Here is a 72,089-nt window from a genome sequence, read left to right on the forward strand (position 1 = left end):
TTAATTTGTTTTAATTAGTTACACATGACAGTACAATGATCTTGACATATCATACATTTGAATCAGATGGGATATAATTTCTCATTTTTCTGAGTGTACAGGTTGCAGAATTACATTGGTCATGCACATATACATTCTTTGATCAAAGTATTGATAATAACTTGGAGGTACAAAAGAAAAAATATGTCATTTCTCATTCATTGGTAGGTTCATGGTTGAAGCACCTATAACAAAGCACAGCTTAACAAGATAAAAGCATACAGAATTACTTAATACAAGTTTTACATGACATGGGAACCTTCATAAGGAAAGGAAAAAAGCAGGGAAAGCTATGTATTTTTATGCTAACTTTGATGAAGAATGGACAGTTGTGGAGAAGCAGGACTGAACCAAGAGGCTATGTATGATTGTTTTAATTAGTTCACTAAAAGATCCAACCAGAACAATTGTAGAGGAGGAAAAGTTTATTTGAGGGCTCATGGTTTCAGAGAACTTAGTCCATAGAAGGCCAGCTCCATTTCTCAGGGCTTGAGATTTTAGTCCTTAGAAGGTTGTCTCACATATGAGCTTTTGGGGGGCATCTCACATCCAAACCATAACAATGATCTAATAGTGAAAAACTGGGAGGAATTGAACAAGTTGTTTGTTCATGTTCTACCCTGTGTCCCTGTGTCTTCAGAAAAAGGACATTCCTTTAATCTAGAGAGAGAAAAGTTACCTCTTGAATGAAAGTCTTATTGTCACTGGAGTGGGGGTATGTCAAGGAATCCTGGACAGGGGGCCCTCAACTCAGGACAACAGGATCCTTGAAAAGCACTGGAGAAACGAATTTCAAGACACATCAAGTAGGGGCACCAACAGAGAGTTATTCAGAAAAGCAAGAAGTACACATTCAAAGAAGAATGCAGGCTAGTTCAAAAGTGATACAGGCTTTTCAGCCTCAGACTCTTAAAGGAAATCTTGTGAGTGGTGGACATGGGAAGGTACGTGGGGATGACATCATTCTGGTGATCACAAGATATTTTGTGGTGGTATGGCAGTTCTCGGGATCCTTAGGTTGATGTCTTCCCCACTGTTGGATCATTAGATAACACTGGGGAAATACGCTATATTATAGGTTTCATATCTTAATTTGTTCAATCTATTTTTTAAAATGTATGCAGTAATGGACATGTATATAGTGAATTTCCAGAAAGTTGAAGATAATGAGTAAAGCTCCGTAGAATTCTCAGAAATTTGAGAGTAAAGGGCCTGAGGAAAAACTGACCTTGGAAGTGAAGGTATGAGGAATTTAAGCACAAGACTTTTAGATTAAAATTGTAGTCTCCTTTTTATTCCTTTCAACATGCCTTTATCTCTTCTATTCTACCTCATGACTTGCTTCAAAAGAAGATCATTCTTTCATGGTCTACTTCAGAGGAGAAGGGGAAGAGGTCAGGGAGTCCTTTCTGCTTCTGCTGTCTCCTCAAATCTAAAGTGCCATATTTGGGAGTGGCATGTTCCTAAATCTCATCAGAGGCAAATGCCTATAATCAGAACCAAGAAGGCCACACAAGTCAAGCAGCTCATGAGACAATTAAGATGGTAGGCCTGTGGTTCAGCCAACATAGGCAAAGTATTCTATTTCTGCATGATTTTTACTGAGATTTGGGATCTGAGTTGAAAGGCCAAGCCTGGAATTAATTGAAGAGTGATTAGCTAATGAGAATTCCAGAGAGATTTACCTTCCCCAAAGTAAGTGTGTTTTCATCTCAAGGAGGAGTGAACCCCTAGGGCCATGAAGACATCTCTAGGAGGTAAAGCTAGAGTTCTGGCCTTATCTTTCCTGTGGAGAAATTTATTTATATTCCAAAGGGTAAACACTTAGATCCTTCTTTGTATTCCCAAGGAGAAACTGTTTATACTAGGGAACAAAATATTTCTCTTCATATCTCAGAGGGGGAAGGTCCATGCACACATACACCTCCAGATTTTATTTTATTTTACTGAGCTACATCCCCACCCCTTTTTTATTTTTTCTTTACAGACAGGGTCTAAGTTGCCCAGGCTAGCCTTGAACTTGGGATCCTCCTGCCTCAGCTTCCAGAGAAGATAGGAGTATAGGCATGCATCACTGCCTCCAGTACCAGATTCATATTTGATGGTTTCTTTGACTTCTGTATACACCAAAATGTGTAGGATGACACATTTTGGTTCTAATTGCATGACCTCTGGGGTAACAATTGGGAAAAAAAAGGTGCAGGCATGAGTATTTTCTGTAAATAAATAATCTTCTCTGCTCTAGTCACTAGTGTTGGCATTCAAGATAACAGCAATAAATATAGACACGTGAGATTTTAAAAAAAAATGTGAATGACCTTGTCTAGCATCAATGAAAATGAGATTTTCTCTGTTAACCAAACAAAACATATCTGCTGGTTGACTTCAGTCATCAAGTTGCTAGTTTGTACTCACTAATGTAAGCTAGACCTGCCTTTTGAAAGTGAGCTGTCATGTGATTTGTAAGGCACCCAAAAGGCCTCTTTTCCCAAGGCAAAATATATTATTCTCTACTTTTCTGTCAAGACTTCCAACATCACTATTGGAAATTCATTGTTTTGTTAGTTAAAAACTGTTACAATGCTAAAACATATATTTTAGAGTGCTAACCCCTAAATGGTTATCCAATATTGATGTTAATAAATTAATTTGTTCAACCATCATTATCCAGAGCCACCTAAGAACATCTGCCTACACAATACAGAATTATTTACCTATATGATGATAAAAGATCAAGTTGGAGAGAGGAACTAAGGCCTTATGAATCAGGGCAGTGCTATGTATTCTCAGAGTATGGGGGACTTGGGTGTCACCAACAGAGAGAGGACATTGGACATTGAAGTGGCAACTTCCCTTTCAGCATAGAGAGGAAGACACACTGAAAGAGGAAGTAACAAGGCACCAAGGACAAAATGCATACTTCTTTAGGTTTCTTGGTTCTTTTTAGCAACTATTGTTTTTTTTCTTCAGCCCAGTGTTTTGTGTGATGTTGAGAAATGTGTTCTCAAGAACATGGTAGCTATCCTTTTCCTGAGTCTAAGCACACATGGTTAGAATTATGTTTGTTGGGCTCTTTTCATTGCAAGGAACAGACACTCCAATAGCCTGTTGCCAGAGATGTTGTCACTATGTGTGGGGGAAAGTCAGAAGAGGAGTCACCAATGAGTCCCTAGGGACCACAGAGTTCATTCAGACAGTTCCACCAAACCTCTAGCACAGCTGCAGCTGTAAGCCAGACCTCACTGAGGTCTTGTCCTTGTTCCTTCCACCACATGATTCTTTTTGCTTACTATTCTAGTTCTCTACCTCTGTTTCTTGAGGTTGTGGCCTCTTCTTTTCTCTTTTCATCCTCCCCCCAGTGCCATCCTCCTCTCCATTGTGGTTTCCACTCCAATTCTCTGAAAGAGAATGGATTCATTGTGGCATGACCCTGGGTAAGAAAAAAAGTACAGCACAATCAACATAAAATCAAAATGACAGTGACTTAAACCAACAGGGGTTTATTTTTTCCTCTCATTACAAGAGTCCAGAGGTAGGTGATCACAGATATTGGTTCAGCTGCTCATTAATGACTGGATGACTCAATCTTCCTATTTTTCCATTTTTAGCCATTGACTTTATTTTAAATTTACATTTTCTGTTTTTTTTTAACTTACAAGAAAAAATTGTACACAGTTATGGTGTAAAACACTGTTTTGATATATATTAAATATGAAATGGCTAAATCAAATTATTTAACATATATTATCTCATACACTTATCATTTTGTGTGTGTGATGAGACTCTCTACTTTTAGCAATTTTAAAATATACATTATTATTAACTATAGCCACAATAAATCTCTTGAATGAATCCAGTTAGAATTGTCTAACTGAAATTTTGTGTCTTTGACCAACATATTCCCAATCCCCCATCTCTCCCTTTACTCTGTTTCTATGAGTTCAAAACATCTTTAGACTCCATATATGAGATGATAAATTATTTCTCTTTCTGTGCCTGGCTTATTTTTCTTAATACAAGGCCCTCCAGGTTATTTGTATTGTCATAAATGACAGAATTTCATTCTTTTTTTAAAAGCTGAATAATTTTCCTGTGTGTGTAATATAATTTCTTTTTCCTTTCATCCATTGATTAATAATTGACTTTTTATCTTCAATATTATTGCAGCTGCAAGAGGCCCCCTACAGAGTTAGTCATCGATGTGTCTACATACAAAGCTGGTAGACTTCGAAAGGCTCAATGCCAATGAGCTCCCCTCTTGCCTCTATCCCTCTTTATTTATTTATGCACAAGGCATTGAACTCAGGGCCTCATGCATGCCAGGCAAGCACTATACCACTAAGCTGCATCCTTATCGTTTTTCATTTCATTTTGAGACAGCCTTGCTAAGTTGGCCTCCAGTCTAAAATCATCCTGCCTCAGCCTCATGAGTAAATGGGGTTTACAGATATGTATCTCCACGTCTGGTTCACATCTTACCTTCTATGAACAATGAAATAATGCTCTACACACACACACACACACACACACACACACACACACTTTTGCTTATGTCACACTGACCAAAACTATGTCATACAACAAAACTTAGCTGCCACAAAGGTTGGGAAGGTGAGCTGTTATTGCCTCTATAGTGGGAAGGCAGCAAGGCAGAAAGAGGTTGAGAAATGCTGTTAAAAGTGAGCTAATGAACCATTTCTGCCATTGTGCCATGCAACATGGGGATTAATCCTTGGCTGTGCTACAAGCCATCTACTAGATAACTTTGCCATTTACAGATAACTGTCTTTGAGGCAGGCATTGGTCCAATATGATCAGATGTCAGTATAGCAGCTAAGAAGGGTGAGCAAGACAAGAATGGATAGTGCTCTGTTTAGTACCAGCATAATATTCAAACATCTCTAGATTCTCATTGGTGACCCAAATATAGCATAAATTTATACTTGCTTCAATTGTACATCTATTTATAAGCTTATTTGTTCATTCATATATTTATTCAGTAAATATAAATGAAATGATAGGCACTTATTTAGGTGCAAGGGACATAGTAGTGGAGAAAACAAGAAGTTTGTTTGCTAGAAGAGACATACAACTGAAAAAAATTTTTATACATATGCATATATGTGTATATGCATATATTTATATATATCTAGACATATGAACTTATTTTTTAAATTTTTATTTGTTTTAATTAGTTATACATGACAATAGAATGCTTTTATGTACTTTGATATATCATACATAGATGGGATATAATTTCTCATTTTTATGAGTATACATGTTGCAGAATCATTGGTCATGTAGTCACATATATACATACAGTATTAATGTCTGTTTCATTCTACTATCTTTCCTACCCCCACATCCCCTCTCTTTATCTCCCATCACTTCCCTCTACCTGATCTAAAGTAATGCTATTCTTCCCTAGCACCTCCCACCTTATTGTGAATTAGCATCCACATATTACAGAAAACATTCAGCCTTTGGTTTTGTGGGATTGGTTTATTTCACTTACCATGGTATTCTCCAACTCCAGCCATTTACCGACAAATGCCATAATTTTACTCTTCTTTAAAGCTGAGTAATATCCCATTGAATATATATGCCACATTTTCTTTATCCATTCATCTATTGAGGGACACCTAGGTTGGTTCCATAACCTAGTTATTGTGAATTGAGCTGCTATAAACATTGGTGAGGCTGTATCACTGTAATATGCTGATTTTAAGTCCTTTGGGTATAAACCAAGGAGTGAGATCTGGGTCAAATGGTGGTTCCATTCCCAATTTTCTGAGGAATTCCTTAAATCTCAGATTAAGTCCCTTTTTGTTTCTATAATGCAGCTGTCCTTGTTAATGTTTACCACAATTTCAGTAATTAGTTGTGGAGAATATATTATATGCATAAATGTGTGTGTGTATGTATGTGTGTGTTTAATTTCCAGTGATATCTCCAGATGGTAATAAGTTCTACAACAACAACAACAACAAAACGAAGTTAAGGGCAATGTGGATACAGTGGCATGGCTACATGTAGGACAGCAAAAGCATTGGCTATAATTTATAGAATAATCTAGAAAATTGAACTAGTGCTTCAGTCACAACTTTCAAGCTGTCTCCTTTTAAGGGAAGCAAGCAAACCCTTCAGCCCTGGAGAAAAGGGAAGGAAACACAGTGCCAGAGCTCAAACACACAGTATGTTCTGCACACCCAGCCTCTGTCCTCACCATATTTCTAATTTCTTAAATTATTTTACTTGGCCTACTAACTTCCTGTAGGTATGTCAAGTGTGGCCTTCAAAATGTAACCCTGTTTCAGTGTACTCTTGGTTTTGGAATGATCTACCCTTCACCATCTACCCCTCAAACCCAAATTTGTTTTCTTGGTTTTAAAAACTCACCAGAGGCTCTAATGAAAACCAACATATACTTGGATGTTCTCTAATCATTAGGCCTTGGAAATTTACCAGGGAAGTTGTCATGCTTCTCATTTGTTCCTTATAAGCTATTCAAGATTTGTGTATTGGGAGGCTGGAGTGGTGGCTCATGGTAAAGCATTTGCCTGGAGTGTGTGAGGCCCTGAGTTTGATCCTCAGCACTGCATACAAATAAATAAAATAAAAGATGCATTGACAACAACAAAAAAAAATTTTAAAAAGACTTGTATATTGGATTTTTAATTATGTGTATTTTATCATCAACATCCTACCTCTCTTATTAGCCTGTGACCCTCACAACCCCATCTCCCAACTTTTTCAGGCCACAACATAATTGTAACTCCCTTCAGAAAGAATTTTCTTAAAATAGCCTAAATCCTGGTTTGTGCTCCTTTAATATATTTGTTTTCCCTGAGAATGAACAATTCCCACATTTTCAGAACTTATTTGTGCAATACCTATTTAACGCTTAGTTTCACTCAGTAGACTGTAAACTCCATGAGGGCAGGAGCCACAACTGTCTTGTGCAAGTCTGTATCTCAGTGCCTGTTTGTGTTAGTTATAAATAGCAGCACTCAATAATATTTAGTGAATTAATAAGCATCTTTAGCCTCCAAATAACTAGCACAGACCCTTGGAAAAATATTCCCCAGTGGGTGCTGTGATTGTGAAGCTTTGCCAAAATCTTCCTTGAGAAATAGAAGAATTAGTCCCACCTTATCCCTGCCACAGGAAGTGCTGCTAAGTAGACACCCTCAACTATTAGCCTTCTTCATGGTAAAGCTCCAGTTAAAAACAGAAGCCCCAATTTGTGTTCTGTTCTGGGGGCAATTTGCATTCAATGACTGATTAGTATAGAAACATATGGCCCAGCCTCTTATATCAATTTAGGACACCTCTGCAGGGTCACCCCAGCTTCAGAGCTTCCTGTGGGGTCTGAAACCTGTGTTGGGATGGAATCACAGATCAACTTCTTTTTTGCTGTGCTTCCTCCGCCTCTAATTCACAAAGGTTTATCCCAAAGCACCTCCTAACAAGTGCCTTGCACCTTGATCTCCAAAGTCAATGTCTATTCCTGGGTAACCTAGCCTGTGATGGGTACCATCAAAACATTTACAAACTGAATATTATGATTTATTTTAGTCCATAAACTCCTAAACAGCAAAGATCAGTTATTTATCCTTATGCCCTTGCAATGATTGGAGGGTGCCTTTTATAATAGTCATCATAATAAAGGTAATATTTCCCATAAATTAGTCTAGATTAAACTGAAGTCTTTCTATTCAAAGTGTGGTCCTAGCACCAAGGGTATTGACATTCCAAGTATACACTGTCAGAAACCGCATTACTTCAAGCCTTAACCTGTTCAGACCCACTGAATCTGAACATGCATTTTCACAGCTCGCTCTGGCTCACACATACATTAAAGTTTCAGAAATACTGAGTTAAGGGATTTATTAATATAAATAAAATGATCTAGCTGATTCATTCCTCTCTAGTTTGTACAGTGTCTTTGTAAATTTTTTTTTCTCAAAAGTTTTGCTTAAATCTAGTGTTGTAGCGCATTCTTTCATTCAACCAATACTAATTGAATGTCAAGCAAAGATTTCAACTGAATGGAACTTACATTCTAAAAGGGAGAGAAAATAAATGTGGAAAAGGCAAAAAGTGTCATGAAAAAATAGAGTGGAGTAAAAAGGGTGACAGAGCGGGTTGCAATATGTTTGCAAAAGATCATGGTAATTATAGAACTAAAGCAGTAGTTAGACATATACTTTTGTGAGCTTCTGCTTGGGTGTTGCAACAAGAGCCAAGTGGTGGGAGTGGAATAAGAGATGTTAACTAATAAATGTGATCAGAGAGACAAGGCAGATCTCTCGATGACAGACTGCTTAATAAATCACTACTTGACATTTCAAAGCTAAAAAGGTAATGCTAGTTGTTTTCACTCCAAGAATAAAGTAGTTCTTGGTTAAGCCCATTCAAACTGGTTTAAGGGAGCTTGCACAAACTATTATCATTAGCGAAGCCACAGGAACCTCAAACAAAACTGCTGGGATTGGAAAAGGTCTCTAAGGGATCTTTCTATTCTAACATCTCAGGCTCTAAGACGCCTAGATGGCGACGTCTAAAGGGGTAAAATAATAATCATCGTCAGACTGTGGGCAAAGGCCAAGTTCTGCAACCCCAGGACACTACACAAACAGGAAGATGAATTGCGGAAGATGAGCGTCAAGCTGAAACAAGGTAACCTTTGGTTCCTCACGTATCCCTGGGCTCAGATCTTGAATTCAGGCTGCGTCGCCCAGGACTTCGGGTGTCACGGGAGCACTCCCCTTGGCTATCTAGTCCCGCCCCACACCCAGCCCTCACGTCCACGCCCCGCCTGGCAGTGCCTCCCGCCGGACCAAGTTCTCCAGGTCGCGCAGGGCACCGGGGTCAGGGTCTTGGCCCCGCCCCTCCAGGCCCCGCCCTTTCCCAGGCCCCGCCCTCGCCCAGGCTCCACTTCCTCGCCCACGCCCCGCCTCTCTCCAGCCCGCCCTCGCGGGGTCTTCCCGTCCAAACGGATTCCGGGTAGGGTTTGGGTTCCGCCCCATTTGCGTATCCGCGCCCCACCTCGCCCTCCTGGCCCCGCCTCGCCCCCCTGGCCCCGCCTCGCCCTCCTGGCCCCGCCTCGCCCTCCTGGCCCCGCCTCCTGCCTGCCTGTGAGTACTTGACAGCGGAAGTGACAAAAGCCGGAGGTCCGCGGTGCAGCGCCCGGGGCCGCCCGCTGTTGGTGCTGGCTGGACCCGGAGGCCTTCGTTACCAGCATGACTTTCCTCGTCTTCCTGATCCTTATGGTGCAGGCCGGGAGCAGGGCTGAGATGAACGTCGCGGACCCAGAGCCGTCCTCGGGTACTGTCGCTGCGGCTGAGCCGCTGCCGAGTGAAGCTGGAGGGGACATGGGAGGGCGGGGGCCGCCCTGGCCGGCCGGGAAGCTCCGCCTGGTCAGGCCGCCACCAGTTCTTCCTTGCAGTGCTTGCCCGCTATTCCATACCGGGGTCCAGCGATCCCGGGACCAGCCGGTCGTCAGGCCCTAGGCTGGCAGCCGCGCAGTTTACACGCTTCGTTTTAGCCTCTTTCATCCTTGTCAATGCAACAAACACAGCTCCCCTTTTTCTCCGATTCTTTTAGCCTGTTTTTCAACAAGTGGTTTTCCAGGCCGGCAGTTGACACGGCCACCGCTTATGTAACTTTATTCTCAGTGTGTACCCCAACTCCTGAGATTTGTTATTGGTGGCAACCTGTCAGACTTCTAAGTGTAGAAGTGGTGGAATATGTGCACTCACTAGCGGATTTGTTAGGCAGTGGGCCTCTTCACATAGCTTAGGTCCTGGGAGCATTTTGTTTCTGCCTGCTTTTTGACACTTCCCAGGCCGAGGATAGCTTTCTTGAAGCTTACAGTATGGTAATAAAGAGCTTTAGTGAAATCTGTAAACCTTTTCAGCCTCCAGTCTTGAGTGTCTCTGCATCTTCCAGTTAGTATCTGCCTGGAAGGCATAAGGAGGCCCAGCCTCCCAACCCTGGTGAACTCAGGGCCTAAGCCTTTGTATTATGACTTCTTTCCTGAGTTCCTGTTAGGTGTGTGTGCCGTTTATATCTAACCCTACTTTGGCTTGATCTTCAAAAGTCAAGCAAATAAATACTTACACATTCCTTAGGACAGACATGGTTCAAGTTTTGGGAAGACAAAAATCTTAGTTACAGCAATTTGTCTTTTCAAGAATCATGATTTATCATAGTTAGCAGTTAAAAGGTGGGCTGTTAAAAAGTTAAAGGGTAGGCACCTCACAGATCTCATTTTTTGCAACAACCCTACAAAGTAGGTGCTATTTATATCTCCTTTTATGGGTGAGAAATTGGTGAAGCACAACGATCTGTCCAGCAGGCATAGATTATCTTTACTTGCTTGGCTCCAGAGTCCAAGTTCTTAACCACCCTGCCAACTGTTATTACTAGGGCAATTTAGGTGCCTACGTGGGTGATTACAGTACACTGTGATAAGATCTTGAACTTATGTATTGGTTATGGGAAAGCAAGATAAGGTTACCAGGCTCTGTCCAGAGGAGTCAATGACTTCTACAGAGAAGGTGAGCCCAGCTTTAGAATTGGAAGTGCAGAGAGATCTGTGTGTGCATAGGCAGAGGTGTAAAACAGCATGTTGAATTAGTGGAACAATGTACATTCATGGACTTGAATGTTTGAAGATCCAAGGGGAGATAGATAGGATAGGCGGGGAGGTGATACCTTGTCATGTATAACAGCAAGGGATAGAAACGTAGCTTTGGCTAACTAGCAAAAAGAGGAATTTATTGGCTCAGAGAATCCAATCCAATCCAATCCAATTGAACAGAAAATTAGAGATGCCAACTGGGCCTTAGGAAAATAGAAACTCAAACTGCTTGAACTTGCAATTACTTATTTCTTGGCAGGAATCATAGATGCTGATACTGATGGCTTTGGGGTTTTAAAATCTTGCAGCCTCTTCCATCCTAACAAAATCCCAAGGGAAGGCTCTGATTTGCCCAGCGTGGTGACATGCCAGCTCATATGGGAAAGACATTATAAAAGTGGGTAGTGCTGGAGAGTTCTCAGAATAAGAGACTTGATGTTCTTGAAAGAAGTACAGGTGCTGAGCCAAAAAAAATAATATGCCCATTATTCCTGGCTAAAGTCAGTAGGAAGCCACTGATTATTTTACAAAAAGGAATCATTTTATGCAGGGTTAGATCTGCCAGTTAGACAAGCCAGTCATCTTACAAAATAGTTTGATGGTAGATACAAATAAAGGAGGCGCATTAGGAGGATGCTGCTTAAGTCTGGGGAAGAGTCAATGAGAAATAATGATGAAAATGGAGAAGAGAGGACAGTCTGAAGTAGCATTAAGGCAGAGTCAGTAGAACTCTTGACTGACTGGGCAGAGAGGTAGATGACTCAGATTCCTGAATGGGACTGAGCATTAAACCAAGTGCCAATTCCTTCTGAATATAGGTTCCTCCTGAGCATTGAGCCCCTCATGACTGCAAAATTTGCACGTCTTCAGAGTCTGCTCTGGTAGTGCAATGCTTTCCTGCCTCCCATAGGAAGATATGCAGCCTTCTGTACTCTAGAATTTTAGAAACACAAGGGTTGGTGAGTGCCCCTAGACAACCCTTGCTGTTTTGTATTACATTTTCCATACATGTCTTTAGATTTTCCAGTGCATTTTTCTAAATTTTATTGTGTTCCCTATGCTTTTAAAGTTATTTTAAAATGCAAAATCTCCAGAGCATAGGAAGAAAACCCACAGTGACCTCTGCTTCTGACTCTTGATTAGTTTCTTGGCTTGCCAGTAGCCATTTTTGGTCTGCAGTCTACATGTAACTTACTGTTGCTGGACTTATCTGAACAAAGTTGAAAGTTCATCTTAGATGAGGGAACCTGATGTGAACAGGGAAGGAGGTAAGAGATTATAGTGACATAGTCTTTGAGAAATCCAAGTGTTTGGGAATGTATTTTGTTACAGTCATAGGCATTAATTAATAGTGTTTCTTTCTTCATGCACTTTTACATATAAAAGTAATAGATTTTAAGTGAATCAGAGTCTGCTGGTGGCTACCTTCTCTGCTGTTGCACTCTGGGTACTGCGCTTAAAGAGCCACCCTCTCTATTTTATCAGTTATGTTTCTACTCTTGTCTGACTTTAGGGTAATATTCTGGGTAGTGTTCCAATTTCTTATTATTTTCTTCAGAATCAATTTTTCCTATTTTAGAGATTCAAAGTACTAACATAATACATTTTAGTTATTTATTAAGTAAGTATTACATTTTCTTTTTAATTTATTCATGATTCATAGACTTTGAAGGATAAACACACTTTGGTTCTCCATAAAGGAAAACCTAAAGAATAAAAGAGAAAAATAATTTTAAAGAGCTGTCTTACAGAATTTGACAGCACATGGCAATAGTGTAGTTATTTTACAAATAAGTTGAATAATTAATGGTTTCATTTAAAATGGACAAAGAATCAGAATGAGATTTGAACCAGAATGAAGTGTATTCCTGACAGAAAGGAGTTGGTTTACTTGTAATGGTCTTGTTAAAGAGATATCTTTAAATATCTCAATATTTAGAAATCAGAATCCTACATATCCTTTTCAATCTTGTTCATTCTATAGAAATGATTTATGATAATACATTGTTCAAGTGTTGGAGTGGCCATGATTTAATTATGATAGTAGTATAAAATTTTTTGTCTTTAGGAAGTTGAGATTTTGTTCTAAGAGATGTTCATTCAGAGAAAGGGCCAGATGTTATATGGAGTATTTGTTTTTAAAGTATAGTATCAGATGACTTAGAATAAAAAAAAAAAATCATTGAATGACTGGCCCCTTTATCCTTCTGTCTGCTTCTCAATTTGTTCTTCCCATGGAGAGAGAGTAGTCAGCAGATTTTCAATGATGTCTGCAGTGTCTGTGACTCCATTTCAGGTGGATATATACTCCTTTATACAGACATTATACATTAGTGTGTCAGAGTGGGTAATGGACTCCACATGTGGTCCCTCTTTAAAAAACAGGACTGCTTTTGGCAGTTATAGGGTGAAGCACAGATAGCAGCAGTCTTTACTCCTATCACCTGTCAACACAAAGGAAATTGCTCTTGTCCTCAAACTAATCTGTAGGTATATGTACTCTGCCACCCTCACCACCCTACATTGACCAGCAATTATTGCAGGGCTGTTCTAGCTGCTAGTTTGGGGTCTTTAGTGACATTCTTATTGCCCCATCAATGACACTGCTCCATCACTCCTGATCTTCACCAGCCTTATCTGTCCTCTCACTTGCTAGCCTTTCATATCCTGTCTTTTCTGGCTTATCAACTTCCCAGCAAACAGTTGGCTCTAACCAGAGCTCTTTATTTGACCTACACTGTAATTAAAGTGTATTGAAAACCTGATGCTTCTCTACTGTGATTGGTTTTGGAGTTCTGGAGGAGTTTGTGGAATTAGATCTTAAAATGGCTAAAGTTTATCCTGAATAATTGTAGATAGCATGCCAAATAATTCTGAGCCCATTTCTGAAAGCAATGAATTACACAAAATTATCACAGTTATCTATTTGGGCATTTTCAAGAAATGTAAAACCTATAAGATTATTTTTTTTTTTATTTCATGAAATCATTCTAACAGAATCTTTCCTGAAACTCCATAGATAATAATACTCTTTTCCTTTCTCTCTATTTTTATTTAACCAATGTAAGCATATTATGAATAAAAGTTAATTATTTTAATCTGAACTTTAGCAACTTAAACACTACAAAATTATGAAACTTGAGAAGAAAACTACTCATGTCTCTGGTCATGTGATCTTGGCAAAGACAACAAAGACGATGTCTAATAACCAACATTAAACCACATTAAAACCACAGGTTACATCTTTTGATCTAAATATTTCAGAAGCTTCTCCTTTAATAGTAATTTCTGTTTTAATCCACTGAAACTTCTTCCTCCTACCACATGTTCATCTTGATTGCTTTGAAATCTATGTGAAGTCCTAGTCTAATCATGTTTGGACTTTACTTAAATTATGGGAAACAGTTTGATTCATATTAAAAACTAATCTAATGCTGCACAAGTCTATTGTTGTTTGTATTTTTATAATGTATTATTCAGTCAACCCCTCCTAAATACAAATGTACTTTGATATTTAAAGTATTATGCTTGACTTCTATGTGCCTTTTCCTCAAAACAGGAATTTCAGATTGAATATATACAGTTTTAAAGTCATTTATATTGGGAATAATTAAAAAGAGGGATTTAAAAGGAAGCAAAAGACTTGTTGGAAACTGGAGGTAGGAGATCTTTGCTATGTAGTGACAGAAAGCTCAGCTACTCTTACCTTCAATAACATGGAAAGTAGAAAATGTGCCTGATGGGCTGTGTGATCCAGCTCAGGAGGATTCCAGGCAGAGTATTGACAGTGTTATCTAGATTGTTCTTGCTTCATCCTTAAGGTGGGATCCTGGACAGATTAATTGTTGAAAGGACTAGTAAAAAGAAACCCGGACCCAGTGGTTTGAAAATTGTCAGCGGCTCAAGAGGCAAAAGATGCTGAAATTTCTTAATGGCTTCTGAAAGAAGTTCAGATTCATTAATATCTTTCTTATCTAGTTACAAACATATTTTTTGTATGATATTTGATGTTAATGTTGACTTGATCAGAGGAAGGGAGATTGACTTTTATTTCTACCAAAACCATGGATTGTAAACAGACTAGGAAATTGAGGTGCAAATATAAGAAGAAAAAAAAAAATCCTCTTAAAGAAGCCTGGGAATTACCTGCTATGTACAGCCATGAGCACTCTAACAAAACCAAAAGAGAAGAGCCAAGGCTAGAACAGTGCTTTTGGGCTTGCCTACAAAGAAGTTGTTTATAGATCAAAGTTGATAGGTAACAACAGCCATCAGTAGGGCTTCAGGAAGCATAAGTAGAAAGTTTATAGGTGTCTGGTTACTCACCACAGAAAGGTCAGTTAGGCGTTCAGTGCATTAAAATCTGTGAGATAACTCCCCACCTCAATTATGGCTTTACAATCTCAACCTTTTGGCACAAATTATTAAACTACATTGGTAAATAATTTGAAAGATGCTTTGATGGGACTGGGATTGTGGCTCAGTGGTAGAGTGCTCACCTAGCACAGTCAAGACCCAGGTTCAATCCTCAGCACCACAAAGAAATAAAGGCATTGTTTAAAAAAAAAAAAAAAGCATATCTTAAAAACAAACAAACAAAAAAGATATTTTGATAGTAGCTAAATGTATTATTGGGGGGCAAGATATATACAATATTGGTGTAAAACTACAAAGCATTCTGTTTTAAAATTAGTTTTTCCTCCTAAATTAGAAATAAACACTTAAATTATAAACATAAAGCAGGGTTTCTCAGCTTTTGCACTGTTGGCCTTTTGAGCTGGATTATGTGTTGCTATAGTGAACTGCCATGTGCATTGTAGGGTATTTAGCAGCATCCTTGGCTTCTCTCCTCTACATCCAGTGGTATCCCCTGCTGCTCTGTTCCTTCAGGTTCTGAGAACTAAAAATGTCTGCAGTCATTGCGTGGGGCTTCCTAATGGACAAAATCACCTCCTGCTGAGAATCACTAATGTTAAGGGGAAAATAATCAGAAAAAAAGAAAAAAAAGGGGGGGGGGCATTAGAATATAATTGGCAATAGGTATGGATTGTTGTATAAATGACTGTTGAATCATTGTGCTTTGAAGAAATAATACATGTGTTAACTAATTATAAACTAAACAATTTTAGCTTCAGTATTAGAATTTTTATTTTACTAAAAATATGGTATTTTCTTAAACAGTAAGCAAATACCTTATGAACATAAAACTAATAATTATTTTGATATATGAGGAAATCTGAAAAAACTGTTTAGCACTATAACCAGGAAACAATCTGGGTTTTTAAATATCTGATCCAGTGAGTACTTTTTTGTTTAATTAGAGTAATCCAGGTGAACATCATTACCATCCAGGGTCCCTTGAAAAAATACAAACTCATATTCTCAAAATTTTTGAGGATGATAAGTTATGTTCAAAAAATGCTGCACATGGCTTTATTGCCATTCATTTATTTAATTTTATAAGTGATCATGTTTAATAGTGTTTCCCAGCTAGATAGGATGGAATTATCTTCACTTTGGGTCACATCACTAAATTTGTGTTTCAGTCAACTCTTTCACTGCTATGACTAAAAGATCTGTCAAGAACAAATTTAGAGGAGGAAAAGTTTATTTGGGGGCTCATGGTTTCAGAGGCCTCAGTCCATAGACAGCGGCTCCATTCCTCCAGGCTTGAGGTGAGGCAGAACATCATGGCCAAAGAGTTGGTGGAGGGAAGTGGCTCAAGACATCACTATCAGGAAGTAGAAAGAGAGAGCTCCACTCACCAGATACAAAATATATACCCTAAAGGCATATCCGCAATGACCCACCTTCTCTAGCCACACTTTACTTAGCTACAGTTACCATCCAGTTAATCCTTATCAGGGGATTAATTCACTGATTGGGTTAAGGTTCTCATAGCCCAAACATTTCACTTCTAAACTTTCTTGCATTGTTTCACACAAGAGCTTTTAGATATTAGGGAGACACCTAATATCTAAACCTTTATGTGCATCCACCTTTTCTCCCATGTGATTCAAATCTTGCCTATATATATATATATATATATATATATATATATATATATATATATTTTTTTTTTTTTTCTAAAATTATTTAAAAGAATGAAAGCAAAAAGAAATGTTGGTTGTGTTTTGTTAAAAGCCCTTCACACCCAGAAAGCAAATGTTGATGGAACTGATATGATGGTCAGTGGTTCTTTCAATCTTTTGGCATATGCTCTTGTGCTACAGAAAAGGTATTAAAAAGCATAAGAGTACTGGATGTAGGGTTGAGAACCTGGTGGGATTTTAGGATAAAATTGCCCATCCCTCATGTAGGTAGTTCTTCTCTAGACATTGGCTATAGTCTATGATATCAAATGACAAAAATTCTAATGATTTAATGCAATGATTATCATTACAATAATCAGTGAATTTATTTATAAAATGTCTTAAAAGGTTATGGAAATGTATTTCCTTATACCATGTATGTGTTTCCCTTATATCATAATGGTGTTTCCAGAATTTAAAATGAAGTAGAACTCTTCTGTACATTTTTCAATAAAAATAATTTCCAGAAATTTACTCAAGTGAGATATATATATCCTAGTTATTTCAATTTTTCATCAAATTTGACAATATTTGACAAACATGACATCTTACAATAAGGATTTCTAATGATATTAGTTTCTTACTGTTGTTCATTTAACTTTTTGAATCTCTTACAGTACCTACACCAACTAATATTACAATTACAACCAATAATATGAACCCTATTCTGCATTGGGAGTACCAGATCATACCACAGACCCCTGTTTTCACAGTACAGGTGAAAAACTATAGGTGAGTGTTGTTCTTATCCTTTTTATTCAAGTCATTGCACATTCTGTCACTTTCATTATTCTCCTAATATCATCCTTCCTGCCTGCCTGGGGAAACTTCCTGAACTGCTTGTAGGTGTCTGGAGGTGCTAAGGATGCAAATTATTCCTTTGTTGAATACATTTGTCTTTTGCTTTTCCTTCCTGTCAATATTGAGGTATAGAAATAAAGCTAACTACCTTCTGAGATTTTTTTCTCTCTCTGGTATTCTAATAAAGCAAAGAGTACGGTTAATAAAGCACAGTTAAATTTATTGTGATTATTGGAAGCAAGGGAGAACATCACCTTGACAGTATTTTAGCAGTATTGTCTCAGAATAAATAGTTACTGTTCACATGGTCCCAAATTGGAAGAACCACTTAAGTGTGGATTAGTCTTATTTTGTTCCCTCATGATGTGAGGTTAAACATCTGAGGCCTGTCAAAAGCTAATTTGTATCCACTATACAGGACACTCTTTAATGGTGATGTGTGGCTTCATCATTTGACTTAGAGGTTAGCCCTCAGATTTATCCATTGCATAAGTTCTTTTAAGTGTCTGTGGGGAGAAACTTTTTGAGGACATAAATATCCTATTCCACATGAATCCACAAATTTTTTTATTGATTTTTTTAAAAAATAAATGACAACAGAATGCATTACAATTTTTATTACACTTATACAGCACAATTTTTTATATTTCTGGTTGTATATAAAGTATGTTGACACCAATTCGCGTCTTCATACGTGTACTTTGGATAATGATGTCTATCACATTTCACCATCCTTGCTAATCCCCTGCCCCCTCCCTTTCCCTCCCACCCCTCTGCCCTATCTAGAATTCATCTATTCCTCCCATGCTTCCCCTTCCTACACCACTATGAGTCAGCTTCCTTATATCAGAGGAAACATTCAACATTTGTTTTTTGGGGATTGGCTAACTTCACTTAGCATTATCTTCTCCAACACCATCCATTTACCTGAAAATGCCATAATTTTATTCTCTTTTATTATTGAGTAATATTTCATTGTGTATATATGCCACATTTTTTTTTTATCCATTCATCCATTGAAGGGCATCTAGGTTGGCTCCACAGTTTAGCTATTGTGAATTGTGCTCCTATAAACATTGATGTGGCTGTGTCCCTGTAGTATGCTGTAGTATGTACTTTAGGTATAGACCGAGGAGTGGAATAGCTGGGTCAAATGGTGGTTCCATTCCCAGATTTCCAAGGAATCTCCATACTGCTTTCCAAATTGGCTGCACCAATTTGCAGTCCCACCAGCAATGTGTAAGCGTATCTTTTTCCCCACATCCTCGCCAATACTTATTGTTGTTTGTCTTCATAATAGCTGTCATTCTGACTGGAGTGAGATGATATCTTAGAGTAGTTTTGATTTGAATTCTTTAATTGCTAGAGATGATGAACATTTTTTTTCATAAATTTGTTGATTGATTGTATATCCTCATCTGAGACGTGTCTGTTCAGGTCCTTGGCCGGTTTGTTGATTGGGTTGTTTGTTTTTTTTGGTGCTTAGCTTTTTGAGTTCTTTATATACCCTAGAGATCAGAGCTCTCTCTGATGTGTGAGGGGTAAAAAATTTGCTCCCAAGATGTAGGTTCTCTGTTCACTTTACAGATTGTTTCTTTTGCTGAGAAGAAATTTTTTATTTTGATTCCAAAATGGAAAGATCTACCTTGCTCTTGGATAGGCAGAATTAATATTATCAAAATGACCATACTACCAAAAGCACTATACAGATTTAATGCAATTCCGATCAAAATCCCAGTGGCATTCCTCATAGAAACAGAAAAGGCAATCGTGAAATTCATCTGGAAAAATAAGAGACCCAGAATAGCTAAAGCAGTCTTTAACAGGAAGAGTGAAGCAGGTGACATCACTATACCAGACCTTAAACTATACTACAGAGCAATAGTAACAAAAACAGCATGGTATTGGCACCAAACAGACTAGTAGACCAATGGTACAGAATAGAGGACATAGAGACTAACCCATAAAATTATAAAAAAAACATGCACTGGAGAAAAGGTAGCCTCTTCAACAAATGGTGCCAATAAAACTGGAAATCCATATGTAACAAAATGAAATTAAACCCCTATCTCTCACCATGCACAAAACTCAACTCAAAGTGGATCAAGGACCTAGGAATTAAACCAGCGACTGTGTCTAATAGGTAGGCCCTAATTTTCATCATGTGGGATTAGGCCCCAACTTCCTTAATAAGACTTCTATAGTGCAAGAATTAAAAACAAGAATCAATAAATCCACAAATATTTTAACACTAGGTGATTGTATCTGTTATTTCTGTGATGGATTCAAAGTTTATAATTTTTTCAAGATTTGCTGATTCCATGTACACTAGATTGATAAAAATTCAAAAATTTAAAAGCACTTTGAAGACTGGGGATTACTCTTACACATTACTGGCATGAATGCAATCTGGCTTTCTGGGAAGAATTTGGCAGTATTTTACAAAACTTTTATTTATTTTTTTCTGGCTCTAGGAATCAAACTCGGGACCTTACACATGCTAGACAAGTACTATACTTCCAAGCTTCACCCCCATGCTCCATGTGTCTGCTTTTTGGCCTGATGATCCCATATTAGGACCTTACCTTTAAAATACACTTAAAAGAATATAAAGATGTCACTCATATATAGGAGATTATCATACATCTGACCATTCATCAATACATGGAACGCTGTGTAGCTTTAAATGAAAATATGAAGAAAATTTATATGAACTTACATATGATGATTTCCAGGATACATTGAAATGAAAAAGAAATTAATTTCAAAAAGTATATGTGGTTTACTCCTTTTGGGTTAAAAAATGAGAATAAATATTTTGTAGGTACTAATTTTGATTAAAAAAATAGGAACTGAAAATCTGAAGTCAGTGAAATTGACTATCAGGAGGGGGACAGTAACAATGACATGGAAGAGAGCAGGAAAATACTCCCATCTGTTTCTTCATTGGAGAAATGCTGACTGCAGGGTTAAGCCAGGGAAAGTCTAAGGGTAACTAGAAAGTCTTCTTCTGATGAAAGGATTTCTTTTTAAAATGTTGGGGAATGTGTCCAAAGGATCCAGGAGCCACCTTGAATAGTTCCTCATGACCCAAATAGTTCCTCATGACTGTTTGAGCTTCAATATGAATAAGAATATAACATATTGAAATTGGAAAAGAACCCCATGTTTATATTGTTCTTAATAATAGTGGTAGTGAAGAAAATGAAGAGCTCTTCTATGGACAATAACTTACAAGATTTTAAGGCATAACAAATGAAACTAATAGTTAAGATGTCATCTTGCTTCCTATGGTATGTATATTTGTCACCAGAAAGGCATAATTTTTTTAAAAATGGATTACTGTTAAGAGGCTTTGTAATGTGCTAGATTTTGGAATTGAGTCACTTCTATTCATCTACATCTTTAGCATCTAGAGTTGAGTAAAAATCAGATTTTAAAAACCTATAGTGTCATGTTGTTTGTACAGTTTTATATTTTGAATGGAGCCTCTTTATTGTAAAGGAATTTATGGTACATGTTGACTATCCCTTATGTCAAGTGCTTGGAATCAGAAGTATTTCATATTTCTGATTTTTTTCAGATTTCTAGAGTATTTGTATATAATAATGATATATTTTGTGAAAGGGACCCAAATCTAAACATGAAATTTATCAGTATTTCATATATACCTTGTACACATAGCTGGAAGTTCAAGAGAAATTTAGATAATTTCTTGCCTGAGATCAGTTGATATAATGTTTTAAATAACATTATTCATGAAACAGATTTTCATGGTGTGGAATTTTCCTCTTAGGGTATCAAGTTGGCACTCAAAAGTTTTGGATTTGGGAGCCTTTTTGAGTTTGAATTTTTTGGATTAAGGATGCTGGACATATATTTCTAACCAAAGTGTAAGGGCTTCCTACTTCGGTTTTTATGTCCTGTTCTAATCCTGTCCTGTTCTATAAACTCTTTCTACTAGCTCTGTGTTATAAATGAAAAGCAGAATACAGAGATGGTTTAAGTTAATGTGACAACAATAAAAACTATCTTTATGTTTCTTTATTCCTTTTCATTTTAGGAAGGAACAATGGACTGATGCTTGCACCAATATCTCTCATCATTACTGTGAACTTTCTGAACAAGTTTATGATTTATCTGAATCTTTCTGGGCCAGAGTTAAAGCTAGGATTGGACAAAAAGAATCTGTCTATGCAGAGTCAAAAGAAATTATTTTATGCATGCACGGTGAGTAGAATGTATGCTTGTATAACTTTTAAATTTGAAAATACTCACACATGTCTTCAGTGTATGTTTGCCTTTATTAGTAGTTGCTAAAAATGATCACAGTGCCAGGGAAACACTTGGAGGAATTCAGAGCATCAATAACATTCCTTTCTCCCAAGGTCCACAAAATATGGCTGAGATAGCCATCCCTTTGCTGCTTCAAAACCATTAAGTTTTTGCTCTCTACATTTCTGGATCAGTGCTGTCCAGTTGTAGTCTGTACCAGTTCCCTCCCCTCTCCCCCCATCTTCTCTGTAATTCATTTCAAAGTTACATTCCCTGAGGACTTTGGCTCATTGTTCTCATTGTGCTCATTTGGTTCTCATTGTTCCTAGCCACCTTAAGTCCTTAATGCCTATGAGAATTTAAATCCTAACTTAATACATTAAAATTTTAAGACTTAATCTCTCCAACCCCCCATGATTTTCACTCTTCCCACATTCTACTCCCTACATAAGATGTGTGATCTTTACTGTCAATCCAAACTCCAGAATCTTCAGTGCCATTTCCTGTTTTCTGACTACATCATCCCACCTTGCCAACCATATCCTCACTCCTGGGTAAAAGAAGCCTGAGTCACTTGGCTCTTCCCTAGTGTGCTCAGCCTTGGTTCCTTTTCCTCTACCTTCACGTCTTTCCTGTTCAGCTCCTGTGCTTGGTTACCTCCATGGCTGCCTGCCAGTTCTCTCCACTGCTTTGATTCGGCTTCTGTTTTTCTAATTGTGCTGCCTTGGGCTCTTGCACAGGCACTTCCTCTGCTTGTTCTTTAAATATTAAGGTTTAAATATTAAGTTCTCCTGAGTTCATACCTTTCCCTCTGATACATTACCATCAGTATGTCAGATTTTTCAAGGGCCTACTATGTGTTAGTAAGGATGCCATGCCCTGAGATACACTGGTAAAAAAACCAGACTTGCCTGTCACATAGTAGGTGCACAGTTAGTATGTGAAGTGTATTCACCAACCAAGTTCCACACATCAAAGACACAGGGAATATTTGCTGAGTAGTTAAATGTCTAGTTCTGATTTTCACAAGGAATCATGATTAGCAAACTTTTGCAGAACCTTCCTAGAGCCTTCCTGGTTGTAGTCCCCATACCTCCCTTAGGTTTGGTTTTTCCTTCTGCCTACAGCTTTCCTCAGCAGATATGCCAGTAAAGATCACACATATTATGGGAGTAGAATGTGGGAAGAGTGAAAATCATGGGGGGTTGGAAAGATTAAGTCATAAAATTTTAATGTATTAAGTTAGGATTTAAATTCCCATAAGCATTAAAAACACTTGTGGATGTTAAAGAGAGTTTTGTGGGGAAAGATATCTCAGATTCCTTTTTAGAAACCAGATTTTTTAATTTACAGAAATAATGGAAAATTTTTTGTACTTAATAGAGCTTCTGTTATGGCAAGGTTTTGTTTTATTTGTTTTGTTTGTTTTAAACCAACTTTTATAACCAGTTGTATTTCTCTAGAGCTAGAAGTGAAATTAAACTGATAAAGAAAAGTTTGCCTGAGATTTATTAAATATTTCTTTATGAATGATATTTGGAATATCTTCTAGATCTTTGTGGAGTAGTGTGAATGGGGCCCTACTTTAGAAAAATAAAAAAAGAAGAGTAGGTTGGTTGAGTGATTTTGATAATTTTGAAATGCACCATGAAGTTCCTAGGCTAGTAGTAATTACACTTTCCCTCTCTCCTCCAGGAAATATTGGATCACCTACTCTAGATGTCAGAAGGAAGGAAGACCAAATCATTATTGACATATTTCACCCTTTAATTATTATGGGAAAAGAGGAGGTGACTTTATATGATGAGGAAAATCCTTGTCACCCATTTAAGTACATTGTACATATGAAAATTAACAGAAGTGAGGTATGTGTTTCTATTTCATCTTTTCAAAATGAAAATTATTCTGTAGCTAGCACAAGTCACTTTTTTGTACAATATAATGAAAATGGAATTTCAGCCAAGGCTCATGAACCATAGATTTGGGTAATGGGGGGTGAATTTATACACACACACACACACACACACACACACACACACACACTATTGAAAGGAAGTAGTATGGACTTAATCACTAACACTGACCAGATGTGTACATTAAAGTTTTCACTGTCCCATTTAGCCACATGACCCTAATCTAAAATTTTACTCTTAACCTCAATTTCTCTATTGGAAACAAGGATTTTTTTTTTTTTTTTTGTACTGGAGATTGAACCCAAGAGTGCTTTATCACTGATCTAATCTCCAGATCTGGTTCTTTTTATTTTGAGACAGGGACTTACTAAGTCACCGAGGCCAGTTCAGAACTTGAATCCTCCTGCCTTAGCCTTCTGAGTTGCTGGAATTATAGATGTGTGCCGCTGAGCCTGGCAGGATCATTTAAATTTTTTTGAAAGAAAAGTTAACAGTACAACTGTGAGAATATAATTACATTATCTTGACAGCCCATTCCTATGGCCTTGTTGGTTGTAATCCCCATACCTCCCTTAGGTTTGGTTTTTCCTTCTGCCTACAGCTTTCCTCAGCAGATATGCCACATTCCTGGCATCAGTAACTTCCTGGGGTCTCCAGTGCTGCTTTGACTTTACTTTCAGAGCTTTAAGAATCACACTTTCAGGAGCTTCCTACAGGAATTCCAAACCTGCTGCACATTGCTTGGCTTCCCAGGCCTGTCTTTGAAATCTCAGTGAAAGCCTACATGACTCCGTAACTCTTGCATTTCACATTCCTAAAACCAGCACTATGTGGACAAAGCTAAGGTCTGCCACCAATAGGGGCAGTAACCAGGCACCCCTGGACCATGGCTACCATGGTCTATGAGTCCCTGGGTATCTGAGCATTCTGAAAAAAATTCTAGGGCTACAACTTCCTGGGGCCCTGCAGGATATGATCAGGACATCCCAGAACTCCTTTCTCAAAGTAAAGACTTTCAAAAAGTTTTCACTTTTATACCCTTGAGCCTGAGATACCTTCAAGGCTTGTTTTGTATTATTATCTCAATGCAAAGTAATTGGCTTCTCTTCAGTGATGCTAATTTCTTCAACAACCACATCTTCCTGGTTCCCAGCAAACATGCTTTTTTTTTGACTAAACTGCAAATTTTCCCAATCTTTCTGCTGTTTTTTGCTCCCAATTCTCATTGTAAACCTACCTAAAAGGAACCAGCAAAACCCAGGCCACTGCCTGAATGCTTTGCTTTGTGAAATTTCTCCACCATATTAATTAGTCCATCACCTTTAAATTCAGCCTTACCCAGTCTCAGGACATGGACAAGATTGTAGACAGAATGTGACATGAATGGCCTCTAATCCATTTCCCAGTGGAGCCTTCATTTTGGTTTGAAACCTCACAAGCAGTTTCTCCCAGCATTCTGTCAGCAATCTGGTCTTCTGAGATCATTCTAGAATTGTCCATTAAGCTCTTCTTACAACATTCTAAGACTTCTCTATCCTGCATCTTCAAACTTTCTCAAATTAGGGTATTGAACCATATGGCCAAGTATGTCACAGCAACATCACTACTCTTGGTACCAATTTTTTGTGGTAGTCAGCTCTGCACCACCTTGACAAATACCTGAGAAAAACAACTTAATGGAGGAAAGATTTATTATGGCTCATGGTTTGAAAGATTTCAGTTCATGGTTAACTGGCTGGGTTGCTTTTTTATACCTGTAGCGAGGCAGAAGCATCATGGTATAAGGGCAAAAGGGTGGAGAAAAGCTGTTCACTTATGGCAGCCAGGAAGTGGAAAGAGGGAGAAAGGGGCCAGAGATAAGAAATGCCCTTCCTGGTCATGCCCCCAGCGACTTTTTTCCTCCAACTAGGCCCCACTCCTAAAGTTTCGACCACCTCTCAGAAATAGCATGATATTATTAATACATCAAATGGATTAATCCACTGCTGAAGTCAGGATCCTCATGAACATCCCCACTCAAGTTTTTAAACTTACTATTCCCATAAAGAACATTTTAACAAATGCATATTATCATGCTGTATTTGAAGTGACAAATTGACTTATTATTTGATATGAATACTATTTTCAGACATATTTAGTATTTGTCATATATGTGTTTTCTTTAGGTGTTTGACCAAGATAACTATGGGGATTTTTGTATAGATTGAAGAAGTCAGACATCTTCATTGTATTTTTTTCCCATATAGATGGCAGATATAAAACTTGAACCAAAGGAAGATGATTGTAATGAGTCGCTGTGCCAGTTGAGAATTCCTGTGTCTTCACTGAATTCTGAGTACTGCTTTTCAGTAGGAAGCTCAAACACGTGGGGATTTACAATGGAAACGTCCAAAGAAGTTTGTATAACTATTTCCAATGACAACATAAAGGGTAAGTTCTTGTCATTATTTTCTAAATAGAGAGGGTGAGAACTAAAATATAGTAATGTGAAAAAAGATAAATTTATTTGTAACTTCAACAAATCTCTTTTCTTTTAAAAATATTTAATAATTTCTCAGAGAAACCCAAAATTAAAAATAAGACAGTTTCTCAGGCATTAAAATATGCAAAATAACTAATTAGGAAAGCCATGTGAGAGCCTTTTGACCCAAGAAAGAAAAAATATAAAATATGTGTAAAATTATATACATAAATATCTACATTTCAAATGTTCATTATGGATAACTTATAAAGAGCTAGAAGAAAACACAATTATCTATAGTTCTGTTGTCCAAAAAGATACCCTGTTGTTCACATCCTATCTTTCTCTGTAGCCATGATTATATTGCATAGTATATATAATTTTTTGTACGGCCTTAAACATATATTTTAACTATCTCTTTAATTTCACTTCACATATTTTCTTAATATTTTATAATGTCTGTAGAGTATTTCATTTTATAGTATATTATTTTTATTTACTGTTGCCTAATTGTGGGTCCTTTAAGATTATTTTCAGGTTTTTATTATGATAAATCACACTTTGATGAATGTCTTTAAGTGTATATGTATATATTTTCCTGTTGTTAGGTTATTTTTTTAGAATGTATTTTATAGGCTTAACAGTGTACTTAAATTTTATAATAAAAATGTCTTTTTCTTTTTTAACAAAAAATAAATATAATTTTTCATGGGGAAAATGAAAAGCAGTTGAGAAGGTGGAAAATGTTTCTGAATAGCAAAGTTTTAATAATACTCTCAATACTAAAACAAAACATATTTTAACATCAAATCAACACAAATAAAATGACATCAACAGAAATGTTAAAAAGGGGTACATATCCAGTTTTCTAGAGTAATATTTTAAAAGGAAAAAAAATGTCAAATTGAAACCCAAACAAAACTGTCTCTGTAATGTGTTCACTAAGAAGCCAATGATAAATGCAAACTAATACTATCTAAAACCTGAAAATTTTATTTACATGACTCTATAAAGCCATACCTACCTTTACACTAACTTTTTACATGTGTATACTTACTCATTTATGCATTTGAAATGAGATCTCATTGTGTTGCCGAAACAGGTCTCCAACCGTGGGCTCAGAAATCTTCCCAAGTAGCTAGGATGACAGACACATTGCCACTGCACTGGCCTAAATGTTTTTAAATGATGAGATTAATTCTTCTACCTATGGCTATATCAGTGATTTCATGAAGTAGAATATAATCAGTATGTATTCCACTTTTACTTGTTAATCAGGAAAAAATAGATATTTTGCTCATGATAAATAAATCCCTATGCTCCATTATGCCCTAAAAACACCATCCTTAAGCTTGACTTATCTTGTGAGTTTTTAAAATTAATTTTAACAATAATCTAATGTTAAAAATATAGCCTATTGATTAATAGGTTTCATAAACTGACTTTATGACTATGTCAGAGGCATTGAAAATAGTCATCGTGTACAGAAAAATCAAGGAATAAGTTTTGGTTTTTTATTAATATGTATTAATCATGTTAATGTAGTTCTTCATATAATTCTCACACATGCATACACTTGCACTAATCAAATCCATCTTTCCTTTATCCACCTTCCCCATCCACCCACACACCCCCAACCTCTATTAATCACTATTTTAAATTCAGTTTGAGTTGTTTTTAAGCTTCCAAATATGAGAGCAATTGTGCTATACTTGTCATTCTGTGTCTAGCTTGCTCCATTTAACATGATGTCCTCCAATTCCATCCATTTTGCTTCCAAGACATTATTTTATTCTTCTTCATGGTTGAATAATATTTCATTGTGTGAATACACTACATATTCTTTAGCACCTAGACTAATTCCCTATCTTAATTATTGTGAATAGTTCTGTAATGAACAAAAATAATAGTGCAGGTATCTCTTTGGTATATTGATTTCATTTCCTTTGGATGCATACCTAGAAATAGGATAGCTGGGTCATATGGAATATTTATTTTTAGTTTTTTGAGGAACCACCATACTGTTCTCTGTAAGGATTATGCTAATTTACATTCCTACCAATAGCGTATATAAAAGTTCTTTTTTTCCCACATACTTGCTCGCATTTGTTTTTGTTGTTGTTGTTTTGATCATTGCCATTCTTACTGTGATGAGACGGTATCTCATTATAGCTTTAATTTGCATTTTCATGATAACTAATGATGTTTAGCATTTCATATTATTTGTAGGCCATTTGTATTTCTTTTTAAAAAATGTCATTCAGATTATTTGCCCATTTTTATATTAGATTATATATTTTTGTTATGTTTTTCGAGTTCCTTGTCTATTCTAGATATTAACCCTTTACCAGGTGAATAGTTGGCCATTTTTTTCTCCCACTCTGTACATTGTCTCTTGCCATGCAGAAGTTTTTTACTTTGACGTAATCCCATTTGTTTATGTTTGTTTTTGTTTTCTGTGCTTTGAGGGTTCTATTCAGAAAATAAGTCCCTGTATGAATGTATTAAAGTATTTCTGTTATGTTCTGTTTTAGTAGTGTAAGTTTCAGGTCTTACATTAGGTCTTTGATCCATTTTGAGTTGATTTTTATATAGAGGGAGAGATAGAGGTCAAGTTTTAATCTTCTGCATATGGATATCTAATTTTTCTAGCACCATTTATTGAAGAGACGGTCCTTCCTACAATGTATGGTTTGGGCACCTTTGTCAAGAATCAGTTGGCTGCAGATGTATGGGCTTATTTCTGGGATCTCTATTATGTTCCTTTGGTCTGTGTTTCTGTTTTTATGTCAATACTATGCTGTTTGGGTTTCTCTGATTCCATGGTTTGTCATAAAATCAGGTATTTTGATACCTCAAGCTTTGTTTTTTTTGCTCAAGATTGCTTTCACTATTTCATCTTTTATGCTTCCATACGAATTTTAAGATTGTTTCTTCTGTGAAGATGGAATTTGTATTTTGATGAAAATTGCATTGATCCTGCAGACTGTTTTGGGTAATGTGGCCTAACAATATTCTCCCAACCTGTGATCCAGGTCTTTCTGTTTTTCTGTGTGTCTTTAATTTCTTTCAATAGTGTTTCTTTTTTCAATGTAGAGGTCTTGCATTTTCTTGGTTAATTATTACCAGGTATTTGTGTATATAGCTGGTGCAGATAGGATTGGTTTCATAATTTCTTTCTCAGAAAATTATTTATTGGTGAATAGACAAGCTATTTATTTTTGTACTTTGATTTTGTATCCTACAATTTTACCGTATTCATTTATCAATTTTAATAGTCTTTTGGAGGAGTCTATTTTTTCTATATATAGAATCATATCACCTGCAAAAAGGAATAATTTGACTTCTTACCTGTTTGTGTGACTTTTCTTTCTTTCTCTAGCCTAGTTTCTCAGGCTGGGTATTCTAGTCCTAAATTGAGTAAGAGTAGTGAGACACCCTTATCTTATTACTGATCCTGGAGGAAATGCTTTTAACTTTTTCCTATTTGCTGGTGTTGGTTCCATGCTTGTCTTTATTATGTTGAGGTACAGTCTTCTATACTTGTCATTTAAGGATTTTATCATGAGGAAATGTTGAATTTGATCAGATGCTTTTTCTACATCTGTTGAGATGATCGGGACTTTTCTCTTTATTCTATGGATAGGATGTATTATGTTAATGTACTACATATAATGAACCATCCTGACATCCCTGGGATGAAACCAGCTTAATCAGGCTAAATGATCTTTTTTTGTTGTGCCGTTGAATTTGATCTGCTAGAATTTTGAGAATTTTTACATATATGCTCTTCAGGGATTCAGTCTATAATTTTTTTGTACTTGTTCCTTGTCGGGTTTTGGTAATAGGATACTGTTGACCTTATAGACTGTGTTTGGAATGGCTCCTTCTCTTTCAGTTCTTTGGTATACTTTGAAAAAGTATTGGCATTAGTTCTTCTTTAAAAATTTGGTAAAAATTCAACAGTGAAGCATCTGGTCCTGGTTCTATAATTCCATTTTGGTAGGTCATGTGTATCCAGAAGTATATCTGTTGCTTCTAGATTTTCCAGTTTGCTAATACATAATTTTTCATAGTAATCTCTAATGATTCTTTATATTTCTGTGGTATTGATTGTACTATCTCCTTTTTCATCTCTAATTTTACTTTAAAAATATCCTTTTAAATAATGAAAATCTAGGCTGAAGTATTAGAACAAACAACTAAAATTTAGTACTAGTCACTTTGAGGCCACTGTATGGTGGCTCAAAGTCATGTAGTTCATTTTATGCTAATTTGTATTGTATTATTTGAAAAGTAAAATCCTACTTAGTGCCCAGAATTTGAAATAATGCACATTATTTTTAAAAGGCTGAATTCTGAAATGGACCCCCATGGGACTTCTCATAGTACTGGTATTTATTATGTTATAATTTTGTATTTTACTATTGTAATGATTTAATTTTTCATAACCTATAAATAGGGAGGATGCAAGCATTTATTAAGTAGTAATTTTTACTGTCACTATTCCAAAGAAGTAGGATGGAAATTAGAGCTACTAAAATGCCATGCATATCATGTATAACTAATTAAAACAAATAAAAATATTTTTAAATGCCATGAAGGAAACCAAACACCACCATAATATGTAGAGCACTGTTAATTTTTAAGAGGAGAAGATTGTGGGGGATAAAAATGTGCTGTGAAAATAAAAAGCAGCATTACAGGGACACGGTGGTGCTAATAGAGATGTGTGCTCTGAACCAGATCTTTCCCATATTTGATTACTCTTTGTATCTGGTTTGCAATCAAGGGGATTTTATTCCTGCACAATATTCCTCTGTGTGTGCCTTGAAATAAGCACTTGTAACAGAAAAGTCTAAGGTATAGGGCTAAATTATTTTAAGAGTTATAAACATTACCAGAGTTTATTTTTCAAAAGAAATACTTTTTAAATCCTTCTTTTGCATTTTTAACAGAAAAGCATAACCCTAAGAACACCCTATATTTGAGGTTGTAAGGAAGTCAGTATGAAAGCTATTTTAACTATGTTGTATCATGGCAGTATAGTTCCAGAAAGTTTCAGAATTGCAGAACTGGGAAGAATCAATTGCTGTCTAGGATACATATCTAATTTTTCACTCACTGACTATAACTTCTGTTCAATGTCCTTTAAAACTCGGATCATGTTAATTACCTAATGTGTAAGGCTATTAAAGAAAAGGGCTGAGATTTTTGATATGCAATAGCAGTATTCCATCTTAATTCTAATGTTTTATTTTTCCCTTTCTTTAGATTTTGTTTGGATTCCAGTTATTGCTGTGTTCACAGTCTTTCTAGTATTTATCGTACTATGTGTATGTGCATGTTGTCATATTAAGAAGAATCCATTTAAGAAAAAAAGCAGAATGTTACCCAAGTCCTTGGTAAAGTATTTAATTTTTTTAAATTTATAGATGCTAAAATGTAACTTGAATCTTTTTTGAAAGGTTTCTTCAATTTTGTTTGTAAAGTAAAATGATGTTCATCATCATTCAGCAGAATGTGACATGCTGCACATTGTTATATTGAATCTTACTATAGTACTTTATATTGAAAAGTACTCAATCTCCACATATCCAGAATCATATGTTTTTTACTGTTCACCAGCTGCTGCTTTTGATCTTGATACAAAACCACAAACGAGTCTGGTAAGGAGCTTAAAGTCTAGTGAGAAAAAAAGATGAGAACATGATTGGTGTGCTGTGTGACAAGTTCAAAGGCAGAGGCTTACACAGGAGCCAGTGAGGACACTGGCCATCTTTGGGGGTGGGGTTAGTTGTGGCTTTTTCAGAGGCTGAAATAGCTAAGCAGTCTTGAAGGACAGTAAGAGTTTATCCAGCTTCTAAGGGACAGTATGTGCTAAGGTCCAAAGTCCAGAAAACCTGACTTTTGATTATAGTTGAAATGTAGAAGAGAGGAGGCCAAAAATTGGAATCTCAAAAGAGTTTGATACTTAAATGTCTAACATTTCAAAGTCATAATTATTTGAATCAAGTATGACAGGAATAACACCTGTAATGTTCAAAGGGCATATTGAAATTTGCAATAAAAATACTACCTTAAAGGAAAGTGACTAAAAATTATCAACAGTTAGTTGACAATTCATATATGAATTATAATAGTTATCCTTACTAGGAATTAAGCAAAAAGACACCTTGCAATGTGCCATTTTAAACTCACTAGAGAAATAAAAATAAACCTAATGATCCAGTAATCCCAGTAGTAGTACAAGTTATGTGTACAGGGGAAAAATAATGTAGCCTTAGTGGGAAGTTAAGCCTGCAGGGTGTACAATACGGTAGTGCCGTAAGTCTGCCATCCCTGTAACAGAGTCTTTTATTCTAAGGAAATAATTTCATAAATGAAAATACATGTGAAATATTCAACATGTTCTGTAACTGGCAAAAATTGGAAATAATTTAACATCTATTAAAGAAATTAACTATCAGTATAAATTATATAAGCCACTGAAAATTATAATGATAAAGAAAATTAATGAAACTTTTATATAAAATAAGTAGTTGGGTCTGGGGATGTGGCTCAAGTAGTAGTGCGCTTGCCTGGCATGCGTCTGACACTGGGTTTGATCCTCAGTGCCACATAAAAATAAAATAAAGATATTGTGTCCACCTAAAGCTAAAAAATAAATATTTTTTAAAAAATAAGTAGCTGTACTCCCATTACATATTTAACAAGCATACATATAGGAGGTGATGTACAAAAAGCAATAATACTTCGGTAAGATATTAGGTGACTTCTTAAAAATCCCCCAAATTTGCTTATCATCTCAATATATTATTTTTCATTTAAAAAAGAAAGAAAAAAGCAACTATCTGATTCCATTATACTATTCTAAATATGCCATGTAGTAGCCCATGACCTTTAGGCTTTTTTTTTGAGAATTGGCATTTAAGTTTAATAATTTATTAATTTGCTATTTTTAATCACTTTCTCTCCCTTAGCTTTCTGTGGTAAGAAATGCCACTTCAGAGACAAAACCTGAATCAAAATATGTCTCGCTCATCACATCATACCAGCCATTTGTCGTAGAAAATGAGACGGTGGTCTGTGAAGAGCCATTGTCTCCAGTAACAATTCCAGGCATGCAGACAGAAGATAAACCAGGAGAAGTAGAACACAGAAAAGAACCTTCTAGTGAAACACAAGTGGTGACTACTGAAGAAAATATTTCTGACCTGGCCCTGAGCAGCCCTATGTCTCCAATAGAGAGAGAGAATTCTCTCCATTCAAGTAGTAACCAGTCAGCACCCTGCAGCAGCACCTTGAATTCCTATCACTCCAGGAATGGTTCTGATAGTGGCCTCGTGGGATCAAATGGCTTCGTATCTGAATCAGAATTACCCCCAAGTGATACAGCTGAAATAAAAACAGAAGGACAAATATCCACAATGCTGAGAAATGCCCCTACCTCTTTTGGTTATGATAAACCACATGTGATTGTGGATCTGATTGTGGATGATGGCTGTAAAGAGTCTTTGATTGGTTATAGACTCACAACAGATTCCAAAGACTGTTCATAAGATCATCTAAGATGCACCAAATTTTGAAGAATCTCATTTTTCTGGATGGTTTTCTGCTTTGGATTTGGGAAAAGACCATAACCTCAGAAATTATATCTTTGTTGATATTAACCAAAGGCAGTATCTTGGTTGAGATAAAGATCTTTGGAACCCTTGCATTTGCTTTGAAAACCAAAGACTCTTCTTTAAAAAAAAAAAAAAAAGGACAAAAAACTTATCATGGCACTTATGAACCTTTATTTAGATCCTAGCAATATCAGTGAATATTCTCCATTTACTCCTGCTTCCTACTATAGCAGGGGTGCTACATTCCCATCACTTTAAGGGATATAATGACACAATTATGGACACAATGGTGCAGGCCTATAACTGCAACAACTCAGGAGCCTGAGGCAAGAGGATCGCAAGTTCAAGGCCAGCCTCAGCAAGTAGTGAGGTCCTAAGCAACTTAGCAAGACCCTGTCTCAAACTAAAAATTAAAAAGGGCTGGGAATATGGCTCAGTGCTAGAGACCTTGCCTAGCATGTGCGAGGCCCTGGGTTCAATCCCCATATAGCACAAACCAGAGCCTTATAATGGTGTTTTGTCTTTTCTGTGCCTCATTTGTTATTTGTTTTATAGTATTAAGTGCTTAAGTTTCATGAGAAACTTTCTAACCTTTCCAGGATAGTATATAAAATCTAATTCAAACTAATAGAATTACTACCATATATAAATAGAAGCATGTAGGGTTTTTTATGGAACATTACATTTAATGTTTTTTTTTAATAAAATACTTTTTGAAACTTATTTTTGGTATTTATTTATTCAAGCACTTAGTCTTTTATAGTTGACCAGGTTTTTTTTTTTTTTTACCCATTGTTTATTTCTGTGCATTAATGCTATAGAATTATTTTCAAATTGTTTATAGCTGATCTTTAAAACAATCCTAAAAATAATTACTCTTTTTTAAAAAATTGGCCTTTTATATCTATCTTTTAGTATATAGCACCCAGAATGCAAAACCCAGCTCTAAGTGCTTTGGGAAGAAAAGCAGATGTCACTGTAGAGCTAGAGGACTGAGAAGCCTTTGGCAGAAGGCTAGTGTTCACAGACAGCCACAGGAGGGAGGAAGGAGCCATGAGAAGTGTGTGGTATGGAGAACAAGATTTTTTAAATAATTTACAAAAACAAATTAACAAATAAGCCATGAGAAAATTTTTCTCCTCACTTAAAAGTACAAATTAAAATGAGATGCTATTTTATTCTATTTGAGTCAGGGCAATAGTAGTAAATACTGGTATAATTTACAGTGAAACCAGTATACTCATTTTGGGGGTAATTTCTTGTGAATTACTTTTCAAACTGTTATATAAGTACATGTCACATTCTATAAGAGTATAGATCCTTTGACAGACTTTCATCTCTTTTATGAAAAAAGTATTTTTGAAAATTCTTAAATAAATATATATATATATATATTATAAAGGGGGAAAAAGCAAAATTGAAATAGCCAAGGGTAAGGTAATAGTCACTGCTCTCAAAGGATTATACAAATGTGTACTCCTACAAAATGTGAATGAAATACCTATTTTTATGCCCTAGCTAATTCTGACTGATACCAACCAGTCTTTGTAGGTAAAACAACACACTTTAATGCTTTTGTTTGTTTTTCTTTAATAATTAGTAATATATATATATATATATATATATATATATATATATATATATATATTTTTTTTTTCCCATGATTTAATTAACCTGGTATATATATACTTCCAATATATATATATATATATTTCCATGATTTAATTAACCTGGTCTTTTGTCCATTATTATCTAGGGTGATGTCTTTCTTACTGATTGTTACCTTTATCTGCCTCGAGTTACATAAAATTTATTTTATAATTTCTTGCCTTTTGACTTGGTTTCTTTCCACACAGAAGTTTAAAATGTTTATAAAGTGAAATTTATTTATTGATTCTTTTCACTCTTAAAAAGTCCAGTTTTCCCCAAGAAATACATTTTCATCCATTTTTTTTCTGGTATTTGGGGAATTCATTGTTTTCATTTTTACATTTAATTCTTCATCTACATTTTGTTTTTAAATGAAAACGAGATAGCTTATTTTGTCTTTGTTTTCTACAGCTGCTTAAAACATTAAAAACCTAACTGGGCACAGTGACACACGCCTATAATCCCAGGGACTGGAGAGGCTAAGGCAGGAGGATTGGATATTTTAGACCAGGAACTTAGCAAGGTCCTAAGCAACTTAGCAAAACCTTGTATCAAATAAAAAATAAAAAGAGCTGGGGATGTAGTTCAGTGGTAAAAAGCCCCTGGGTTCAGTCCCTAATACCACAAACAAACAAAAAGTTGACAAATTGCAGATTAATAAGAGAAAAAAAAGGAACATACTCTTGCATTGTAGTTTCTAAAAGACTGCTTATATGTACAAAAATATTATTGTTACATACTATTTTTGTATTAAGCCAGCATCTAAACTATTTTCCTCATGATTTCCAATTGACTGGTTTTCCCAATATACAACTGTATCATCTATAAGTAAGAGTAATTTGGCATTCTTATTACCAATATTATACCTTTTTTTTTTTTTATTCCTCGTTTTCAAAGATGATGAATTGGTGTTGTGTATTTCCCAAGAGCAATTAACCAACCCTGGTGACTGGGTAAATTATTTCACCCTCAGGGGGAGTTAAATTGAACTCCCTATACCATTTAAGAGGCAGTATTTCCATTGTGTTAACTAATTTCCTACATAATTGTGTTTCTTGATAAGTAATTCATATGTGAGTGGCGAGAACATGAAGTGAAGGGGTCATTCTATAAAATGGGCCTACCATGCCAATCCCCACATGCTTTCTTTTAAAAAGAAATTTACCTGCAGCCATGCCTGGCTTAAGTCAATAGGATATGCTATATTTCTCATCAAACAACCTGTTACTTACAGGAAAAAAAGTAGGCCCATGAAGCTCCTCCCTGCCAATAAGAACACAAGTTACCCTGAAGTGGAAGTCTTTTGTAACCTTTATAAGACCAGATACCAGGACTCAAGGACATAGGCTGATTAAGAGCAAAGACTCCACCCATGCCTAAGAACAAGTTCCAATTTGAATCAATCATCCAAAGTGACCCAGAGTTGCCTTAGATCCTCAATACATCATTATAATAGTAAAATCTCCCCTTCATGGGGTAAGACCATATGCAGTGGGGACTTGAAAGTCTGATACAATCCTGCTGTCATTCAGAAGTCAAGGGTGGACCTGGGCAGTATTCTGGAAACTTTCCTGGGATCCCCAATAAACAGAAGGGCATTCCCTCTCCTATCTAAGAAGACTCTACCTTTTTCCTTTCCCCATCCCTTATAATCAACTCATGCCTACTACTCTGAGCAACACATATGAAGTCTTTCTGGCATGGTTACAAGAACTGGTGACTGAGGACATTTGTGATCATGTCAGTTCCATGAATGGCCTCGCTCTGTAACATTGCTTATTTTTTCTCTTACAATATTGCTGGTTGCCAGGAACTCATGTTATTGCATCATCATTTCATGCCAAATTAAATAATTGAAGATCACCGCTTGTGTCAAAATTAAGGTACTTGTTCTTGTGCTTACTAAGAATGTAAGTGGATGACTTAAATACTGAATGCTAGCTTTGTTCACAGTCTTTGATTAGCTTCACTGTGTAGTGCACACTTCCTCTGCTTTGGACCCTTCTAGGCCTTTATATTCTGGAACTTGAACCCTTTTCACCACTTTCTACCAGAGATACCAATCAGGAATGAATGAATGCATGAATTTACAAACCAATGAAGACAGGAGGGACATGAATGACCATCAACCTCTGCTATAGGCAGATGCTTGATGAAGTTTCTCTCACTGACCTTCATAGCTCTCTGGTGGGGCTGATATTGTACAGCCTTAAAATTAAGGTTAAGAATAGAATTATGTCAGGAAGAGGATGCCCTAATTAGTTATACAAGTGGAAATACTATCTCTTAGAGCCAAAAGATAAAGAGAATTTAATCCTGCACCCACAAGGCTAAGTGATTTGCCCATGGTCACCAGGCTGTCAATCACCTTTTCCAAGTAAGGAAATGAGGGACAAGAAAGTTGAAGTTTTCCTTTAGGTAAACTAGAAACAAAAGAGGTATGTCTTGGGAATACAACTTAGTAGGAACTAAGAATGCAAATAAAAGAGGAAGGGCTGGGCCTTGAGGAATTGAGGGGAGGGGTGTCTCAGGGCTGGGATAGGTGCAGCCCAGAGACTGAGCCTATTGAGTTGGCACATGGACACCTGAGGCCTTGATGGTTCTGGGGCAGGAGCTCTGCTGGGAGATGTTGGCTCATGAAGAGATAGATGGAGAAGAGAGGAAACTTTTGCTTGTTAAAGTGAAACCCCTATTTGTGAAAATAATGAATGTTTAAATGGATTTAACTGTGTACAGAAACCCCAGAAATCAAATGAAGTTATTAGACATCTGGTTTTGTGTGGCATTTGAAGAGGGATGATAAATAGCATTATACAGGCCCTTGAATGCCAGGATGGGGACCACTTTGCAAGTAGATAAAGCTCAGAAAACTATATGTTGAGGGATTTAAACTCAGGTTTCACCTTTCTCAAAAGCCCATGTTTTATCCACTAAGGTATGACATCTCTAATTTCTTAAACCCCTCTAGACCTTTCACTTATCTTTTAACAATATGAATATATGTCATGCTTTGTTTAACTTTGACCACCTGGTAGACACATCCAGAAATAACTGTAGGTGAAGTTGGAAATAAAATTTAAATAAGTTACCTATTGATTACTCATTTACTCATAATGCAACACTTTCTTAAAGTTACTATTTTAAAATACAAAAGGTATTTTCCTTACTTTGTGGTTCATGAGAACTTTCAAATTTTGTTTGGAAACTCAGTGTACATCTTGTTGGGCTGATATACACCGAAACAGTTGCCTGGCCACATTTTATCTTTGTTCTTTTTAAATTATTATCTTTTTTTCTTCAATAGTCATTTAGCAAGTTGAACAGTAAATGCTAACCCGTCTCTCTATCCTCTCTCCCAGAAAGCAAAGCAATAAGAGGATTTCCAAGCTGGGCAAAATGGCACACCTGTAATCCCATGTACTCATGAGGCTGAAACAGGACAATTGCAAGGTTGAGGCCAGCCTCTGCAACTTAGCAAACAATGGTTTAGAAGAAGCATTTGCTGGAAATGCAGTTCAATAGTAGAGTGTTTGCCTTACATATGATATGCAAGGCACTTGGTTCATTCCCCAGTACTTAAAAAAAAAAAAAAAAAAGGAAAATAGAAGAAATTTTAAACTTAAAAGAAGATAAAAATGAGACATGCAAAATATTTTAATTAGACTATATGACTAATTACAAACTGGTTCCTCAAAAAAATGTAACAATAAATACTGAGCTAATTTGCTAAAAATAAAATAATAAAGCAAGGAAGAAAATATCACTACTCTAAATAGTAAGCTATACAAGAGAAACCACAGAAATAGGAAATTAATAATAAACCATAAAGGAATAATTTGCTCAATTCTATTCAAGTTAATGTAAAAGCATGAACGAAATGGATGATTTTCCAAAGAAAATAAAATTTTCAGAAACTAAACCTAGAGGAGAGAGGAGAGAAAAATCTGAACCAATTACCATAGAAAAACTGGATTAAGAAAATTCCAAAGAAATGCTCCCAGAAGCACTACCATTCTCCAAGAAAGCACCCAGATGATTCCTTTGAGAAATTGCTCTGACTCTTAAGAATCAGATAATCTCTGGGTCAAACAAGTTAATTTGTCCAACTGAAACGTTGGTTGCTGTGTCAGGTGAACTTACACAGGCCATTGTTGCCCATTCAGTTCCCTTTTGGTGTCTGAAAGAGCCATAATGCCCTCATGGACCAGGACCCCCAACCCAGATCATAAAAATCAAACAAGCATCTTCCAGTTCTCTTAGCTTATGTAAATGCACACCAGCAGCTAATGCACAGTCCTTCCCACTGACTCACTAAATTTGCACCAAATGCTCTCTGTGGGCCCACTCTCACCTTACATGGGGGAGAGAAAGCAGAGAACAAAACACACAATGACCCTGACCTCATAGAATTTATATGTATAGACATAGACAGCAGAAACAAAATAAAACATGCCTATTAAATGATGCTAAGTGTTATAGAGACAAGCTAAGCCAAGAAAGCTTGTTGGTGGGGACAGGGAGTGCCTCTATTTGGGGTGGTCAGGAGGAATCCACTGATGAGGTCATCTTTAAGCAAAGATTGAAGGGAGTGAGGGGTGAGCTTAGACATCTCAGGAAGAGAATTCAATAGAGGGGACCATTCTGGGTGGGGATGTATCTGGCATGTTCAAGAAATGGAAAAAAGTTATCCAGGCTGGAGTGAGTTCTGTAGGTTAGGAGAGTTCTAGATTAATTTATAGGAGATGGGATTAGATTAGAAAGGGTCTAGTCAGAGAAGTTTTCACTCTCAATCTGGATGGGAAGACATTGTAGGGTTCTGAGCAAAAATTCTAATTTCACATTCAAAAGAAGCACTCTGCCCATAATGCAAAGGACAGTGGCAGAGGTTGGGAGACCAGACAGGAGGCTGTAGTCACAATCCATGTAAGATATCATGGTAGCAAGGACTCAAGCAGTTGCAATGGAGAAAGTGAGAACGGGTGGGATTCTGGTTATGCCCTGAAAATCTTTCCAGAGTCAAAACAATATACACAAACATACTTGTATGTGGATCTAATGATTGGTGATAACCAGTAGAGTTTTCAAGGTCAGTAAAAGACATTGGACAGAACAATGAATGCAAAATCAATAGTCTCTTATCCAGAAAACTATGCGCAAAGAGCAGAAAGGGTTAACTTAATGAAACTCTAAGTCTTTTGAGTGGAGATTTTTAAATAAGTAGTTGATTACTATTACAAATATCACAAAACGCTTGGGACCAGAAGTGTTTTGGAATCTTCAAAAATACAAAATGTGATATCTTGGGAATAGGACCCAAGTCCAAACACAAAATTTATTTATGTTTCATATATGCCTTATATATATTCCCTGAATGTAAATGTATTATAACATTTTTAGTGCACCTGCGTTGTGACTATGATCCATCACCTGAAGTCAGGTATGGAGTTTTCTACTTTAATTCACATCAGTGTTCAAAATGTTTTAGATTTTGGAACATCTTATATTTAGGTTTTCAGATCAAGAAGACTCAGCCTGTTAAGTAAGTGTTCATAGTCCAAAAATTTATCGAAATTAAACTTGAATTAGTCATTATGCTTATTGTCTATGATTGAATAATGAAGTTCCTTCTTTTCTAAATTCTAGTCCACAAACTATTATGAATTGCAAATCCTTATTTCTAGAATGCAGAACTTGTTAAAGGTCATAGAACACTACTCAGGGAAGTTAGGAGGGCCTAACAAAGAAAGGAATGACGTTGTTGGTGGTTTTGGTTCTATAGGTTTTCCTTGAGTTTGACATTCTAATTATAATTCAAGATGAACAGATACTTCCACATCACAGACTGAGGGAAAGGATCTGGTACAAAAACAAGAAACTCAGTCAATCTGATCTCCCTTGGATGAGTACCACCACAGTTATCCCGGGTACCCACTTTTAAACACTTTCCTGATAGAAAATAAGGAACATATGGCCCTTTGCCACCACAACTTGGCAGCTCCATGGGTTGGCTCTACCATATTGTTCATTTCTGCCTTCTGATTCCTAGTACAGTGCCTGGCATCCAGCAGATTCTCAATAAACATTTTTGTTGCATAAATAAACAATTAAAGGAATGAAGGGCCAAATCTTCTTTGACATCATTCTATCCCTTTTATAGAATGAATATCACAATAACACACAAGTAATTTTATGCTATCCCTCAGGCCCTCGATGAAACTTTATCCCTCACTTTATGTCCATTTGCTATAGAGGCTTGGTCAAGTTCTCATAGCCTCTCTATCTTGGCTTCTTCGTTCATAATATCAGGATAATAATACCAAGTTCCCTGTCTTGTTGAGAAGATTAAGATGATGCATGGAAAGAACTTAACACAGAGCCCCATAATTATTACATAATATTATTGACATCAAAATGGCATTAAAATTATTCAAAAGAGTATTATAAAGATGGCACTTTGTAGATAAACTTTTAAAATGTTTCCTTTGTCATAAAAAAGCATATATAAAAGCAGAAAATACAGTGGACCTCCAAGTACCTAATACCCAGTTTCAACAATTATCAGCTTGAGGACAGTCCCCCTGTTCCCAACCCCTTTTATTTTAAAGAAAATCTCAGACCTTATGCCATTTCATTCTTAATACTGCAATATTTTCTAAAAAATAATAAAAGTAATAAAATCCCATGTCACAACTAGAAATAACTAATAATGATTCCATACTTAGATGAATTGTTAGATTGCTGAAGACACAAGTAGAATGGAAGAAGAAAATGGAGCCTCTCCAAGGCAGAGACTTGGGTAAGTTCTCTCCAGACACAACACAATGGAAGAACCCATTGTCAAGGTCAAGGTGGACTCTCTTCCCTACAGGGTTGGGGTGGAAGGCAGGAAGAAAGCCAAGAATTAAGTCTGAATCCGGCATTCCACAGCAGAAGCAAGGCAAAACAGAAGTCCCCTGTTAATTATGATTTTCTTTTTACCTACACCAAATAACATATCATTTGAAACAATTCTGTACAAATTCTTCTGCTTCCAGATTAGTGGGGAAATAGAACTTGATCTTCTCTTTTCATCTACCTTGAGGCACTGTTGGCCATGTTGGGTTCTATGTAGGTTATTATTCAGCTCATGGACGGATGATAGGATTGGTTTGGCTTCTAAAACTGGAGAGCTCAAAAGCTCACCCTTTGGGAGAATTCAATTCTTAAATATTCTACATTCTTCCCCCTTCTTTTTTTTTCCCTTTTATTTCTTCTATAAAGTCAATAACTCATTAAAAGTCCCAATTTCATTATCTGCTTCTCTACATGTAAAATCTTGACGTAATATATTTCCCCTTTGTTCTTAACTGGAACTTAAAGCAATCTGGTATCATCAAAATAAGATCCACTGGTATTGAAGATATTGAACACCAATAATTGAAACCCAGATTATCAGCCCCCACTTAAAAAGCAAGGTCAATGTAAAGTCTAGAACTGAGTCGGGCAATATCAGCAAGTGAGGGAGGAAGCCAAACAGGCCAGAAGACAAGGCACACCGACCAGGTAGAAAGTAACATAAGATATGCTGCTCATTTCTTCTTTAAAAGCACAAGTTACCTTATAAGCAATGACAGCTTTAGCTGGGGGAGATAAGGATCTGGATTGCAGAAGTTTGACACAGCATGAAGGTGTGTGTAACACACCTGGTGTTACACACAAACCTTTCCATGCAGCTCTGGTTACAGAAAGTGTGGGTCACAGCTGTCCCAAAGTAACTCTGGAATTTGTTATATGACACTGGTGATAGCTATGTCCACTGGTCTCTGAAAAAACCCCTAACAAGCTCTGTTCCCAAACTGGTCATGGCTGAGGCTTTCCCTGCAATGGCCCCAGTTCCCCACAAAGCCCCAGAGTCACAAGCCCCCAGTATCTACCTTGCTCTCCTAAGGTGCTGGGTCATGGGATTGGGGATAGCAGAGAGGGTCCACCCATGGGAAAACTCCTCTTCTGCTCCTTTCTTTGTCCTCCCCTTTCTCTACAGACTGCCCCTCTCCATCAGCAGAACTCATCCGGACCTTGAGCTCTTCTACACCTTCCCCTTCCCTTCCCGAAGCTCTGGTCTTGGCTAATCTCTGTGATTGAGGTTGGGATGAGGTGACTTTCAAGCCACTCTCTGAAGTGGTGTCTTTCACTTAAGAAGAAGAAAGTGAAAGAGGAAAATTGAATAGAGTAACATCCCTGACATAACTCTTTATCATCCATGTCTCCAGCCTCCACTAAAAAGAAGCTTCCAGACAGCAGGACAGTGTCTGTCTTACTTGCTGCTGGGAGCAGTACTTAGTTTATGGCAGGGCAACAAATATTTGTTAAATGGAAATGAATGAATGAGTAAGTAAGACCCAGCACCATGTATTCCACACTGAAGGGGCTATTCTATTGAGAACTTGAAAAAGACCAATTGCCTACAAAGACGAAGAAGCCAGATGCATTTCCTCTTTTGACCTCAAGAGGCTCTTTTAATAACAACAACAACAAAAAATCTTCATGACTTTCTTGTGTTTGGAAGTCTAATTTTAGTGCCTCTAAAAATGTGTGGTAGAAGAAAAATGGTAAGAAAAACAATATAGTGAATCACGGGCAAATAACAGATGACTTAATCCAGTCGGATTCGAAGGAGATATGAAACAGATCTGATGCAGTTCACAGTGACTGAGCTACATGCTGATTCACACTCACTTCTCAAGGGCATCTTGGTTTGACAGGTTTTATCCAGGTTGCTGGAACCCAGAGTATGGGAATGGAAAAGGGAGCGGCATTAGTTTAGTGGGACCCAAGGCCACCAACGAGAGGGGGACCAGTCATAATACAGCAGGAAGCCCTTTGGAAAGCCAAAGAGTGCAGGAAGGCCTGAGGCATCCGAGTTAGGTTAATTGGGGAGCTACCAAAAAAAGAAGAAAGAAAAAGATGGAAAGAATCAGTAAGACTCCACCTTGTGAACAACTGCCAAAGGCCCTGATAGCTGTAATCACGAAGCACATTATTCAAAATCAACTTGTTGGCCCAATCCTGGTCCCTGTCAGTCTCTCTTCCTTGCAACTTGCAAAGTCCCTGCCCCTGCCCTCAGGATCTGCTAGCAAAGCTCCAACAAAAACAAGCTTCTACCAAATGTGACTTATAGCAAATTATCTTTTTTACTAATTTTTTTTTCAGTACTGGAAATCAAACCAAACACCTGGTGTATGGTTTATTTTTGTTGTTGCTGTTGTTGTTTGGCTGGTTGGGGTTTTGTTTGTTTGTGTGTCTGTTTTTTTGTTTTGTTTTGTTTTGTTTTGTTTGTTTTTTAACACAAGGTCTCACTAAATTCCCCAGGCTAGCCTTGAACTTGCCATCCTCCTGCCTCAGATTCCCCAGTTGCTGGGACTACAGGCTACAGGGGTGCAAAACTGCACCCAGCTTGAAGTGATTCTCATGCTTTCATTTTATTTAAAATGTATTGCTGATGCAATGGAACAAAATAACTGCTTCAAAGAAACAGCCTGAAAAAAAGGATGGTCAGCCTGCTTGTGTTAATTTCCTCTTTTGCCCTGAGTTGTCTTCTCATTGAAGGGAACATTGTTGCCAGACCAGTCTTCGACCATGAGGCGAAAACATTGCTTACTAGGTGTCCTGGTCAGTCTCCTCCTGACTGGTGGAGAAGGTAAGTGATTCATTTCTTCTTAATTGCCCAATCTCTGTCATCTGAATCTGATCAAAGGACAGTTAGAGAGGACACTGATATTTTTCTGGGTTTTGTAAAGATTTTGGCTTTTTAAAGTCATTAAATGGTCAGAGCAGACACTGGGTGATCTTCTATGTACGGCATGAGTAATTCTATAGGTACCTAAGAAGTGTCTATTAAAAGGAGGCACTGTTTCGGGCACAAGGAAATTCATTTGGAACAAATGTGCATGCATCTGTATTTCTCTCTCTCTCTTTAAAATTTCTTTTGCCTTGAAGGGACACTGTTGCTTAGTGATGATGAGACCAGGCCTCCTAAGCCAGAATGTCAGAGTCTGGATTTCAATTCTGCCATTTACTACCTAGGAAAATTAACTTAACACCCTGTGCCTCAGTTTCCCCCTCAGTAGAGTGAGGATTGAAGGTCATTGTGAAGATCAATGAGTTAATAAATATGCCAATTTCCATACAGTAGTGCCTGGCACAGAATAGGGACCATAAGCAACTTGTGAGAATTCACTACTGATGTTAACAGAGAACCCTCCAAGAGTTATTACCACAACATACCTCAGAGCAAGGCCGTTGGAATCCCAGGTCAACACATGGGTATCTCTCAGTGTAAGGGGCTTAAGAAAATTCCCATGATGGTGCAGTTGTCCAGGAATGATACATAAAAGTAATTCAAACCTCTCTCTTCCAGAAATCTATGAATTAGCATATACTATTTCTCTGGTCCTTAGTAACAAGAACTCATTTCCCAGGAATTTCAGTGCTACCAAAATGACCTTAGTTCTGCATCTTGCTGGGCTTGCTTTAGGCCTCAGTTTCCCCATCTGAAAAGGTTGTAATAAAAATACCTATCTCATTTGGTGGCTGTGGGAATTAATTAATTAAATGAGTTAACAAGTTTTGAGCACAGGGCCTGATTTTAGTTGATGGCTCATATGGATGCCAGTTCAATGTTCACTGAATGTCAGTCACAAGGAGGAGGTGAAGGGAGGAAGAAAGAGACTCCTAGCAAGGTGAACATGTGGCCTTGGTCATTATATCCCATCTCCATCTGGAAGGAACGAAGGGCCATAATCTTTCTATGAGATTTATTTCCCTTACAGCTTGGGGAGTAGGTGGAAGAATATCTCATACATTTTGATAGTCTGGAGCACATCATTCTGAAACTTCACATTGGGCTTGAGAGTAGAGACCTTGCCTGGTATGCATGAGGCCCTCAGTTCTATCCCCCAGAGCTGAAAATTAAAAAGAAGAAAAGAAACTATATCATGAATCAAAATCATCACATTGAAGGGTCAAAAATGTTGATTTCTGGGCCACCTCCACTTCGTGTGACTAGGGAACCCTGATGCAGATATTATAGTAAAAACTACTATTAATAACAATAGGGTTCAGAGTCATGTTCAGTGTTTTTCCTTCTTTTTATTAGGAATTCTGCCAGCCCGTGATTCTCTGAAGCCTCAGAAGGTACAGTTTCAGTCCCGAAATTTCCAGAACATTTTGCAGTGGCAGCGTGGGAAAGCACTTACTGGCAACAACAGTACCTATTTTGTGCAATACAAAATGTAAGTAAATTGAGCTGCTTCCCCTAGCAGAGAAGGCCACAGGGACAGCATGTTCTGGAATGCAATGGGGTGTTAGGATCTAAGCTTTCATCTGGGGGGCTTCAAGGGGGTTGAAAAGAAGCAGAGGTAGGATGACTTATCTTCCCTGAAAGCTGTCTGGGAACTTGAAATGCATGATGACATGCAGTCATTAGGGGAGATGCTACAGCCTAGCAAACAGCACCAAGACAATGACTCCACAACGGTGCTTGGTACAGGGTGAGCTCTCAATAGACATTTGTCAAAGGAATGTTGAAAGTTACTTGTTTAGCACATGGCCAGTACTCGAGGGAAATGATTGACAGTTGAAATAATCCTGTGGTAAACATTAAGATGAGTGCATGATATGTTTTAATCTAAAAATCCATTTTAAGAGTGGGTTCACTATTTAGAAAATTCTTTTCAAACATTAATGACTCCTGTACACATGAACACATACTGGAACAAGCCGATGCATGCTCCTCTCCCTGTGATCTTTAAGGTAATCTTATAAGATCCTTGCCAACACTCAGAGATAATAAACTCCTTTCTTGGATCAAGATTTAGAAACAGACCATCTTGATTTGGAAATGGCAGGCTTTCCCACTCGTATATTCCCTGTGGGTTTTTGAGGCTCTTCTTCCCTTGACACAGTTCGAGATGCTGGCTGAGCATGAGACGGAAGGTCATCATAATTTAGCTTTTGCATTTTTTCATCAGAAATTCAGAAAATCAGATGTAGACATGAATCAAGGTAGCAATTCTTATTCCATAAATACATCTGTGTTTTCCAATATGGGATAAGTCCTAGAACAGATTTTTCTTATTAATTAATTCCAGAAAGAATATCCCCAGAAGTTTCTTGGTGTTTAATTGCTCCAGCTTTTCTCTAAATACTTTGTGTAGTAATTGTAAGCTGTAAAAATCATTACAATAAAAGGTTTTCCACTACAAAAAAAAATTACATCTGTGCACAATTGGGGATGTAATTCCAGCATATAGAAACTAGAAATTGGTACTTTTATGTATGTATTTATTTATTTTTACCATGAAGCTAATGAAGATTAAATTTCAAGTCCTCATGGAAGAATTTTTAGTCTGTGATTCTTTTTTCTTTAAGAGGGCTCCCAAGCTTATATAAATTTCAGAACTCAGAATACCTGGATCCATTCCTGACTCCATAGGAATTGTGCTATAAATAGAATTAATCTCTGTTAATTAATTGTGCTATTTTCAACAGCACAATGCAGATTTATAATTTGGAAAATTTTCACTTTTGTTGCATCCAATTTATGTGAGTCTACTGTTAATATCTGTGTCATTTGGGATGTGGCAAAAATGAGGTATTATATTAAAAAAGAGGTATTGACACCTAACTTCAGCTACCAAACACAAGGTCTCATCAATAAACAACAATTTAAAAATATCAAATTGTGCTCCATATGTTGGTTCTGTTTTAATCCTACTGTAATGAGACTGCTGTTATCGTATAGATTAGGAAGAGAAAGAACAGCAATATTCCTCATTATATAGCTAGAAAGTTAAGATTCCAAGTCCTTCAACAAATATTTTGTGGAGGCTTCTCTCTGGCCTCCACTTCCTGCTCTGTTCCCCCACCATCACCCCTTGCTGAGATTTGTGACTGGTAAGGATGTAAAGCCTACCCATCCCCTGGCCTCAGGCTGAGCCAACCTGTTTGCTTCTTGGCCTTACCACCCTTTTGTACAGGAGCCTCCGTCTCTTTCCAACCGCTGCTCACAGGGCTCACCATGGATCCCTCACTACTATTTCCATTCTTTTGTCAATAAAGATATAAGCTATGTGCATTCAGTAAGAATCATCTAAGTGGCAGCAACTTCTCAGGCTCAGCTGTGTTACTCACTAGCAAGCTGATGAGAAGAGGAAGAAAAGCCACATACCTAAAACCTCAGAAGCATTACAGATGTGGAGGATGACTACTTAAAAATGGAAGTTCATCCATACATCAGAATACTGCTCGGTATTTATACACACACACTTACCTTAGTGATACAGAAGTTGTCAAGGTTGAATTCTCGTCTTTCACCAAGCTAGCATTTAACAAGAATTTTAAAAACATTTTTGGGGCTGAGGATGTGGCTCAGTGGAGGAGGGCTTGCCTAACATGTGTGGGGCACTGGGTTTGATCCTCAGCACCATATAAAAACCTTTATTTATTTATTTATTTTTATGTCCATCTACAACTAACAAATATTTTTTAAAAATTCTTAAAGATAGCTGTAAGTGTTCACAATGGTAATAATATTAGAGGGCAGGTTTCAAGCTTTCTAAAAAATTCATACACTGGAAAAAAAAAAAAAAACCCTGAAGATTTCTTTAATGAAGAAAAGAAACGCAGATCTTGCTCTTTTCCTCTCTTCAGGTATGGCCAGAGACAATGGCAAAATAAAGAGGACTGCTGGGGGACTCCAGAACTCTTTTGTGACCTTACCAATGAAACCTCGAATCTGCAGGAACCTTACTACGCAAGGGTGAGGATGGCCTCTGCTGGGCGCTACTCCGACTGGAGCTTGTCACCACGCTTCTTTCCGTGGTGGGAAAGTGAGTTCTTCCCATGCACTCTCTTTGCCTTTGCTCTTTCTGCCCTTGAACAGCCTCCAGGGCTTGGCCAGGTACTGCTAGGTGGAGGTCTACCCTGGTCTTATTTAATCGTGTTCTCTGAACAACCTAGGGATATCTTCTGTTACTCTGATCCGACAGACCAGGAAGCCAGGCTCAGTCCTTGCTCAAGTTTCCCGGTGTAGGTTAGCAGAATCAGGATTCAAACCCTGTTGCCTCTGACGTCAGAGCCTTCCCTCTCACACGGTTGCCAGATTGATGCTTCTATTGAAAAAGTATTTTTAGAGAGCAGAAAAGAAGCCATATTGTCCAACACTTCCCCAAATAAGAGAGTTAAGTTCCTGAAAATTCTACAGGAGAAGAATTTTATTTTGAGGAAACAAAGATTTTTTTAGATACCTCCCCAAAAGGAGAGACCAAAAGCGCTCTCTAGGAATACATTTCTGGGTGATATTTATTTCTCTTTTAGCTTAATCATAACCACAGAATAATATAGTATAGTCTAAGATGTAAAATATAAAATAAATCATTACCAACAGACCTTGTATAAAATATTAGTGGAGAGGGAGGGAGAAAAACTAAAACTCTTAATGTACAGGTATTGTCTATGTAACAAACCAGGAAAGAAAATGCAGGCATTTAGCACAATTCTCACAGTTGCAAAGAGTCATGAAGCTGTAGTTAATATTTTCTTTTCACATCATTAACTCAATGTGCACTTTCTTTTCCACAATAAGGAGTTCTTTCAGTCTTTCTGGTGTTAGTTAACTGACATAATCTTCCATTAGTTTTATCACCAAATATTAATGCCCTGAGAGGCCCTCCAGAGGATGCCAGGCATGACCTGACCCCATTGTGCTCAGAACAACTCTGTTTCCCTTGATCATCAGAATCAATCACTGTAGACAATGCAAGAATCTTATTTTCCTTTCATTGGCTGAATAGCACAAGAAGCTTCACGTGGTCAAGAGGCAGCCTCTGCTTCCAGGTCTTGAAATTATTCTTGTTATAAACCACAAGAATTAAAGGTCAAGCCTACAGGAAACAAAAAGTTTATGGTTTGTTCACTATATGCCCCTCTCACTTCCACTTTTGTATCCTAGATCAGAAAGACATAGCACCTTATTTTGGTCACAGGCTTAGAGCTTATATCAATTCAAATATCACCTTATAAGGTGTCTTTCAAAGTGAGTTTTCAGGTGTCCATTTCAGCTTACTGTAAAGTCAGGAATTTCTGAGTGGTGGAATATATGGTAAGGCCAAACATTACTGTGGGTATGAGACTTTGGTTCACTTTTTCCATATTAACGATTTCTTTGTCTTAAGCAATGTATCATGGGGGAATCTGGTCATGAATAAGGTGTTCACTACCTCCATGGGCATGCTGTGGTAGAGAGGAATCTGCTGATAAAAAGCATTAAAGAAGTAAAGAAAAACTGAAATAAAGACCATTGCACTAGGAGTGTCTATTCCAATGCCTCTTATCCCCCTCCAGTGGGAACAGACCATAATAAATAAGTAAATAAAAGTCTGCTTACAACCAGGTGGCAGATAACAGCCACCAGAGTGTGTCTCTGTTCAGCACTGGTCTTTACTAGGAAGCTGTATGTATACTCAGCAGGATCAGCACAACCTTTTTGAGAAGTTCATATTGTTGAGTTTATATACAGATGCTCTTCAATGGGTGGTAGGGCTACGTCCTGATAAACCCTCTGTCCTGATAAAACTGCATTTATTGCCCCTAACCTAACAATGGCTTATCAGTACAGCCCACCATGGAGTGCTAGTTTGTTTCCCCTCTCTTGAATCTGTAGAGTAGTAATGATGGCACTTGGGGGAAATAGGCTGTCACTATGCCTTCCTAGGTATTTTAAAAAGTTTTATTGAGATTAAGATTCACATACCTTATAATTTACCCATATAATATATAAAATTCATTAGTTTTAATGTATTCACATATATGTATAATCATCAACCTATAGTGGATTTTAGGATATTTGTATCACCACCTCAAAAAAAAACAACAACAACAAAAAAAACAAATCATGGCCTCTAGCTATCACCTCTCTATCATCTCCCCAACACCCCTGCTCTAAGCTATAACTGATCTACATGCCAGCACTATACAGCTTCCTGTTCCATGTGGAATCCTATGTGGTCTTTTGTGACTGGCTTCTTTCAGTGAGCATCCAGTTTTCAAGGTTTATTTGTGATGTAGCATGCATCGATGCTTCATTCCCTGTAGGCCAAATGAGACTGCATCATGTGGATGTCCCACTATTTATGCACCCGCTCCTCAGTTGATGGACATTTGGTTTGTTTCTGCCTTTTGGCTGTTATGAATAATATGCTATAAACATTCATGAATGCAAGTTTTCATGTGGGAATATATTTTTGTTTCTCTTGGTTATATATGTAGGAGTGGAATTGCTGGGTCTCATGATAACACTATATTTAACCATTTGAGGATCTGGCAGACTGTACCAGTTCTCATCCCATCAACAGTGTATGAAGTTTCCAATTCCTTTATGTCCTTAGCAATACTTACTATATGTCGTTTTGATTATAGCCATCCTAGCGGGTATGAAAAATATCTCCTGTGGTTTTAACCTGGTGATTTAGAATGTTGAGTAACTTTTCTTATACTTATTAGCCATTTATATATCTCCCTTGGAGAACCATGCATTAAGATCCACCCAATTTTAAATTTGATTATTTGTCTTTTTATTTTTGTATTATAAAAGCTCATTTTATATTCTGGATACCAGTCCTTGATTGGATATGTGATTTTCAAATATTTTCTTTCATTCTGTAGGTTATTTTCACTTTCCTGATGCTGTCATTTAATATAAAAGTTTTACTTTGATGGAATACAATTTAGCTTTTTTTTTCTTGATCACTATGCTTTGGTGTCATACTTGAGAGTACTTTGCCAAATCCAAGATCATTATGGTTTACCCTGTATTTCCTTCTAAGCATTTTATAGTTTCACCTCTTACATTTAAGTCTTTGATTCATTTTGAGTTAGTTTTTTTTTAATATGATGTGAGGTAAGAATTCAATGTCATTTTTTAATATGGCTATTCTGTTGTCCCAGCATCATTTATTGAAAAGACTAGCATACCCCCTTGAATGATACCAGCAACCTTGTTGAAAATAAGTTGGAAAATGTTTATTTCCAGACTCAATTCCATTCCATTGATTTATAAATGTATCATTTTGCCAGAACCATGCTGTCCTGATTACTGTTGCTTTGTATTATGTTTTGAAATTGAAAGGAGTGAGCCCTCCTACCTTGTTCCCCCACCCTCAAGATTTTTTGGGCTATAATGGGACCCTTGCAATTCCATAGTCATGTAGACCTTTTATTTAAATACTTCCTGTCAGTAGGTGCTTATTGCTTTTCTTTCATATGGACACCAAAATATTAACATTCTAGATCTTAATACTGATAAAAGAAAATTACTGAGATGTCCTAAATTTAATTATAAAGGTCCAGAGAATGGAAGGAAGGAGAAAAGAGGAAAAGTTAATCAATATCATATACTGAAAAAAACAACATTACATTCTTCAATGTATGTTAGAACCAATCCCATCAAAACCAACCAGTCTCTTGGGCCACAGTGTCCTGTTACCTGTAGTCTTTCTGGACTATTCACACCAATAAATCTAGAAGTAACAATTACTTTTTCTTGTGGATTTCCCTCCCATCCCAAAGCTATCACCACTTCAAATAGTCCCACCCCTTTACCTATAACCAATGTAGGCTCAACTTAAACAGTACTTTCCTTTCCCCTAAGTTTACAAAAATACCCATAGTTTTAGATCTAACAGATATTTTCTACCTGCTACCTAAGCTTACTACTAATAGTTGTAGGATTGACCCAGATCTTTTTTTCATTATGGCTTACCCTGTATTTTACCCTGCATCTATAATGACTCAGCAAATGCTTTTACTTCAGAGATCCCTTGGTGACAAAGAGTTTTGGTTTAATAACACTGAGGGGTCCATCCATATGCCTCTTCTAACCGGTGTGATGTCCAGTTAAATCCAAATTAATTGGGTCATGTCAAAAATGCTGGATGCAATAGAATTCAGAAAACATCTCTTTCTTTTGCTGTGTTGTTTGTTTTATTGTTTTGTGTATTTTGTTTTCCAACTCTCTAATTAGCAGACAGGAGAAACAGGAATTGAGCAAACCAATATGTGGTCTCTGGTACATGGTTTCTTAGGAGAACTTGAAATTCAAGCTCAAGGCACTCAACCAACAATTCTCTGGTTGAGGAAAAGGTGGTTGCATGAGGAAGCTGGTTTACACCAGCTGAGGGGAATTTCAGAGTGATTGGATGACTATATGCAAGTCTAGAAATGGGTTCCAGTCAAATTACTCATCAAACAAAGCTTTCTCCAGTCTAATCAATTAGGCTACTCAGGTAGAAATAACAAAATACATTGGTTGAGATGAGGGGAGATTTTGGCACAATTTTGTTTAAATTTGAATAATGTTAAGAAAGATTTAGTTTCTTTCTATGTGACTACCCTCTTAAAAAAAAAAAAGAAAAGAAAAAAGTTTTGGACATGGTTTTAAAAGTCGTTTTATGCCAGGGCCTGATAGGTAAAAGAATAAGAAATTCAGTCAGTTAAAACAGTTAAAATTGCAGCTTCTCTCAGGAAGCAATCTTGAGGAGCCCTGCCCACGAGGCTCTCCTCATCCTCCAACTTGGCCCTCTCCTTCCACAGCTCCTGAGTCTTTCTGAAAAACCTCTTTTAAGAAACATGATTTTCAGATCGCAGCATAACATGTTTGCAGAGCCTGTGATACAAGATCACGAGTCACCTGTATGAATTGGCTCACTGGAGACCTGTTTTTGAGCTGCAGAATATTATCTGAAGTTTTGATTCCTGGTGTCTATCCGGAGACAAAGCAAGATTTTTAAAAACCTGAAGTTGTGTTCCCTCCACCAGGTTTCTGAATGCAATAGTGATCTGTCAGGATGCATAATGTGTTCACATGTAAAATTTTATTTTCTAAGTGGTTTGTCGAAATTTCTATTCTTTCTCCAGTGAAAATAGATCCTCCAGTTGTAAATATAACCCAAATAAATGGGTCTTCATGGGTGGTACTCCATGCTCCACATTTGCCATATAAAGAACAAAAAGGAAAAAATATATCAATGGAAAATTACTACAATCTACTATACCGAGTTTTTATAATTAAAACTTCACTGGGAAAGGTAAGATTAGATGAACAGATAAGTTTAATACTTTTTAATTTGTTCATGTAACTAACACATTGACCATATTATATTCCTGTCTTTTGCTACTCACTCCTCTATTTTTTTCTTTTATTTTCTTATTCTTTCTCACTTTAACCTTCATTGAGAAGCAATCAGTGCTAGGATCACCATTTGAAATTCTGTGTGTGCATGTGTGTACAAGTATGTTGTGTGTGTGTGTGTGTGTGTATGTGTGTAAGTGCATGCTTATGTGCCCTTTCACTCAGCTTGTCTCCACTTGGTCTTCCTTGCACATCTAGAAACTGGTATTGACAATATTTAATTCCACTTGACAGCCACAGATGTTCCCTTTGTGGGTTTTATATGCTTTATTTACTTGAGTAGCTTTTTTATCACAGCACAATATATTTGTACCAATTTTACTATTAGAAAATACATCATTGGTGCCTTTATTTGGATGTAGTGATGAACTGAATGTTTCTTTTGGGGGGTCGTTCATCTAAGACAGGATTACTTTGATTGTAAGGAAGAAAAATCCTGTTCAAATTCACTGAAATGCAAAAGCAGAGGAGTTTTACGAGGAGATAACAAACAATCTCACGGACAGCCAGAAACAGGAAACCATTCTTCTCACTTCACAATTTAAATTCTTGAAAAAGAGACTCTGATAGTCGAGCTAATCCATCAAGAGTCCTCAGGGAAGTCTCTGGTAGAAGCTACTTGGCCACTGGACCAGTCCCTTTACCAAGTTGCAGCCCAGGACTCTGGGGAAGGAGGATGTGTCTCAGAAAGAACCCTACAACCCATCAACTAGGGTGACCATGACAGCTTACTGAATTTAACATAGGCAGAGCTTATCGTGACTCACTGGAAATCATTTATCTTATGATTTTTTTTCTTCCCCTTGTATACAGGAGCAACAAGTATATGAAGGGGCTAATGGTGTTTCTAAAATTGAAGGTCTCACGCCTCACTCTGGCTACTGTGTAGTGGCTGAAATATATCTGCCCCTGTTAGACAGAAGAAGTCAGAGAAGTAAAGAGAGGTGTGTGGGAACCCCATGACTGATTATGGAGTGCTCTGCAGTATGGAAATCAAAAGCTCTCTGAGGATGGGAAGGCTCATGTTTAAGAATTTATTGAAAGTCTTTTCCATGTTTTCTTTAAGCAATGTTCACTGTTACATTTCAGACACTTATTTTGTTTTTCCATAGTTTCTTTCTTAATATTTCACTTGTGAACAAAATTTGACTGACACCCTTCAAAAATTAGAATTTAAAGAAGGTAAGTAAAGAATAAAGGGCTCTGTGAAATACTTATTTCTGATTGTAACATCCTGAACAATGATCTTCATTCTCCTAAAACAGCAAAACTAAACTAAGAACCAAAGAATAGTAGGCATTTAATAAAAGTATTGAATGAATTTTTTGAGAATAGAATTACAGGCTGAGAGACAATCCTGAAGAATCATTTTTCACTCTGTTGAATCAGTTAATTTGACATAGATATTCCAATTTAACATTTTTATACGAATGTTTATCTATGCATTTCTATTTGATATAATCATACTTTTCCTATATTTATTTTCTATTATGAAATATTTCTACTTAATGACCAAAATTTTGTTTTAAGTCCTGTTCTGTGTATATAAGAACAGTTTTTTGAAAAAAAAGTACTCATGATCTCTGGATTAATATCTAGATTATTAACAATAACATTTAAACATCAAGAGAGGCTCACTCAATATAATTTCCCCCAATTAACATGTAATTACATTAAGATTTTCTTTTTTGTTTTGTTTTGGTTTTAATATTATCTTCAAAGAATATATCTTTATTCCCAAAATTAGGTGTAATATTTCTCAAAAAGAAAAAGAAAATTTACCTCCCCATTTGGACACAATAACAGCTCAACCTTCCTGGCAAAGGGTATCTTGCTGAAAACTCCTTCATTCTTGCTGGTGGAGGATCTTATGAATAAAGGTGTGATTGGGACTCTCTGGAGTCCATGGAGAGAGCTTAGCTTGAATCTAAGACACAAGATGGTAGTCATTTTGTTTGGGATACTTTTGGAGATTATAGGGATAATCAGAGTCCTCCAACCACACCCTCCCACACACACACCTCTAAAGACCAGTGGCCTAAAGCTCAATAAGTCATCTTCACTCGGGGCTAAGTTCTTATATGTGTTTAAGGTTGTCTACCTTGTGAGGTGTGGATCAGAGAACCCTTGAATAATTTCTCATAAAAAATTGTGCCAAATGTGGTTGTAAAACAATATAACTAGTACTCCTGATTGTTTACAATTAGTCACAATGATAAATGGATTTTCAATTATTCAGAAATGCATGGGGTGGGATAGAAGAAAAAGAGTTAGAGAATTGATTTCATTGTTTTTCCATATGCTCTGGAGCATAGACTTAGAGATTGAAAAAAAGAATTTTATGTTTTTGAATTGTGGATTTTATTTTTTATATTTAGCTTATTACTTGGCTATTATTTTTGCCTTTTATCTTTCTTAGGGAGGGGAAAAAATAGGAGCAATGGGGTGGGTGTGGAGTAGGGATCATTTGTGGCCAACAGCATTTAAGAAGGCTGACTTTGGGGGAAAAAAAATTACGGTTGCTTTGTGAAAGTTATCAAGTAGCATCAAGTTTTATCTTAATTTTAATCGCCTTGCTTTTTTTTCATACCTAAGCAGTTAAGCATAGTTAGGCAATTACAAAATACTCTGAAAAATAACAATTGTTACATTCTTCATCATGTTAAGTAATGTATTGTGCTATTATTTCAATAAATCTTTAAAAAATTTTGCTTGCATTTTTCTATTTTTTTTTAGTTTTGTTTTAATTAGTTATACATGACAGTAAGATGCATCTATTCACTTTGATATATCAAACATAAATGGGGTATAATTTCTCATTTTTCTGATTGTACATCTTGTTGAATCACATCAGTCATACAGTCATATATGTACATAATGTAATAATGTCTGTTTCATTCTACCATCCTTCCTACTCCTGTATCTCCTCCCTTCCCTTCACTCTCCTCTGCCTAATAAAAAGTAACTCTATTCTTCCCCAGTGCCCCCACCCCCTTATTGTGAATTAGCATCCACATATCAGAGAAAACATTTGTCCTTTGGTTTTGGCTTATTGGCTTATTTTGCTTAGCATGATATTCTCCAACTCCATCCATCTACCTGCAAATGCCATAATTTCATTCTTCTTTAAAGCTGAGTGATATTCCACTGTGTATTTGTACCACTTTGGGGGATTTTTTTTGTTGTTGTTGTTTTTTAATTCGTTCATCTATTGAAGGGCACCTAGGTTGGTTCCATATTAATTGAGCTGATATAAACATTGACATGGCCATATGACTGTAGTATGCTGATTTAAACCTTTGGGTCTAAAACTAGGTGTGGAATAGCTGGGTCAAATGGTGGTTCCATTCCGAGTTTTCTGAGAAATCCCCATACTGCTTTCACAGTGGTTGAACCAATTTGTGTTTCCACCAGTAATGTATGAGTGTGCCTTTTTCCCCACATCCTCACCAACATTTATTCTTGTCTGTGTTCTTGATAATTGCCATTCTTACTGGAGTGCAATTAAATCTTAGTAGTTTTGATTTGCATTTCTCTAATTGCTAGCGATGTTGAACATTTTCTCATATTATTTGTTATTAATTGTATTTCTTCTTCTGTGAAGTGTCTGTTCAGTTTCTTAGCCCAATTATTGATTGAGTTACTTGTTTGCTTTGTTTTTGTTTGTTTGTTTGTTTTGGTGTTAAATTTTCTGAGTTTTTTATATATCCTAGAGATTAATGCTTTATCTGAGGTGTATGTGGTAAAGATTTTCTTCCAATCTGTAGACTCTTTCTTCACATTATTGTTTCTTTTGATAAGAAGAAGTTTTTTAGTTTGAATCCATCCAATTAATTGATTCTTGGTTTTATTCTTGCCCTTCAGGGTCATGTTAAGGAAGTCAGAAACTAGCCAACACAGTGAAGATTTGGGCATACTTTTTCTTCTAGAATGGACAGGATCTCTGTTCTAGTGCCTAAGTCTTTGATTCACTTTATGTTTGATTCACTTTGAGTTTCATACAAGGTGAGAGAGGTTTAATTTCATTTTGTTACATGTGGCTTTCCATTTTCCCCAGCACCGTTTGTTGAATAGGCTATCTTTTCTCTAGCGAATATTTTTGGCACCTTTGACTAGTATGAGATAACTGTGTTTGTTGGGTTTGTCTCTGTGTTCTATTCCTTACCATTTGTATATGTATCTATTTTGGTGCCAATGCTATGTTGTTTTTGTACTATAGCTCTGCAGTATAGTTAAAGGTCTGATATTGTGATACCTCCTGCTTCACTTTTCATGTTAAGGATTGCTTTAGCTATTCTGGGTCCCTTATTTTTCCAAATAAATTTCATGATCACCTTTTATATTTCTATAAAAAATGTCATTGGTATTTTAAAAGGAATTGCAGTCAATCTGTATAAATGTTTGGGTAGTATGGCCATTTTGACAATATTAATTCTGCCCATCCGGGAGCGTAGGAGATCTTCCTATCTTCTAAGGTCTTCTTCAATTTCTTTCTTTAGTGTTCTATAGTTTTCATTGTAGAGGTCTTGTACCACTTTTGTTAGGTTAATTTCCAAGTTGTTTTTGGTTTTGGTTTTGTTTGAGGAAATTGTGAGTGGGGTAGTTTTCCTAATTTCTTTTTCAATGGTTTCATCCCTGATATACAGGAATGTGTTTGATTCATGGGTATTGATTTTATATCCTGCTACTTTGCTGAATTCATTTATTAGTTCTAGAAGTTTACTGGTGAAATTTTTTGGATCTTCTAAGTATAAAATCATGTCATCAATAAATCATGTCATCAGATAGTTTGAGTTCTTCTTTACCTATTTGTATACCTTTAATTTCTTTCTTCTAATTGCTCTGGATAGAGTTTCATGGACAATATTAAATAAAAGTGGTGAAAGAGGGCACCATTGTCTTTTTCCAATTTTTAGAGGGAATGCTTTCAATTTTCCTCCATTTTTAATTATGCTGGCCTTCAGTTTAGCATATATAGCTTTTATGATGTTGAAGTATGTTCCTACTATCCCTAGTTTTTCTAGTGTTTTGAACATGAAGTGGTGCTGTATTTTGTCAAATGCTTTTTCTGAATCTATTGAGATGATCATATAATACTTGTTTTTAAGTCTATCAATATGATGATTTATGCTTTTTGATTTCTGGATGTTGAACCAACCTTGCATCCCTGGGATGAACTCCACTTGATCATGGTGCATCATCTTTTTAATATATTTTTGTATGCAATTTGCCAGAATATTGTTGAGAATTTTTGCATCTATGTTCATCAGGGATATTGGTCTGAAGTTTTCTTTCCTTGATGTTTTTGTCTGGTTTTGGTATCAGGGTGATTTTAGCCTCATAGGATGAGTTTGGAAGGGTTCCCTCCTTTTCTATTTCATGGAATACTTTGAGGAGTATTGATGTTAATTGTTCTTTAAATATCTTGTAGAACTTGGCTGAGAATCCGTCTGGTCTTGTGCTTTTCTTGAACGGTAAGCTTTTGATAGCATTTTCTATTTTTTTACTTGAAATCGATCTGTTTAAATCATGTACTCCTCATTCAGTTTGAGTAGGTCATATGTCTCCAGAAGTTTGTCAGTGTCTTCAATATCTTCTGTTTTATTGGACTATAAATTTTCAAAATAGTTTCTAAGTATCTTCTGTATTTCAGAAGTGTTTGTTTTTCAACATGTATTTTAGTTATTTGAGTTTTCTCTTTTTATCTTCATTAGCATGGCTAGGGGTTTATTTATTCTATTTATTTTTTTCAAAGAACCAACTTTTTGTTTCATCAATGTTTTCAATTATTTTGTTTCAATTTAATTTATTTCACCTCTGATTTTAATATTTTCTGTCTTCTACTGCTTTTGGTGTTGATCCACTCTTCTTTTTCTAGGGCTTTGAGGTGTAGTGTTAGGTCATTTATTTGTTGAATTTTTATTCTTTTAATGAATGAGCTCAATGCAATAAACTTTCCTCTTAGTACTGCCTTCATAGTGTCCCAGAAATTTGTATATTGTGTCAGTGTTCTCATTTACTCTAAGAATTTTAATTTTATCCTTGATTTCTTCTACTATCCATTCATCATCCAATAGTGTATTATTTTGTTTCCATTTTTTAGAGTAGTTTCTCTGTTTTATTTTTATTGTTGATTTCTAATTTCATTCCATTATGATATAATAGAATGCAGGTATAAACTCCTTTGGGGGTTTGTTTGTTTGTTTGTATTTACCAAGATTTTCTCTGTGCCATAAGATATGGTCTATTTGAGGTAAGGAGCTGTGTACTGCCGAGAAGTAAGCATATTCACTTGTTGGTGGATGAAATATTCTATAAATGTCTGTTAAGTATAAATTATTGATTTTATTATTTAGTTCTATAGTTTCTTTTTTTAGTTTTTGTTTGGAAGATCACCCAGTAGTGAACGGTGTGTTAAAGTCATCTAGTATTATTGCATTATGATCTATTTGATTCTTGAAATTGAGAAGGGTTTGTTTGATATATATATTGATGCTCCATTTGGGGAGGAGCATAAATATTTACAATTGTTATGTCTTGCTGATACATAATCCCCTTAAGTAGTATGAAATGTCCTTCTTTGTCCTGTCTGATTAAGTTTGGCTTGAAGTCCACTTTATCTGAAATGAGGAGGGGTACTCCTGCTTATTTATGTAATCCATACAAATGATATATTTTTTCCCATCCTTTCACTTTCAGTCTGTGGATGTCTCTGCCTATGAGTTGAATCTCTTGGAGACAGCACATTGTTGAATCTTGTTTTTTAATGCAATTTGCCAGTCTGTGTCTTTTGATTGATGTGTTTAGGACGTTAACATTCGAGGTTATTATTGAGATATGATTTGTATCCCTTGTCATTTTATTTCTTTTTTTTTAAATTGACTTAGTTTCTCTTTTGGTTGACTATTCCTTTAGTGTAATTCTTCCCTTTGTTCATTTTCACTTTTTTTTCACTTCATCCTCATGGATTATTTTGTTGAGACTGTTCTGTAGTGCAAGCTTTCTAGTTGTGAATTCATTTAATTTTTTTTATAATGGAAGGTTTTTATTTCATCTTCCTGAAACTTAATTTTCCTGGACATAAAATTCTCGGTTGGCATCATTTTCTTTCAGAGCTTGAAATATATTATTCCAAAATCTTCTAGTTTTGAGGGTCTGGATTGAGAAATCAGTTGAGATCTGATTGATTTCCCCCTGGTAATTTGTTTTGTTGTTGTTGTTGTTTTTCCTCTCTCGCCCTTTAAGAGTTTATCCTTATTCTATATTTTACACATTATCATTATAATATGTCTTGGTGTGTGTCTGCTGTGATTTCATGCATTTGGGGTCCTGTAAACCGCTTGTATTTGATTTTCCATTTTATTCTTCAAGTTTGGGGAATTTTCTGATATTATGTCATTGAAAAAAATCCTTTGGTTTGTATCTCCGCTCCTTCATTTATACTGGTAACTCTTAAGTTTGGTCTGTTTGTGCTGTTCCGTAATTCTTGGAAGTTCTGTTCAGCCTTACCATCTTCTCGGCATGGTTAACTTTATTTTAAAGATTATGTATTTTGACCAATTAAAAATAAATAAATAAAAAGCAAAAAAAAAAAAAAAAAGATTATGTATTTTGTCTTCATTGCCTGAGGTTCTGTCTTCCATGTGGTCTAGTCTGTTGGTGATGCTTTTGATTGAATGTATAATTTGGTTTATTGATTCCTTTATTTTAAAAATTTCTGATTTTTTAAAAAGAATCTTCTCTAATTCTTTATTGGAGTGATCTTTCACTTCCTGTATTTTTTCTGTGTTTACTCTTCATACCATCCTCTACTTCACAGATCAGCTTAACTATGTAAAATCTAAACTCCTTCTTGGACATTTCATTTACCGTGTTGTCAGTGGATTCTGTTACTGGAGCATCTTGGTTTGTTTGGGGCACCTTGTTCCCTTGTCTTTTCATGTTGTTTGTGTTTTCCCATCTAGCAGTGTGGATCTGAGGCAGTACAGATTCTACCCTATATACTTACATTGTCCCTGAACATTTCCAGTACTTTGCCTTTAAGGGTGAGACCGATATCAATAGCACCCAGTGTAAACAATAGCTTTAAACCTAATTGTTCCCACTAAGGCATCTAATGCTTCCTCACAAACTGAATCATGAGTTCAAGAACTGTCTACAGTATAAGCAGAAAATTTAATAAAACAGTTTATAATTTCAAATGGTGGATGAAAGAACAGAAGTAGCATAGTACATGATGTTCATGAAGGAGAAAGAGAAAAGCTAGAAGCAAAAATTCACTGGAAGAGTGGAAGAGGAACTGACAGAGATTGGCTGTTGGTTGGAGAAAAGGTGGAAAGAGAATCTAGGAAAACAGACAAGTGAGAGGAACAATAGAAAAAATTAAAAATGTAAGGATACAACAAAACTGCAAAACACCATTCACCTATCACCATCCTCCACACACTGATGCATAAATCCTGCTCCAAATAAGGTAGAGATGTTAGAGAATAATAAAATAAAATAAATCTCCATGGAAAATCAATCTCTCTCTGTCAGTGTTCAAAAGTTTCTCAGCCCTGTCTCTGACATCTCACAGGACCACCAGGCCCAGATCAGCCCTTGTAGAACCAGTCACTATCCCATGGATCTGGGCTGGAATACCCCAGCCTTGGCCACACTGAAGTCCCAAGATCTCATCGCTGCTCCAACTTGCAGAGAGATCCTCAAGGATACACTCACACAAAGGAGGGACCCTGAGAAGTAGCAGCAAGACAGGGATCACCAGCATTCCCAGAAGGATGACCCCAGGTGCAGCCAAACCCATAGGCACCCCCACACTGGACCTCCAGGTCCTGTTGGAGTCCCCAGACAGAGGCAGTGGTCGGTCACAAACCTGTTGGTCCTTTGATCCCCCAGGCCCTGGCCTGTGTCCAAAGATGGATATGGCCATGTGCAACCAAACTTGGAGTCTCCCCTGCAGCAGACCTCTGGGCGGTGGTAGCAGCAGTAGTGGGACAGTGGCAGCAGGGACAGCATCACCCAGGCAACCTGGAGTGGGAGGCAGCAGAGATATCAGCGACAGCATCGTGGGGGCACTTGTGTTGGTGGCAGCCATTGGCTGCAGCTGCATGGGCAGCAGCACCCAGAGAGAAGACCTGCAGGCAACCTGGACCTCAGGGCTCAGGAGCTGTGACAGCACCGGCAGCATTGGAAGCATGTGGGCCGCAGCCTCGCTGGGAGAAAAGACCTCTGGGGTCAGCAGCAGTGGCTTCTGAGGTAGCGGAAGCCATGCCCAGAGAAAGGACCTCCAGGCCTGGCAGTGATGTCCACCCTTTTTTTTGCTTGCATTTTGAAATATTTGTCATGTGGGCTTTTAGGAGAATACAGTGTTTGACTCTGTCAGTTAAAATACCAGTTAGCTGTCTACACTGAGTTCCACCCAGGAAGAAGCACACTGTGTTGGGCAAGATGCCAGCTGCTCTCTGAGTGCCTGATGGTCGTATGGCAACTCCACACTTCCAGCTCTGGCCAGAAGCTGTGAGGCCATCTTTGTCTCCTCCCTTTCTCTGACATCCTATATTCAAAGCATAAATACGTTCTATTGGACCTACCATAAAATATGACGCTTCTCACAACCACCTCATCCCATCATTCCCCATCTGGTTGGGATTCCGTCCACCCCTCTTGACTCTCAGCTCTGCCGCTTCACTCCAGTCTAGGCTCCACAGGGAAGGCTGGGTGAGCCTTCAAACACGATCAGATCATGTCACTCTTCGGCTTTAAGACCTTCAGTGACTTTTTATATCTAAAGGTTAACAAAAAAAAGCCCTCCTAATCCTCCCAGGCCCTAGATGACCTGTTTCCTGTTCTCACCACCTCTCAGACTCCATTCATTCCCACTCACCTTGGTAACTTCATTTCAGCACACTGACCTCATTGCTTTCCCTTAAGTACAAATGCTCTGGCCTCTGGACCTTTGCACCAGCTGTTTTCTGGAAGGTTGTACCCCGATTTCCATAGATTCATTCCTTCAGCTCCATCAGATCTTTGCTGGACCACTTTGTCTAATCACTGATGCTTCCCTCACTATTTGATTTAAAATCACAATCTACCCCTGCAACTCTTGATATCCCTCATTTTTCTCCATACCACTTTAATCACCTAAATCAATAAACTATAGTTTATTCATTGATCTTGTTTATTATTTGTCTTCCCCCTCGTCAATCAAAATGTAAAGTTTTTTTTCCTTCCCATAGCTCTACCTTCACTATCTAGAACAAAGTTGGGACATAGTAGATATTCAATTAACATTTACTGAATAGATGAATGTGTCAAGAGTGGAACCACTAAGAGAATGGGAGAAGTGGGTCAGAACAGTGGGAGGGAGGGTTTTCTTGAAATGTTGTGCAACCTGCTAACTCATCTTCCTGCAAGGATAAGTGAGGGAGAAGAAGTCATTCTTTTCCCAGACATCAAAACCAAGGTTCTTCTCATCCAGAGGTCAAATTCAGAAGTCCTGTCCCATATTTTCTTCAAAAGGTGAGAGGGAATAAAACTGAAAATGTAAAAAGGACATATCCACATTGACAAAAGGGAATTTTAGAGAGCATCCTCAAGACAGGGTCCAGGTGAGGGAGTAAACCATGAGAAACCAGGATGTCCTAGAAACATAAAAGCCTATTTCAACTCGAGCTGGATCAAAGCTGCTAGAGGGAGGGGCATCAGAAGGGAGCTGGCTTCTACGTGCTGCACTTTCATGGTGACAGACTGCCCACAGGATGGTGATGAGACAGAAGGGAGATTCCAAAGGACACGCAAGACATGATACCTTCTTCAAAGGCAAAGGATATGGAATTCTGGCAAGATGACAAATGATGGAGCAGAACACACATCTCCAAGACAGGAGTTAAGCTCCCAGGTCCCCCCTTACACTTCCACACTAAGACACAGGTCCAAGGCTACTGCCATTTGCTTAGAATAAGTCCCCCCAGTTACGGCCCTCTTGCATCCTCCTGCAGATTTGACACTCTGCTGGCTCCCCTCTCATTTGTCTTGGAGGAATCTGGTTAAGGGTCTGCCTGCTCACCAGGAACAAGCAAATGGTGACAGTTTTAGCCCAATCCTGTGACTTGGCGGTGACATTGGTTGGAGGCACATCTCAGTTAAGTCCAAGCTCCAGCCTGCCCAAGTGCCACACCTACAGGTACACTGCTTCTTCAACCCTCACCCTTGCTTACAAGGTCGTCGGGATTATTTCTATTTCAAAGGTGAGCCCCTGTCAGGTTAGGTGATCTGTCAAGGACTGGAAAACCCCTTAGCTTTAGCTCTGTTAATCACACCCTCAAGAACTTCCTCTGGGTCTTAGTACATATAGATTTCTATTTCATCTCACTTAAAATTCCTTTCTAAAATGTCAACTTTGCTCCACTGAACTTAGGGATTTTTAAAAAAAATGTCAGTACACTGAAGGGCAAAGGGTTGACCTTTAGGCATGGGGATAGAGAGGTCTGATGGGGGCAACAGGAGAGCCGGTAGGTGTCCATGCCTCTTAGGAAGAAAGAAAAATGCACCTAAAAGTAATTGCATTATAGGAAGGTACATATTCATTAGAAAAAAATTTTAAGTCTATACATTTATTGTCCAATGTTCAGTCTTTTCAAGTTGTTTTTAAAGCTATTGGCAATAATTTCTGTGATACCTTGATTTCAAGAAAAAAACAGAAATTCATTTTAAAAATCAAGCTCCAATTTTTCAATTAAGGAAAAAGTATCTGATGAGATGAAATCTGATTTCAAATGAACATGTCTAATTTTTAAACTATAGCCATTTTGAAATTCTTATACCAAATTCCTTGCTTTCCTTAATTTGTATGCCATTTACACAGGAAAACAATTGAACTGGGAAAACAGAATTCTTTTCACTATTTTGGTGAATTTTATTGGTTTACTTTATCCTGCTGGTTGAGATCTTGTTTCCTGGGAAGGAAAGTAGGACTTCCTGTCTAAACAATGGCCAAACTCATCTAGTAGCCAACTGCTGGGTGTTGCCGAGGCTGAACCCCCAAAATTAATCTTTGCAGGTTAGGGTTTGCCCCCAGTGTCCCAAAAACAAACATGATTTTTTTTTTCCAGCTGAGATCCCAGTCCCTTTCAAGCACTTTTTCAACAAGACCTGTCCTTTCTTTCCCAAATCTGACCTAATGTGGGCAGGGTCTGGTCCCCTGGGCGTTCCTTCCCTCTCAGGAGTCCTATATCCTCCTCCTTTATGATGCCCATTCGGATTCAGGAAGTAGCTGGTTACCCTTGTTTGACATTCACAAAGGAGTCAGTTCTGCCAGATATTTGCATTTGGAGCTTTTATCTGTAAAAGATTAATTCAGAACAAAATGCTTTGCCTGGAATGGAAATCATTCCAAACAACACTATGCAAATGGAAGTAAATATTTTAGGCAGAAAGGCCCCTTCCCCTGCCCCTGTAATCACACTACACCCAAGACAGATGGTCCCAGAGATGGGTCTGTTTAGTCTTTTCAAAGGTCTAGAAAGGAAGGAGCTGGCATAGCACCTGCACCGCCATCCCACTTCCACATTCATCCCTCATCCAACAACACCAAGACTGCCACACGACACCCACAGAGCCCTGCTCCCTCCATTCTGTGTCCCTATTTGTCACCTTATCAAAAGATCCTCTTCCCTCCCCCACACACATACCCAGGGCATCTCCTAGTAGGACTTGACAGGTAGAACAGAGCTCTTTCCAAATACTAATTAATATTGGGAGTGGAGGAGAGAAGCCTGCTCCCTCCTCTGGTCACATGCAGTAAGATCAGCTAATCCTGGAGCTGCCAAGGGCAACCTTCCAGCCCATGGAGAAAGCCCAGCAGGAAGGAAAGTCCCCAGGAAGGAAAGCAGAGCGGGGGTGGTAAGAAACAGACAGATCCCTGATGATGTCCAGGCAAATCCAGCTGCACTGAAAACCAGCCCAGTTCCTGAACTTTGACCCTGAGGGAAAATTTTTATTTACTTTTTCTTATTTCTTTGTTTTGTCTGAAACTTCTATCACTTTTAACCCAAAGATTCTTGCCTAATGGAATAAAAGAAAAAGTGTTTGTGGCATGAATTATGTATTGTATTAACCAAAGTAAACTTGTTCCGTGTCTACTCTAACCTGTAAATATGGAGAAGAATATTGCTAGAAAAGTGCAGCTTTCTGTAGATGACACAATGGATGCAATTTGGAGCACCCGAAAGCCCTACAGAAATGTGCAGGGTTATTCTGGTCAGGGCTCCGTCAGAGATGGTGTCAGAGTCTAGCATTTTCAGCAAACTCTCATCTTGGTTATTTCACTTGTTCGATTTTCAGTTTTCTTGGCACTAAGTAAAAGTAGGGTTTTATTTCCACTCATTTTTTTATGACAGCCAATCAAGATCCCATGTGATATTCTTCAAAGGTCATATGGCTATATGAATAGTATAAACAAAGAGTCAATATTGCTACCACTAATCTCGCCCTGGGGAAAGGGTGGGGCTATGCTACTTGTACCTCTGAAAATATTCTGGATCAAGATGGTAGGAAAAATGTTTCATGCAAAGCTACCTCTGAAAAAGGATAGAAGAAACCTATCATTTGCAAAATTTCATCTTCAGAGCTTCCAAGGGCAAGGAAGATTTTTAAAAGAGAAGATACAGAAGCCACAAAGTGAGATTAAAAAGCAAGAGATACACATGTGTAGATTTAGTTAACCTGTGCTGGTCAGGTCGGGGCAGGAGTGATGCCACCCTCTGCTTCCTTGGCACCTGTCAGGCTAGGGGCTTGAAGCCCTGTCAGTCTTCACTTTTAACCTAAGGAAATTGCTGTTGAATTTAGAGAGTCTCCAAACCTGTCTGTTTTAATCTCTCTCTTTTGCTTTAGTAATAGAATCTTCGAGGTCAGAAAGTCATTTGTTTTTCATGTTCCAAGTTCAGGCCAGAAATGGCACTGACAATGCTGTAAACAAAACTCAATTGCGCAGATCACATCTGCAATTCTGCAATGCCCTCCATGCTTGGTTCAAATGATTTCTCTCTCTGTCTGACACACACACACACACACTTAGCACTTGCCAATGCAGGCTTCTAGCTCTTCATTTTTACTGTTTTAAAAACATAGCTTTGTAATACAGCAGTGACTCTGCTTCTCAATGTAGGGTTACAAGGAAGACTGGTCCTTTGCATTACTCCTTAATCTAAGTGACCACAAAGAACAGACTTTCTCTTCTCCCTAAAGGTCAGCCATACCTGACTTCACCACTCTCCTTCATATTTGTGCAAAGACCAACATTTTCCATTGTTTAAAATTAATCTGGTATCTTTGTTCGTTTCTTCTTAGAACAACCTCAAGGCACAAATGGGCCCATGCATGGTTTTGCAACAATGGCAAGAATGGAGCTGGGAAGGTAAGACATTAACAGGCAGCCAAGGCCTCCACAAGCTGGGACCCATTGCTACTAATGAAGGAAGTATCCGGATAATTCAAGTTTATTATTAGAAGTAGTTGATCTCAGTCTTTTAAGGAAAAGGTAGTTGAGATCATTACTCTTACTTTTTATAAGCCTAAAAGCAAAAGTCTATCTTCATTTGTCTGAAATGAAAAGACTCATCAGATACTAAAACCTGAATCTAATCTCTCAACAACTACACCAATTCCTTTCCCTTCCTGCAACTGAATGAGGAAAAACAATAGATCTAATAGGAAATCAGCTCCTAGGGTTTTCTTTGCCAGCCCAGAGGCTAGTACAGCATGGGTCCATTGTGAGTACTGGTTGACTAACTGAACTACCTCTCCTGTGGAGAATTTGTTATCTTTGCAGGAAGCTGCCTCTCACAAACTCCTTCTGATGTTTGACGAGTTCTCCCAGTTTATGACATGGGGGCAGATGCTCTCTCTGCCAACCTCCCTTGCAACTAAAGTTCAAGTATCTAGGTTGAGTGGTGGGTGAGTGACACAGACACAGCTGTGGCTACATTTTCAGTGGCTTACTCATGCATATAATGTTAGAGTTCTAAGGGGCAAATATTACAAAGACTATGCTCAGTATCCAATAGACCACTCTGTGACACAATGGAGACCTTATTTCTGGCTGTTCAGCCTTCAAATTTGGCTCTCAGAACCTCCAAGTCTGCCAAAGTCCTATAAGTTCCTCCAAGTCCTTTGGTTCTTTTCATTTATTTTTTTTTATTTTATTAATTTTTTACATATGACATCAGAATGCATTACAATTCATATTATACATATAGAGCACAATTTTTCATATACTGGTTGTATACAAAGTATATTCACACCAATTTGTGTCTTCATACATACACTTTGGATAATGATGTCCATCACATTCTACAATTATTTCTAACCCCAGGCACCCTCCCTTCCCCTCCTACCCCTCTGCCCTAGCTAAAGTTCATCTATTCCTCCCATGCTCCCCCTCCCTAACCCACTATGAATCAGCCTTCTTATGTCAGAGAAAACATTTGGCATTTGTTTTTGGGGGGATTGGCTAACTTCACGTAGCATTATCTTCTCCAACTCTATCCATTTACCTGCAAATGCCATGATTTTATTCTCTTTTATTGCTGAGTAATATTCCATTGTGTATACATGCCACCTTTTTTTAATCCATTCATCTATTGAAGGGCATCTAGGTTGGTTCCACAGTTTAGCTATTGTGAATTGTGCTGCTATAAACATTGAACAAAAAATCTGCCATTATCCTAATTGATTTCCTCCTATATGTAATCTGACTCTATTCTCTCCTGGCTTTTAATAGTCTCTCCTTATTCTGTATGATGGGCATTTTCATTATAATGTGCCTTGGTGTGGATCTGTTGTGACTTTGTACATTTCACATCCTGTAGGCTTCTTGAATTTAGTTTTCCAATTCATTCTTCGTGTTTGGAAAGTTTTCAGATATTATTTCATTGAATAGATGGTTCATTCCTTTGGTTTGGAACTCTATTCCTTCCTCTATCCCAGTAACTATTAAATTTGGTCTTTTTATGCTATTCCATATTTCTTGAGTGTTCTGCTCATGGTTTCTTACCATTTTCACTGTGTGGTCTACATTCTTTTCAAGATTATATATTTTGTCTTCATTATCTGAGGTCCTGTCTTCCAAGTGGTCTAATCTGTTGGCGATGTTTCTTTCATTTCAAGGATTTCTGCTTTTTGTGTGTGTGTGTGTTTTTTAACCTCTATCTCCCTATTGAAGTGATCTTTTACTTCCTGTATTTGTTTACGTGGCTCCTTGTCAAAATGATCTTTTTCTACCTATTTTTGCTCTCTTACATCATTCTTCAATTCATAGAACATTTTAATCGTGTATATCCTGAACTCCTTCTCTATCATTTTTTCTGCTGTGCTTGCCATGGATTGAAATAATGTGGAATCTTGATTTGTTTGGGGCACTTTCTTCCCTTGTCTTTTCCTGTTGCTCATGTGTCTTCCCATCTAGCACTACGGGTCTGGGATGTTTGTTGTTTTTACCCTATAGGCTTATAGTCCTCTTGTACGGTTTCAAAACTTCTCCTTTGTGGGGAAGGAAAATGTTAACAGATCCCAATATCAACAATATACCACCTGTGAACAATTTGCTTCTATTAAGACGTTTACAATTTGGTCAAAATGTACAGAAATGTTGAATTTGATTATTATCTATAATATAATCAGTAGGTTTGTAAAAGGATTTACAGTTTCTGATGGTGAACAATGAACTGGGGGTGAGGCGTAGGATGATATGCTGATGAGGTAGAATGCGAGGATATAGGGTTAATATATCGTAGGAAGTGTGAAAGAGAAATCTAATGAAGAGGGTTAGTATCAAGAGAATACATAGGAAGTAACTTGGGGTAGACAAGTACATGGGAAAACAGTAGAATACACAAAACAAACATACATATGTATTCAGAAAAATTAAAGGATGTTAAAATAGTAAAAATTGGAGAGGAAAAGAAAGAAAAGGAAAAGGGGGGCATATTCAACACACTTTTAGTATATTATTCAAATGTTCCAGTCCTCAAAATCCTAATTCATGCAAAGTACTTGGTTTCACATATGTTGGGGATGTGAGTGCAGGAGGATAGAGGGGGAGAAGAAAAAAGAGAAAAATGAAAAAGAAAATCTCAAAGGAAGAATAGTTTTAGAGATCATTATCTTTCCTGCTTCCCTTCTCATCCAATAGGTGGAATTGTCTGTTATGAGGTGGTATCTCTGCCCTCAGGATGGTGAAGGTAACCAGGATGGGAAGGCAGGTTCTGGTACAGGGTGCCTGAAAGTGAGTATGGCCCCCACAAGTCCCTGGAGGGAGACTGCACCTCAAGGATCTCTTTTGGGGACCTCTCTTGTGA

The 72,089-nt window shown here is 37.2% G+C and overlaps 2 protein-coding genes across 2 annotated transcripts; both read left to right on the forward strand.

Moving 5' to 3' along the window:
* Nucleotides 1-9,193: 9,193 nt before the first annotated feature.
* Nucleotides 9,194-34,580, forward strand: Ifngr1 (interferon gamma receptor 1). The gene is made up of 7 exons (XM_076858213.1): nt 9,194-9,369; nt 17,397-17,511; nt 21,644-21,810; nt 23,551-23,720; nt 26,015-26,198; nt 31,504-31,634; nt 33,213-34,580. The coding sequence occupies exons 1-7, from the start codon at nt 9,285-9,287 to the stop codon at nt 33,789-33,791; spliced, it is 1,431 nt and encodes a 476-aa protein (XP_076714328.1). The 5' UTR covers nt 9,194-9,284; the 3' UTR covers nt 33,792-34,580.
* Nucleotides 34,581-45,122: 10,542 nt separating this feature from the next.
* Il22ra2 (interleukin 22 receptor subunit alpha 2) lies at nt 45,123-55,695 on the forward strand. The gene is made up of 5 exons (XM_076859692.1): nt 45,123-45,183; nt 46,642-46,777; nt 49,197-49,375; nt 54,459-54,628; nt 55,546-55,695. The coding sequence occupies exons 1-5, from the start codon at nt 45,123-45,125 to the stop codon at nt 55,693-55,695; spliced, it is 696 nt and encodes a 231-aa protein (XP_076715807.1).
* The last annotated feature ends 16,394 nt before the right edge of the window (nt 55,696-72,089 follow it).

This window comes from Callospermophilus lateralis, chromosome 6, assembly GCF_048772815.1.
Source record: "Callospermophilus lateralis isolate mCalLat2 chromosome 6, mCalLat2.hap1, whole genome shotgun sequence".
In the NCBI taxonomy this organism is placed as follows: Eukaryota; Metazoa; Chordata; class Mammalia; order Rodentia; family Sciuridae; genus Callospermophilus; species Callospermophilus lateralis.

Bases quoted from the DNA above. Each gene is read 5' to 3' on its own strand.
- Ifngr1 (XM_076858213.1), top strand. From the start codon at position 9,285: ATGACTTTCCTCGTCTTCCTGATCCTTATGGTGCAGGCCGGGAGCAGG. The intron at 23,721-26,014 runs GTATGTGTTTCT...TTTCCCATATAG, and splicing joins TGAAAATTAACAGAAGTGAG to ATGGCAGATATAAAACTTGA. The intron at 31,635-33,212 runs GTAAAGTATTTA...TCTCTCCCTTAG, and splicing joins GAATGTTACCCAAGTCCTTG to CTTTCTGTGGTAAGAAATGC.
- Il22ra2 (XM_076859692.1), top strand. From the start codon at position 45,123: ATGAGGCGAAAACATTGCTTACTAGGTGTCCTGGTCAGTCTCCTCCTG. The intron at 45,184-46,641 runs GTAAGTGATTCA...TCTTTTTATTAG, and splicing joins CCTCCTGACTGGTGGAGAAG to GAATTCTGCCAGCCCGTGAT. The intron at 46,778-49,196 runs GTAAGTAAATTG...TCCTCTCTTCAG, and splicing joins TATTTTGTGCAATACAAAAT to GTATGGCCAGAGACAATGGC.